Below are 72,089 nucleotides of genomic sequence, written 5' to 3' on the forward strand. Positions count from 1 at the left end.
TAAATCTTGTAGAATCCTTTCCCCTTGAGTGTCGTGTAATCTGGAATTTGATTCTAGCTAGTAAAGGGTAGTAAATGTGATAGGACGATTGCTTCTATTATTAGGTTCATTACACATTGTTATTAGAAGAGTTTGTCTTAGAAGACTGGAGAAAGATTCTCCTGCTGGCCTTGAAAAAGTAAACTGTAATGATTTGACAGGCTCTGTGAGACTGCTACATGGCAGGGCACAGTGGGTGGCTTTAGGATCTGAGGGTGGCTTTCTGCAAAACCTACATGAAGCCAGGCCCTTAGTTATACAACAAGGAAGTGAATTTTTCCAACAAACTGAATGAGCTAAGAGGCGTATCCCAGTCAACCTCTGGATATAAATTTAGCTTGCTGACACCTTATTTTTTGCCTCATGAGACCCTAAGTGGCAGAGTCATTCCTGGACTTGTAACCCATGGAAAACAAGGTAATTGTGTATTTCTAAAGTGTTAAGTGTGTGATAATTTTTTATACAGCAATAGAAAAGTAGTACAGCATTTTTATGTAGGTGGTTAGTGTGTAAGGACAATAAGTCATTTGTCCACACAGCCTGCCTGTTTTCCTCTGCTGGCATTTACTGTTCAAAGTAGAAAGTTCAAAGTGATTTTCTTTGTTCTATTTAGAAGACAGCAACCTCAGTGAAGCTTGTCCTGGTGAGTAAAACTTAAGTATAGCAATAGGATATTAAACATATTTGAAGTATATGCACAGCATGATATTGTATTTGCTTCATTTTTAGTGTAGTATAGCAAGTTTAACTGCCTGATGCCAATTAGCCGTAATGAGAATTATGGAGCTAAACCACGGTGCGCTACACTGAAAATCGACTCATTGGGGTTCTTACTGACTTTATGCTTTTTGTTGAAGGACATATAAACTTTGTTAAGGCTTCTTTTTTTCCTATATGAGAAAATTGGTTGTTTCATTTAAAACTCATACTTAAAGCTCAAAATAATATTTACTAACTTTAATTAATAAAATTAGATTTTATATCTCTTCACCAGGGAAAAGCTAGTTTAAATTTTGCTCTCTGTATTTAATTAACCCCAAATATGCAAAACATTCTAAACAGATTCCCTTTGTTTCTTCAGAACTAATAGTATGTGTATGACCAATTTTAATTTTGAATAAACCTCTCAAATATGGTGAGTATGGATATAGAATTCTAGGTAATTTAAATGATAATAAAACTTTATCATAGATTCTAATTGTTTGTGACCATTGAATTTGAATAGGAATCCCAGCAATATGAAAGTGTTTTCTGATATATTATTTTGAATAATAACATAATATTTTGGTGTTAAACTAAAAATCTAGAATAATTCATTTGGAAAAATCAAATCTAAAGAAACAGAACACATAGACACACAAACACACGTGCACTCAGAGTCGCCCTCAGAAAACTCGAATTCCAAACTCAACCACAGGAATACTTCTTTACCAAACCACAGAATTTGAACCAAATACCTATTTCTTTGGGTTTTAGATAAAAAAATAAAAGTCTTATATTGTGTTCATTCAACAAATGTTGATATAGCATCGACGTTGGATCAGACATGGATACAAGCACCTCAACAAAGTAGGTCATTAATCTTTATGACAGCCTTCTAGAACTAATTAGAAATTATTTTTTAATAAAATGTGGTTCTTTTTTCATTTTTAAAGAATCCACCCATGTTGTTCAATGATCATAATGCAGGCAGAACCGAGGTTGAGGACGTCTTTCTCTTCAGCTTTCTCTGATTTAAGATTAGTATGTACTTTATTGGTAGAATAGAGGAATTGATATCTGCTTAAGTGAAAATCACATAAAGAAATCTCACTTTATGAGATATTACAAAGATAATTTTCTGAAAATAACTCATGGGTTGTGGCTCTGAAGTTCTCTATTGTGTATACAATAAAGACCATTCTCTAAGTTATATACATAGTACAGTAATACATGCCTTTCTCCTTCAAATTCCTGTCTAGGATACTGCTCCCACCCTTCTTCACCATGGCAAAACCCAGTCATCGAGACTTGAACATGAACTCCATTTTCTCAGAGAACAACAGAATCTGGCTAGAATTTCCTTGCAAGTACACCCAAATGTAAGCAAGACCAGTTGTGACTTGTTCCACCCTAAAAATTAATGCTTGTTTCACTACAAGGTCAAGATTCAGAGAGAGTCTAAAATGTCTGTGCAACTGTCTGAGACATATTTGGGAGCACAATGATTTCTCAATAATATTCAGTTTTCTGGATTGAGCACTTCACAGAAATTTTATGTATCAATTCCTGTTGAAAATTTAAATATGGCTTATTGATGACATCTCATATCTGAGGCACTTCCAGTAACCATCTACATTTAACACCCCCACAGTCACCTATTCCATCTTACATCCTCACTCCCATACTCTTTTGTGTTTTCTCTCTCCTTATCCTAAACATTTTTCAGTGACTTCGGAGTCCCAATTCATTGGTGAAGCTCTTATATATCTTTGACTTCATATTGTTCTCCCACTTCTTAGAGCTCATAAGTGAAACCTGGCATTCTTCTGTTATACTTCTGTTAGGTTTTTAATATATGTTTTGTTAATATTATCCTGAATGCACACATGAGGGTTCTATGTTGGGCAGACAGATAATTAATACTTAAATAATACTTGCACCATCTCCCCTTTGCCCCAGTTCCTATTTGTGGGACAATATGCTGAGACCCATGTTATCCTACACATATTAGGGTCTGTACTATAGATGAAGAACACACAATGTTATATGCTTCTATACATTCCTTCACACTTCCCTCCTGAAAGAAGGAAGAAAAATATTTGCTCCAAAGTAAAAATCCTGAGTTTTTATCCTAGTTTAGAATGTAAATAAATTTCTCCAGGGAAAATATAAGTCCTAGGTGTCAGCCCCACCCTATCTCTATCCCTTGAAATATAAAATATATGTCTGAGAGGTAAATCCCTGCAGTTCTCTTTCTGTTAATGAATTATAAATTACATTCCAAGTCTTATTATTTTATTTCTGGTCCCAATATTCAGTTGTTTTCTTTTTTCAGAAAGAATGCAGAAACATACAACTACAATTCACAATTCCACAACTGCTTTATTTTCTGATTTTGAAAGTGGAAATTCTTTATTAGGTAGACATCTCCTGATTTTCCACTATAATTTTGGATCATCACTCAACACTTAAACAACTTATATCATATATATATATATATATATATATATATATATATATATATATGAAAATATTACACACACACACACACACACACACACACACACACACAAACACAATCTTTCCCTAAACTCCACTTTGACCCAATTCACTCACCCATTGATATGGATACTTGACTTGGAAGGCCTTGTCAGCATCCATAATTTTACCCCCTCTAAAATAATTCTGTGACCTCAAATGCTTATCTCAAATTCTTTCACTTCATTAATCCCATTGGACATGTTGTTTTACCTCACTGTGAGTTTTATAACTTTGTCATTCCATGTTACTAATCTCTGTGCCCCTTATCTCTGTTGTCTTTTTGATGACAGGTCATGCCATTATAGACATGACTAACCAACTCTCTAGCCAATGCAGTTCTCTCATTTGTTCCTTTAATATTCCACATTTCCCCCCAAAATTCAACTCTAATCAATGGCACAATCTTATTTGTTCTTAAATTTCCAATAACTTAAGCAAGATATTGATTGAGAGAACTGTTCATATCAGTGCCATTACAAAATTATGACCCGTGATTACAACTAAATTCCAGAAAAGTGGCCAAAGTAAGTTTCCATTCATTCTACCAAACATTTATTTCAAATTAGTAATCCTTTCCCTAAACTTCCTACTTTAAAATTTATACCATCGCATGTTGCAAATACTCTCACTCCCTATATTCTGGAAAGAAAGTAGTATGGTTATATTTCTATCTTATTGTGGAAAGTGCTAGTGTTTGTTCTCTACCTGAGGTAAACTGCTAGACTAAAATCCTGAGCTGCTTAGTAGTTGCATGCAGACTTAGTGATCAATTTCTGGCCAATGGAATATGGGCAAAGAGATATGTACGTGCATGTATGGTTCCTAAAATATCTACCTTGTGATTTTCCACTTTTCTACTTTTTTCTCTTCTACCAGAATATAGAGAACCCACAAAAGAACACCATGTTTCTAGAATATAGCAGAGCAACAAAATAGAAGGAGGCCTGGTCCCTGAAGTAATGTTGGTGTTTTTTGTTTTTGTTTTTTTTTTTTTTGCTATTTAATAAAATATTCTTCCCCAAATGTGGCTTAAGATAGCAACAGTTTATTATATCTCGTATTTCTGTGGGTTGACTTGGCAATCCTTTTGTTCTATGTGGTGTTAGTTGAATATTAGGATGGATAAACACTCCAAAATGTTCTTTTTTACTAACTGGTAGTTGGTGCTCTCCAACAGCTAGGACATCAATTATAGCTTCAGTTCTTCTCCACATGGGCCTTTGCATTTAGATGCTAGGACTTCCTCAAAGCATCCGTGTTTGGGTTCCAGAAAGGAGCATTTCAAATGCCAAAGACAGAAGCTTCCCGAGCTCTTAAGGCCCTGTCTCATAATTTAAACATTGTTACTTCTTTCTTATTTTATTAGTCAAAATAAATCATGGGCAATGATTTCAAGGGGAAGAAAAATGGGCTCTGTATTTCAGTGGGAAAAGGGCAAGGAATTTCTAGTCATCTTTAATTGACTACAGTCCACTCTCAGGTTACAAATTATTTATGTTCCTCACACATGTAAAATACCATCAGTCTTTCCTGAAATCATACTAGTCTCTTCCCATTACGATATGAAGTTCAGCCTCAAAGTTATCCAGGTTTTTGTCATGTAAATGTGATTCAAGGCAGATGAAGCTCTTTTGGGTCATTCTATGTGGACGTGACCCTATAAACTAGTGATATTTTATTTGTGTCCCAAACACCAAATTCATTAACAGACAACATTTATTATTATAATTAACATAGTGGTCGGAGCTTTACCCCTTTTTCTTTGCTGGCAGAAATGCGTCTCATCCTCTGCATGTTGATACTAATTAGTGCTACAGGGAACAATTAATGTGGGGAAAATGATAGAAAGTGGTGTGTGTGTGTGTGTGTGTGTGTGTGTGTGTGTGTGTGTGTGTGAGAGAGAGAGAGAGAGAGAGAGAGAGAGAGAGAGATAGGGAGTACCTTGATTAAATTGTAAATAAAGTTACCAGGAAGGCATTGCCATCAGGACAACTTTTGAGTAAAGAACTGATCAAAGTAAGATAGTAAGGCGTGCAGAAATTTGGCAGTGACGAAAGAAGGATACCTTTTCAAGCTCTTACAATAATCTAGGTGAGGGATGTTGGTGGTTTGGGCCACAGAATAACCTTGGAGGGGGTAAGTAGTGATACAATTCTAGATATTTTTGAAAATTGTGCCAAGAAAATGTTTTCGTGAATGGCTGGGGCAAGAGAGAAAAAGAGGTCAAGTAAGAAGGTCCCCAAGTATCTTTGCATGAGATGGGATGCCTGCGTGGCTCCATTGGTTAAACATCCAACTTTGGCTCATGATCTTGTGGAATGTGAGTTTGAGACCTGGACGGGGCTTTGTGCTGACAGCTCGGAGCCTGGATCCTGCTTTGGATTCGTTCGGTGTCTCCCTCTCTCTCTCTGCCCCTCTCCTGCTCATGCGTTCTCTCTCTCTCTCTCTCTCTCTCTCTCTCTCTCTCTCTCTCTCAAAAATAAATAAACATTAAAAAATTAAAAAAAAAGAATTTTGCATGAGATGAAGTAGAGGAACAGAGTTGCCATTATCTGATTTGGCAGGATATCTGCAGGATAAGATATCCAATGAAAGGGCCAACAAGAGCAAGTATTTGGACATCTGAGCTTAGAATTCTTGTTGAAATCTGAGTGACCCTCAAATAAGATGAAGACTAAGATTTGACTAATGGCTATCAAAATGTGAAAGTCACTTGCGTCCTTGACAGAACCATTATAGTGGAGTGGCGGGGATAAAAGTCTGGCTTGGGTTTATTCAGGGAGAATGGGAAGAGAGCATTTGGAAAACCTGTATTTTGACAACTTTTCAAACTACAGCATTCACAGGGAGTCTTGCAGTTTCTGATGACACCCTGAAGCAGATTTGTAAATTTTTAATAGCATAGCCATCACAAAGAAATTTTGTCCATTGTCTTGTTCATCACGGGACATTTAGATTTGAAAATCTGGAGGTCTTACCCACATATGGGGAAACTAAAGAAGTTCAAAAAGGAGTTAGAATTATATCCTAATATAGGAACATTATAAAATATTCAATCAAAATGCTTGTTCAGAGCAATTCTGATATTTTAAGAAGACTTATCTGAAAATAAAGCTGCCTGATTAAAGGTCAAAGGCCCAATCCATTACAGGACTTTTCCTTTTAAAATTCTTGCTAGCCAGGAATAGTTCACAAATCAGGAAGTTGAAAAAATTTTTTGAGTTAAATATTAAGAAAGGAAAGTTGATTTCTGTTCTTCATTTCCTTTGACAGAAATAGAATTATTTTCCAACTAATTAGTCCATTGTGTAAGTGGACACACTGGATACAAGTTAAGTGCTACTTAAGCTAGAGTAGATGATTCAACATTATTGGAGTGGTTTAAGCTATGGTCTAGAAGTAGAAGTTATTTACATTGGGGTCTATGAACTTGAGAAACTCATCCTCTACTTTTCAGTATGTTTTCATACAGGAGGAACTGAGGATTGCCAGGTAGGGCTGCCTTGTACAACCTTTTGAAGTACATGGGGTAGGCACTAAGATCCTGGCAACATCTTACCCATCTTTAGCTCCTCAAAGTTTCCAGTTGGGAGGTTCACAAAATCACCCTCTCGCTACCAATAATATGCACCTTACAATGCTTTTTTGTTCACCTTTCCTCGTGCCCATGTTCACTCTAGAATTCTGATTCAAGGGTGAGTAACCACTTAAAAAAGATGAAGATTAAGATATAACCAGTGGCTACTGAAATGTGTAAGTCACTTGCATCCTTGATACAGCCACTTTACTGGAGTGGTGGGGATACAAGTCTGGCACGTTTCAGTGAATTGTTAGTAGCTTGGTGACAATTATTTTTTCATGAGTGTTAATTTAGGATAAATAAATGTATTTCAAGTTTGGTCAGTTTTTACAAAGGTTACTTTGCTGTGTTTAGAACATTTGTTGTGATAAAATTTGTTTTATTTTGTCCCAAGGAAAAAAAAAATCTATATTTGTACATATTTTATTAAGTAGAAAAAAATAGGCCAAGAAAATTGTTTTTACACTATTTAATATCTCGAAATATATTGTAATCCCAGCAACACATAAGACAGTTTTCTAGTATTTCCTCCAGAAATTACTATAGATTTCAGTATACCTAATGATACTGAACAGTTTTAGGCTTGCTAATACCTTATTATTAGAAAGGCAACAGGAATAAAGCAATTGAAAACAGGCATTGAATGAGTATTTAGCCTCATAATTCTCTGGAAATTTGAATGTTGTAAGAGTATAGTACTAAATGAATTAGTAATAGAATTTTTAGATTGACAGTAATGTAAGCAACAGACAAATGAAATAATTTCAGCCTGTGGGAGGGAGAGGGGATTGGTTAGAAAGAACTGTTTTCCCAAATTATATATTTGTTTTCTTTACCAATATATCTGGAATGGATGACTGAATTTACTCACCTCTGTTATGCATCTGTTAACTTAATGACCGTTGAACTCAATACATCTTCTTGAAACCATATATTATTCATTTTCCCCTGTTGGATGTTGTGAGATACAACTATAAACCAAACACAGATTTATCCTTCAAGATATAATGTAAATGAAAATGGTTTCAAGTAAAATATAGATTAAGTGCTGTAATAAGGATATGCATAAAGGTTGTTTATATAATTCAGATCAAGAAGTCATGGGGAGGTACATTAAGAGAAGGCTTCCTATGTAAAGACATGACTTGGCTGGGATGTCAAGGACAATAAATTAGTAGTCCAAACTAAGTGCATGTTCAACATCTATGAGTTGTGATAGAGCATGCCCTATTAAGAGACCAGAAAGTAATTGAATATAGATCTTGTCTATTATTTGTGACAAATCTAGTAGTAAGAGTTAAAGTAGGAAAAATGAGCAAAATGAGTATGTTTATGGATATTCTTGTTATAATGAGTAGAAGAGTTTGTCTTAACCTAAAAGCAATGTATACAGCAGAAGTATTTTAAGCAGAAAAATGTCATGAAGAGTTTAATTATTCTGGAGGGCTAGAAAAAGACACTTCTATGGGAATGCTCAAATGACAAAGCATGTCTAGCTTGTGTTAAATTGCCCTACCTACTGGCTTAAATAATACCAAATACAGATTTGTTGAGATGTACATGGAGATATTTATCCACTCATCTATATATCTGTGTATCTATCCACCATACTGGATGGTTCAAATAGTACCATTAATTACCAACTCATACCATTAATTATTAACTCTGTACATCCTGGATATAAGAAAGGCCAAGAAGGAGTCAATGAGTGCATAACACAGTAATTCTAGATCTATTTTTTCCTGAAGGGTCACAGTCAAAGTTAAACTAAGAGAGAGAGGGAGATTGGACAGAAGAAGTACCCACGTGAATTGCTCTTATTTTTATGAGGTAGATCTGTGCCATGTGTTTGATAAAAAGTAACTACCAAGCTTGGGAAAATATTTCTGTTCTTTATGTATTCTATTCTGTGTTGAGATATAGGTGTACCCTCAGTATAACAAATTTTTAAACGTTTAACCTGTTACGTGTTTAGATTGGGGAAGACTGCATGATAGAAAGCATGAAAGGAAGAAATGGAAACTCTCTCAATCCCCCAGTTATAATTCATAGTATACAGTTGAGGAAAGGCTGGTGTGAGACCATCCTTAAGTGAATTACAAAGTAGAGTCACAAATTAGGAGCAGGCCATGAAATGACTTCTAGATGCCTCTTGTATTGCTACCTCCTTACATGCTAGAAAGGATCACATTTCAATATGTATTTGTTTATTTATACTCTGTCTTATTTCTCACAATTGTGATGTGGCATATTATAGAAACACAAACTGCAAACTGATAAAATATAAATTAAAATGAATGAGAATCAGATTATAACATGAATTAAGAATAATTTCCTGACTTAGAAATTTTATCACAATTAAGGGGGGTATGATGTCACACACAATTGCTACATATGAGGCTCAAATTAGGCTTTGATTATTCTGGTAGTCAAAATGAAAAAAGAAAAACAGAGTCTTTTTACATACCGCTCATTGTTAGTAAAGAGGTTTGTTTCAGATCTCATGAATGAAACAAGCTCGTCCTGTCATGTAGCTGTAAAAACAAATACTGGTTTCTCGTATCTCTCTTCTAAACACAAAAGGAAAAAAGCAAAAAAAAGTTTTATCTTCTCACCCCTTTCTTTTCATTTTCAGAGCAAGTTTTCTTGAGTTATTTAACGACAGTACTTTCTCAGACCCCTTTCTCCCTCTCCAATTGGGATTCCATTCTCTCCATTTTGTCAAGAGTACTTTTGCCAAAGTAACAGATGAAGCCCTAAGCCCCCCTTTGCTTCTGGATTTTGACAATGTGAAAAGAATCTTCATATTTATTCAATGTCATTTTCAGTTTCTGCAAAATGGGTGTAGTAAACTATGGTTATAAAATACAACCAGCTTTACATTTTATATCACTTTTGAGGAAAAAAGAAAGAAAATAAAATTGCAAATACTGGTAATGTCATATTAATGAAAAATTACATCTTTTGTGGACACAGTATATTTGCCGAGTGGTAAGAAAAAATCACAATTAATCCTATAAAGTTTTCTCAAATAATAATTATTTAGGGGCTCCTGAGTGGCTCAGTTGGTTAAGTGTCTGAATCTTGATCTTGGCTGAGGTCATGATTTCATAGTCTGTGAGTTTGAACCCCATGTAAGACTGCCTGACAGTGGGGAGCTTGCTTGGGATTCTCTCTCTTCCTCTCCCTCTGCCCCTCTTCTGCTTATGTGTGCATTCTCTCTCTCTCTCTCTCTCCCTCTCTCTCTCTCTCTCAAAATAAATAAATAAACATAAAAATAAAAAATAATAATTATTAAAAAATAAATACCCATAAGCGCATTTCTTGGTATTACTCAAATGAACTGAAAATTTAAATCTACACAAAAACTTACATGTAGATGTTTATGTCAGCTTTATTCAAAACTGCCAAAACTTGGAAACAGTCAAGATGTTCTTTAATAGGGGAATGTATAAAAAAAACTTTGCTACATCCAAACAATGGAATCTAATTCAGTACTAAAAAGAAATGAGCTATCAAGCCATGGAAAGATGTGGAAAAAACTTAAGTGGATATTGCAGTGAAAGAAGCCAATCTGAAAAGACTACATACTGTATGATTCTAGTTGCATGACATTCTAGAAAAGGTGAAATTCTGGAAACAAAAAAAAAAATATTGGTTGTCAGGAGTTAGGGGGCAAAGGTGAAATGAATAGGCAGAACACAGATTTTTAGGGCAGTGAAACTATTCTGTATGATGCTAGAACAATGGTTGCAAATCATTATATATTCATGAATACCTATAGAATATGCAATACCAATAGTGAATATTAATGTAAATTATGGATGATAATATATTAATGTAGGGTCATTGATTGTAACAACTGCACTATATGGTGGGATCTTAATAGTGGGGGAAATTGTGCACGTGTTGGAACAGTGATATATGGGAATTCTTGGGACTCTTTACTTAATTTTGCTTTGTACCTAAAATTGCTCTAAAAGTAGTATTTATTAATTTTACAAATAACTGTAAGTGTAGAAGTTAAAAATATTCAATTTTCAAATATAATCTCAATAGTAAAACATGAATGTTATCTTTTACAATGAATGGGGAATGACTGAACAGAGGAAATGTGCCCGTTATGATAGAAGGCAAGTTTTTAATTCTGATTAATCTACTTATCAAGTTGCTGCTTTGAATCACTAGCACTAACCTTATTATTTTTTTTATGAGCTCTAAGTAAAGTACTTTACAACACACCATCTGTATGCTTGAACAGTTTTAGTTACAGGGGAATTGCTTCCTCTCAGTAGAAGACTATTTTTCTAATCTTAATCAGATCTGAGAAAAAATGTCATTTTTAAGAAACATTTTCCCTAAAAGAGAAGAAGACACACGACTTCTGTGTTTCTAAATCCTGTACTGGTTCTCTTTGTTGGCCTTACACAGGTGATCACTTTCTCATTCTCAAATCATTATTTTCTGAGGTATTTTGCGTGTGTGTGTGTGTGTGTGTGTGTGTGTGTGTGTGTGCGCGCGCGCGCGCACGTGACACCACACTCCCCTACGTCATTCTCTGCTTCATCTCAGTTTCTTTGGCTAGTTCCTTCCTTTCTTTTTGACCTCTAAACTTTGTAGTAATTCACAATTCTCTCACGCCATCCCTTTTCTTCTCTATTAACATGTTTTTCTAACTAAGGCATCAGGTTATTGGTTTATACTCCACCTATATATCACTATTAAGTTCAAGACCCATATATGCAAATTGTGGCTTTACATTTTCACTTAAATGTCTACACTTCAAGTCAACTTTCTCTTTAGTCAGTCCTTCACATCTTATTAAGTGGTATCACCAATCAACCGGGTATCTAGGCAAAACCTAGGCGTCTTCCTTGCTTCCTTTCTTCATCTCATATCACATTCTTTATTCATTCGCAAGCTCAATCACTGCTGTATATAAAATATATCTTGAATCAAACCACTTTTGTTTCTACATTTGCCATTCAGTTTCAAATCTCTATCACCTCTAAATTGACATGTGTCAGTAGTAACTTCCTCAGTCCTCTTTTCTTCTACTCTCGCTTGTATAAAATCTGTTATTCACAGAAAAACCAATTGAGTTATATTAAAATTGGAAATCAGATCTTGCCATGCCTCCTGCTGAAAATCCTCTATTGGTTGCCTATCTCATTTAGAATAACTTCCAAACTCTGTCAAGGTCTACAGTGTCCAAATTGATCCTCTCTCCATCAACCTCCAAGATTTTGTCTTCTGACATGCTTCCCTCTTGACATTCTTATCATCTGTTTCATTCTGGGATTTGATAAAGTATTTTCCATATTTTAGTGACTTTTCACTAGCAGCTTCATTTGTTATCATGACTCCATGTTATTCAGGTCTCAGTTTAAATGTAATCTATGTAGAGATCTTGTCTTTGATACCCAATAAAGAGTATTATACAGTTATCATCTCTTCTTTATTAAAAATTTTTTTTTCAACGTTTTTTTTATTTTTGGGACAGAGAGAGACAGAGCATGAACGGGGGAGGGGCAGAGAGAGAGGGAGACACAGAATCCGAAACAGGCTCCAGGCTCCGAGCCATCAGCCCAGAGCCTGACGCGGGGCTCGAACTCACGGACCGCGAGATCGTGACCTGGCTGAAGTCGGACACTCAACCGACTGCGCCACCCAGGTGCCCCTCTTCTTTATTTTTTAAATGTTTATTTATTTTTGAAAGAGAGCATGAGCAGTGGAGGGGCAGAGAGAGAGGGAGACACAGAATCCAAGGCAAGCTCCAGGCTCTGAACTGTCAACCCAGAGCCCAACCCGGGGCTTGAACTCTCAAACCACAAGATCATGACCTGAGCCAAAGTTGGGATGCTTAACCCACTGAACCACTCAGGCACTCCTCTTCTTACTTTAAATGTTTGCATACCATCCTAAGACATGTTGTTACTTCTTTGCATCTTTTCCTTCTCTAAAATTGGCTTCAAAAGAGCAGAACGTATTTACCAACATATTTCTGGTCTTATTTACTAACATATTTTTGGTGTAAAGCAAAGCACCTGGTCCCTAGGAAGCAAATATTTGCTGAATAGTGAAGTGCATGCAAGACATTTTTCATATGGGAAGCATCATGGAACACTGATGTAAAGAGCAGTGTTCTCACTAAAACTCCCTCACAAAGATTGCTTTCAAAAGGATTATGTTGTGGTGGCTTTGTTTTGTTATGTTTATTTTCTTTGAGAACAGTAATTCTCCGTGAAAGTGGAAGATAAAAACCAAAGCATCCCAGGAAGATTCAAGATAATGTGGTTAATATCATTAGTTATTGTTGGCTTGCCTTAATATTTCTAAGACCTACAAATATATAATCTATAGCCTGTAACATTTTGGAGTCATGAAAGCTGACTACTAGTTGAAAACTAGTAACCTTCTCCTCACTAAAAACACACACTCAAATACAGTGCTTGCTAAACTTTTCAGACTATTTCAGAGGATTCACACACCACACAATATACACCCACGGTCTTCTTGCTCTTGATGAACTCTAATAGGATCTAATAGAAAGAATAAACTGTCCTTTGATGTAATCCTCCATAAAGGGCATATCCTTTCAGAATAAAATTTAATGAGAATTTTAACACAGTCATCTCGAGGTTGCATTATCTGTCAGGAGTCAAGGATACAGATGATCTGTGCTATTATTTACTGAGCATAGACCCACAGAAATAAGTGCAACATTTTTTTTTACCAATATCAAGTGACTTTACTGCAAAATTTATGTTAGACCTGAGACCTACAAAGAGAAATAAAAGATAGCTGATTCCTTGATAATTTGATAATCTTTAAGTCAAAGTAGACATATAAACATATCACTTTAATATAATGAAGTACATGTAACAGTTGTTTATGTACAGGATATTTTAGTAACACAGTGAATATATTGACTCAACCAGGATCATTATAGAGTGATTGGAGGTGTTCTCTGAAGTTCTCCTGAGATGAATATTTTTATTTTTATTTATTTTATTTTATTTTATTTTATTTTATTTTATTTTATTTATTTTATTTCAGAGACAGAGTTAGGGAGAAGGGCAGAGGGGGGGGAGAGAGAGAGAGAGAGAGAGAGAGAGAGAGAGAGAGAGAGAGAGAGAGAATCTTAAGCAGGCTCCAAGCTCAGTGCAAAGCCTGATGTGGGCCTCGATCCCACAACCTTGGGATCATGATCTGAGCCGAAATCAAGAGCAAGGTGTTCAACTGACAGCAACCCAGGTATCCCATGAGATGAATCTTTAAGTATACATTTAAAAAGGATAGAAGGGATACTTATAGAGGAGGATTTAGGATAAATTGAGTAGAGGAAAGAAAGATAGGCATATGGAATTAGAAACATTTGGTACTAGAAAATAAATTTCAAAGTCAAGACAGCAATGAATGGACTGGGAGATAAGTCACTTAAGAAGTTTAAGTAGGAATGGCATAGTCATAGTTGTATTTTAGATAGCTGACTCTGCCTGCATTTTGCACAATGGATTGGAAGCATGCATGCAGCTATTGTAATTAGGAGATGAATGTATTTGAGGTACGTGGTAAATTAATTTGCTAGGACTACCATACCAAAGTATTATAGACTGGGTGGCTTACACAGAAATTTATTTTGTCACAGTTCTGGAGGCTGGAAATCCAAGATCAAGTGTTGGCAGAGTTGGTTCCACTCTGAGGTCTCTCTCCATGTTTTGCAGAGGGTCGTCTTCTTCTGGTATCTTCCATGGTTTTCCCTATGCAAGTGTATGTATTAATTACCTCTTCTCATAAGGACACCAACCACTTTGAATTAGGGCCCACAAACAGACCTCATTTAACCTAAATTGCCTTTTTAAAGACTTTATCTCCAAATACAGTCACATTCTGAGAAACTGGAATTGACAGTTCAAAATAAGAATTTGGGAGGAGGACACAATTCAGCCCATAATGTACAGAAAGGAATTAATGTAATAATTACTTAAATGAGAGAAATATGGAATAATTATTTGAGGCTAGATACTCTTCAAAATTGTTATTATAAATTACACAATTCTCTCTCAATAGATAGTCGGGTTCCTATTTATCTGAAATCTTTGAGAAATATTACTTGAGCTTAATCTGTTTTCTAAAAGCAGGTGATGCTCACTATGAAACAGGAAAGGAAATACTGAGTCATTTTAAAACCAAGAACCAGGTGAACTGACCAAAGCAACCCTCACCTTGGATGTATGTTGGAATCACAGAGAGAGCTTCAAAAAAAATATGGTTATGCCAGGGGTCTACCTCAGCACAATTACATACAAAACCATGGATAAAGCCTGAGCCACATTAGTTTTAAAAAATATCCCTGGAAGATCTCAACATGTAGTAAAAATTAAGAACCACTGGAATGGAGGAAGAGTGTAAGCAGAGGAAAAAAAGTAAAGGGACAGAGCAACTGGGGGAAAAAACGAAGCCTGAAGCCCTGACATGATTTGAGTGTACAACTACGAACTGAATGAACACAGAGCAAATTAAATGTAAGGGGCAGGACTTAAAGCAGACAGTCTATGCATTAGAGAGCCTAGTCAGGCAGAACATCACAAATATGGTGCTGTTTCTGTGACTATAACCATTGATGTCCTATAATCTCAGAACAGACTCTCTGAGAAGAAGCTTCCAAAGGCTTTTCATTAATTAGTGTGTGTGTGCGCGCGCGTGCACATGTATGCGTAAGAATGCATTGATGTTATGAGATTTTTTTTTCAACGTTTATTTATTTTTGGGACAGAGAGAGACAGAGCATGAACGGGGGAGGGGCAGAGAGAGAGGGAGACACAGAATCGGAAACAGGCTCCAGGCTCTGAGCCATCAGCCCAGAGCCCGACGCGGGGCTCGAACTCACGGACCGCGAGATCGTGACCTGGCTGAAGTCGGACGCTTAACCGACTGCGCCACCCAGGTGCCCCAATGAGATTTTTAACATAGAAGGCTCTGAAAGTCTCAAGATACAGTTGCTGGGTTTGAGTCCCACATCAGGCTCCTCCCTGACAGCATGGGCCCTGCTTGGAATTCTCTCTCTCTCACTTTCTGCCCCTTCTGCACCCATTCTCTGTCTCTCTCTCTTAAAATAAATAAATAAAAATAAATGTAAAAAAAGATACAGTTGCTCTGGCTCAATAGCAGAAAGGTCTGTGTGGAGATGAACACTGCAAAACCAGGGGCTCAGAGGTGCCAATTGTCAAAAGCAGAGATGGAGCCTTTAACAAGGGGTTTACAACCAGAGGAACAGAGGATGGGTATCTCAGAGGTCCCACCAGAGGACCCACAACCTTATACATCCTGCAAAGTCTAGCCTCACATGCAACAAGCCTGACTAGGGGAGAGAAGAAAACGTATTGATTGAGTTTTCATTACTTAATTGACTATGTGCATTGTAATTTAGGGGATTATTACTAATAGGGATTTGTGTTCACTAAAGGAGACTAGACAAGTGATGGGACCTGCCCCAGTTTCACACAGAGGAAAAGGAAGAATGATTTTTATCTTTCACTCATGAGTTAAGAGAGACACGCTGTGACCAAAAATTAAATTGATTTAATGGTTATACTTAACTGGTCTATTTTACTTATAATAAGCAGGGGGAAAGGAGCACAGGGAAGATGCTGACTGAAAAAAATCTCTCCTTCAAAACATTTGCAGACTATAGTTAGTTTCTAATGAACAGATAATAAGGATTTTAAAAGGTCTCAAGGATTCTCCTTCAGAAAATCAACTAGTACTGCAACTTCCCTTGTGATGGTCAATATCATTAAATGGATTAGAATAGGCCCCACTGAGAACACCTGTTATGAAAGGTAATTTAACATAAGGGCAGCAACATTCTGGAATGGAAACCTAGGCTCCTCAAAGATTCTGTCTTCGTCTGGTTTGTTGGTTTGGATGGAAGGGATAGGCTAGGATGGGAGACAGTGCTTGAAATTGAAAGGTCCTATAGTCCATACTGGTGTCTTGATAATAGGTAAGCATAAATAGCTATAGTGTACTTTTTTGTTTATTGAAATCAAACCAGGAAACGCCATTTTGTAAACACCTGTAAAGCCTGGCACAAAGAAGGGTCAACACAGCATTGAATAAGCTTCCAATGAAGGGTATGACCAAGTTTTTAAAATTTTTTTGGTGTGACCGATTTTTAATATCAAGGCTATGTGGCAATAAGAACAATACCAATAGTGTTAGAAATACTAGTTTCCGTTTCCCTCACTTTGGAAGAAAAATTTACTTTTTGGATTGAATAGCCCTGAATTTCTAGAATGTTTGGGGGACAAAGAAGCCTCATTCAGGAAAATGTAGACTTCTTGACAAGTTTGGTAAATGCGGACTCCAGCTATTAGTTGAAAAGAATAAAGAAATATACATGTGATGGCCTCACCGGATGCTGAAGCCTCCTCTAACAGCTACAAAGAGAAGGTGAAGTCATGTTAATCAGACCTTTTTAATGACCCCTTTTTTCCCCTGATGTATTTCCTACTTCAATTCTTTTAAATTTCTGTATATTTAAACAAATAGTTCTTTCCTTATTTTCTCAGTGGAAAGAGATAAAATTCTCTCAAAACCAAGTCTGACATGGAGCCACAGGAGGAAATGCCCTTTGTAAGGATAGTTCACACTAACAAAATAACTTTTTTTTTCCTTAAAATGTGGTTTCATTACATAATACTGCAGCTTCTCTGTTCAAAGTTATACACTGATCGAAATACAATGTATTAGAGTCTTACCTAATGACCAGTCATTAATAGTTATTCTATTATGGAATTGACAATTTTAAGGAGAAGCTGATTTTGTGGTGTTCTATTACAATTCTCATAGTAACTCAGAGCATTCATGTGCAATAAAATCAGGTGACCTCTAACTCCCTCCATTTTTCTGTGTTTTATCCTTCCTCTCCACCTCCAAATTCTGCTGAGTTGGGACACTTCCTCCTGTTTCCATAGCTCCTACATTTCTACTGATATGCTCTATACCATGGTGCCTCAACTGGTGTACTGTGGAACCCAGCTCCTGGGGCACTAGGCAACCTTGAATCCATTAAGCTTTCTGCTTTTCCCATTCTCACCTCCCTGTGGATATTCTTCAAATGCTGACTTCAGGCTAGACCTGCCACTCTCCAGCTTTCCTAAATCACCCCTGAGTTATCCGTGGTCTCAGTGGCTGCATCACCTAAATATTTTCATCCTTTCATATCTCTTCTTTCATTTCACTCAGTGCCCCACATCCTTCAGAATTGTAAGCATTCCTGAAATCAACAAAAATGTAAACATTCCACAGTGCTTCACATCAGAATCTTACACGATATATTTTATTACCCCTTTTTGCACTGTAGCCTACATTTCTCGTTTATTGATTACATACTTTTATCATTAGTAAATCCTAGTAGTTTAGCCCCGGCTTGAACTATTCTAGACTCATATTCATCATTGACAGCATTGATATATTCATATGAAGGAAATGTGAGGAGGCAGATTTTATCCGGATTTCAGCAAGGCAATTGACAAAATAAATTAATCGATGTCCTTAAGGTCCTAAGTAAGTAGATTCAGAACAATTGGCAGAGCTAAAATGAGATGGATTTCAGTTTAATAAGTAAAAGGAAGTTGAACTAGTTATAAATGTAGAGATACTGTCTCACACTTCTAACTTCGAACGCCCTGCTTGCTCTTCCTGAACAGCTGCTACCTGGTTAGCTACTACTTAGTCTTTAAGGTTTTTTTGAGGGTCTTTTCCTCCAGAAAGCTGTTACTTATCCCCTTCTCTTCTGGTAAGGTAGTATTTTTTATTCTTTCATGACACTGCAGTTTTACTCCTATTAAGACACTTTTCACATTTTATTATATGACCTGTTTATTTGACTTTAATTCAACCCCTTGTGATTGATTGTAATCATTACACAATTGGGCTCTTAAAAAAAAAAAAAAACTATTAGTCTATCTGGACACAATCATCTGTTTTCCAAAGGGGAAGAAAAAGGAAGGGGAGTCATAGATGCATGTTAGGGGACAGCATAAACTAGAAAGGATCTGAACATGTTCTATTGGGAAAGGGATCTGAACTTATACTGGCCATATATAAATATTTTAAAAAGAATATTCTTTAGCAGTGATCACTAGCGATCGTGTTGCTTTAAAATTTCAGCATTAGTGTGTAAAAATTCTGCCCAGTGTATCAATAGAAACATTTACTCAATTGAGAATTAATTATGTAATATATTTTAATTGATACATGCCTTTACATGCTTATGGAAGCATCGTAAAATTAATTTATCTGACTTATTGCAGAGATTGTATAAGAAAGTTTGGTGGATAGTAACAGTAACAAAAAATTAAATATTCTTTAAAACAGTGGAAGAAAAGAAAGAAAATTTTACTTTATATAATCTCAGTCTTCGATCTTCCTTTAAGAAAAGGCAGAAAAAGCCTTTAGACAGGACAAAAACAATGAAAAGATCATGTAACTCCAAAAAGAAATATGTACATTGGTGGGGTACCTGGGTGGCTCAGTCAGTTAAACATCCGACTTTTGATCTGGGCTGAGGTCGTGATCTCACAGTCTTGGGATTGAGCCCCACATCCAGCTCTGTGGGAGTCTGCTTGGGATGCTCTCTCTTCCTCTCTCTTGGCCCTTCCCCTGCTCATGCGCTCTATTTCTCAAAATAAATAGAAATTTTAAAAAAACTTAAAAAGATATGTATGTTGGCAATATAATATTTTTAGATTTAAAAAGTCAGCTGATTTAGTGTAATGTCATGGTCACATATGCAAAGTAAGTGTGTTCCACAGCGTGACTGATATGCTCACTTAAGCTGTTTTAATAATTGATGTAGATTACCTCAATAATGATTCAGTCCCAACAACAGATATCAAAAATGAAGATAGACAAAAGAATTGATGCTTTTGCTTCAGTTTAGTTCACAGGTAAATGTAACTTTATTTCTTAATTCTGAAAATGACAGAAGTTAGTGCTACAGGCAGCATGGAGTTTTTGTAAGTTTATTTTGTGGAAGAATATAAAATTTTGTTGGTGGAATTGCAGTAGAGTTAAATAAAACCTGTGAGAGAAATTAAGAAACACAGTTTCCTAATGTTTCTAGACCAAGCATAACTTGAAACAGAAAATAAGATGATTGGTCAGAGTAAATTCCATATTTGCCACTTAATTCTAGTTCTAGTATATTCATCAAATATATTAGGGCTCTTAAATAAAACAAAACTTAGTGTTTCTAAATGTGACTTTATTTCTCACTCACACCATGATTTATACAAATAATTTAACCATTCTAGGCCTTAGTTTCCTTGTTTGAAATATGACAGTGTTTAGACTATCTCTGAGGTTCTTTGCAACTTTAATGTTCTCTATATTATATTTACTGAGTGTAATTTTACTAAACTTCAATAGCATCCCCTCTCAATGTCTTCTTGAAATTACTTGAGGCATTGGTACGTTTTTTTATGAATTATGTGTGAATTAGTTATATACTCTGATAAAGTGAATCTCTTCTTGTGAGTTAGGGCTTTATATGATCATCACAATGTCTTAATTATGTAAGAAATATGTTGAATGGTACCTTCCAAAAATACTTAGATACAATATTAATGAATATGCAGATGGTTTTCTCTGAAACATAAGGTATAAATATATTATTTTTATTACTGAACTTTGGAAAACATAAAATAAAAAAGTCAGAGTTAAAAAAACTCCATGTTTACTGTTCCGCATACTTGCTTTTCTCTATGCATATTTTTCCTTATACATATATGATTGCTATATAAAGTTTAATACTAAGTATTAAGTATGCTAATACTTAGTATTATGCTAGTATACTAGTTTAATTGAATATGCTGATACTTAGTATTATGCTAGTATAGTAATTCAATATACTAATACACATTCGTGTATTAATATTTTCTCAACTGAATTTTATAAGTATTTTCTAATGTTATTCAATTTTTTATAAGTATTAGGAGCAGCATAATATTTTATCATATTGTATAACAATCATTCATGTACTTTTAAATTTTAGGCTTTTTTTCCTACTTTCTATATTAGAACTGATGTTGTAATAAACATTTGTAGGTGTCATTTACAAAGAATTACCCTAGAACATGAAAGATCTGTAGCTTTGACAAAATTGCCTTATTTAATGGAGCCACTGATTACCTTCTCCCAGCTCTCCTAGGCTCATGATGCCCCAGCCAAAGTTTCTTACATCTTTTCTTCTAGGGATCTAGAAGAAATATAATATATCCCAAATGATATATTAACAATGTCAGCCGTTACTCTCCCACACAAAACAAAGTAACTTCAACAACAAATCCTTTGCTTGGGTGCCTGTGTCCACCCTCCCAACCCCCATATTGATATATTGAAACCTAAGGCCCAGTGTGATAGAATTAGGATGTGGAGGCTTGGTTGGGGTTTAGGTTATGAGAACAGAACACTCATAATGGGATTAGTGCCCTAGACAGCTTCCTTGCACCTTCCACCGGTGAGGTTACATTAAGCAGATAACACTCCATGAAGAAGCCAGCTCTCACCAGACACTTAATCTGCTAGAATCTTGAACCTGAACGTCCCAGACTCCAGAATTTTGAGAAATTAATTTCTGATCTTTATTATTAGGGAAGCCTTTCTTTATCTCCATTTTTAAGTTTTTATAAATGCCTTGTGCTTTTCACTTCTAGAACTTAGTAGTGTCTCTCTAGTGCTTGCATAGCTATATTTATCTCATTAGAGTAGCTTTACGGGAATAATGATGGCGTGTGTATGTCTCACTAACTGTTGTATCCCCATTGTTCAGCAAATGGTTTGTTACATAGCAGTTCATTCATCATTTTCGAAGAAATAACTTTTATATTTATGAAATATTTCCATAAAGTTATTACTATCATCCTTTTTATAAGTACAGATTCTCCAAGACAGTATCAACAAAGAGAGGTACCTGGGTGACTCAGTTGGTTAAGCGTCTGACTCTTGATTTTGGCTCAGGTCATGATCTCATGGTACATGGGTTCGAGCCCTGTGTTGGGCTCTGTGCTGATACTGGGGAGCTTTCTTGGGATTTTCTCCTTTTCTCCCTCTCTACCACCTCCCCACTCTCACTCTCTCTCCCTCTCAAAATAAATTAGTAAATAAACTTGAAAATATATATATTTAAATTTAAAAAAGAGTATCACCAAAGAAACAAAACAATAACAGAAAAACACAGGCAATGGAAAATACATATGAAAACATACAATTAAAGGTATAACATCCACGTAAGATCCAACCACATGAAAGATGAATAGTGTATGGTGAAGTTTTATGGTAAGAAAAGAGAGACCCTATGGGGACAAAACTAACCAAAACGAGGAAATTTTTAGCAGGAATAAACTAAAAATGATAAAGGGCAATGAACATGAAGAAATGAGTTTTGGAGCACGGAGATTCTTCTTTTTTTAAATTTTTTTAACGTTTATTCATTTTGGAGAGACATAGCATAAATAGGGGAAGGGCATAGAGAGAAGGAGACACAGAATCCAAAGCAGTCTCCAGGCTCTGAGCTGTCAGCACAGAGCCTGATGTGGGGCTCAAACTCATGAACCATGAGAGATCATGACCTGAGCCGAAGCCAGACGCTTAACAGACTGAGCCACCTAGGCACCCCATATTCGTCTTAGTAAAGAGTTGTTGGTGCAGTTTGGAAAGGTAGGGAGAATGGAATATTGAAATATCAAGTTAGATAAGGATATAAAGAATGCTAGATATTGTTCATTCATTTATCCAGTATGAACTTCTTAAGTATCTCTCATTTCAGGTACTGTGAGAAATTTGGGTTACTATAAAATTTAAAGCAATTAAATTGTCTTTAAAATCTCACAGCTTACTATTTGGGCTAAGTTTCATAAATGAACATAGTTTGTTATCTCCTCAAGAGCTGAGGAAGGCTTACACATACTCTGTAACAATACCTCAGTCCCCTTCGCTCCTTCCCAACCAATACCTTTAACACTGCGTAGAGGGAAAACTAACTTCCCAAACCACTTTCTCAACACAAATAAAACAACTACAAAATGAATAAATGAATAAATGAGATAGATTGGTAGTGCTGAGACAGTTATAGGACAATTATTTTGAAATTTGAACAAAGATACCAGAGAAACCATCCATCATATTATCCCTTATGCATAGGAGAGGGGATCTGAAAAAAAGCATTCAAAAGTGAAAATTGTATCATCAAAAACATGCCTGTGAAATGACACAAATATTCCACAGAGGTCAAAGAAATTCACCTGTCAACTGTATACATTAAAACTGGTCTAAGAAAGCTTTTGTAGCAAAGACCGCATAGTGTCCTCAACACGTGCCTTCAATTCACCTCTGATTATAGCTCTCCCTGTAGGGGATGGTTCTATAAAAGGTTAGATTCACCTTACAGCTGACAGGTTTTCATGTGAGTGAAGCGCCTGAGTGTCATTCTGCATTCTGCCCCAGGACCTTCCGCAAGCTCACAGAAATTTCTTCTGCCTAATCCCTTCCTCGGTTTCTAGATCTCAGACACTTCTTAAACCCTGAACTCATTGATTAAAAGGGAGACTAAGTCGTTCCTGGGAAAAAGTCTATGAAATCATTGCAAGTTCTATGCCTGCTCCTGGAAGGCTATAGAATTGTGGTCAGCTCATGCGCATTTCACTCCTCAGTTCTGACCTCGGGGAGTCCCTTTCCTGCACATCCTTCGGTCCAGGGCCCATTCCCCTGCACCTGGCAGGGCCTCTGGGGCTTGGCACTGCAGAACTGTGACTCCAGGGGGGAGAGGGAGAGGTGAGGTACTCACCAGCCTTGGGGTTTGGGTGACAGGTGGTGTGAGCCAGATTCCGTAAGAGCAAATCTGAGAGGAGGGGCCTGTGACACCTGGGGCATCCAGATGTTTCTCATCCTAGGAAGTCCATGCTCATTCCCTATAAATTTCCAGAGATCTCGCGAGATCCAGCTTTCTCTGGAATGAGAAAGGTTTGGAAGTCCTGGTTACAAGCTGGTGCGTTCTTCTCCGGAAATTGGTAAGTTCACAAATAACCACTTTCTTTATAGGGATCTCAAATCTCAGGGTCACTATCCACCTACCAGGGAGGAGGCAACTAGGGGACAGGTCCTTATGCTTCTGAGTCTGTGTAATTATCCAAATTAACCAAACTACTTGGAGCTAGCAAAACCTACCCCATTTGCTATACATAAGCTGCCCCCTATATTTCCAGGTTGTTGTCACTCCCTTCAGTGCAACAACCGTCTATGTGGCCCTGTCTGGTGTTGTCTCCTTTAGAGCTCTAAGTAAAAAACGTTATGCCTTTCATGTATCCAGAATGCCACTGTATTGGGTCCCATGATTAAAATAAGGTTTAAACCTTATAAAACAATAGTCTCCGTGAGGAGGATGCAGTAGCCATGATTGTGGTCTCTTGGATAGCTTCTTGGGTTTCTGCTCTTGGCTGCCTACTTTGTTCCAGACCACTGTGGCTTGCTGGGGAGCTTATGGTTTAGAATTGTTCTGTGGCTTTCTGATTTCCACATGTCTCCTTATAGACATTTATTCAATGGTGGAATTTTCAAGATAAACAGTGCTAATTCAATAAGTACTAGCTCATATGGGAACTGATTTAAGGCAATAGGAGAGATAGGCCATTTGAGCCATACTTTCCAAGGTAGGGCATTTGTGTTCAGGAGTTTTTCAGTCAGGTATGTGGTGGGGAGACAGCTTCCAGAAGCTGTCACTTTCTATGTAGTGATGATGATGATGATGATGATGATGATGATGATGATTTGGAACAGAACTCTGGTTTTCCCATTTGTTGCTGGCCAATCCTAAGTAGGAAGATCTTGTTTGGACTTTGCAGGGTAGAGAAATGGCACCTTGGCCTCATTGTCCATTTTGCTCATGTTGGGGGAGCTGCCTAACCATACTGCATTATAGCAATAAGTTATTAGAAGGATAGAGGAAGGTGTATGTGGCAGATATGGGGGATGGGTTTGTTAACTCCTAATGAGCCATATCCAGAATGTGGGAGAGAATGGAGAGCCACATTTGCTATGTAAAAGAGTAGGTGTTCCTGATAACCACAATTTCACCTATATTTTTTTTATATATATTATAAAATATCTTAGGGGCACCTGGGTGGCTATCATTTGAGTGATCAGCTCTTGATTTCGGCTCAGGTCATGATTTCACAGTTCCTGGGATTGAGCCCTGTGTTGGGCTCTGCACTGACAGAGAGGATCGGATCCTGTTTGGGATCCTTTTCCTCTCTCTCTCTGATTTTCTCCCTTTCTCCCTCTCCCGATAGATAGATAGATAGATAGATAGATAGATAGATAGATACATACATACATACATACATACATGCATACATACATCTTAGAGCACCTGGGTGGTTTGGTCTGTTGAGCATCTGGCCATTGTTTTCGGCTCAGGTCATGATGCCATGGTTGTGAGATCTAGCCCCTCGTGGGGCTCCATGCTGGGCATGGAGCTCCCTTAAGGTTCTTTCTTGCCCCCTCTGTCCCTCTCCCCTGCTCACTTGTTCACGTTCTCTCTTTCTCTCTCAAAATAAATAAACATTAAAAAAATCTTAATTATGAAGCCACCTCACAATATCGTTCTTTGAGGAAGTATTCATACACTATTTTTATAAAATAACTTTTGTGAGCTTCTTCAGAGCAATAATATCTTAATCCTGTTTAAAAGTAAATAAAAAACAGTGAATTCATATGTTGAGAAAAAGTATAGATCTGTGGCATCTGTGCAATTGCCTTAAAATATTTCATAGAATGAAAAATATAGGAAAAATAAATGGAATCCCTATCTCATAAGTCACTTAAAGCTAACTCACGGACTCTGTTTTCCAATATACTTGGGGAATAGGTCCAGCATTGAAACTGTCAATTTCATTTTATGTGTATGTTGACTAAATACATTCACAAAATTTGTTTGGGGTTGCTTTGCACCCAGACAATTTCTCTTGGAGCTCTTCATTCAAATCATGTGGGAGTAAAATTTAACCTGCCAAAATATTATTGCAACCCTGTGAATTACATTTGTACTTCTCAGTTACTTTGTCTTGTGAATTTTCTTTAGGTCACTGTAAAAACAAAAAAAAAAGTAATTTTAAGCTAAACTAAAATATCTCTGTATAGTTGTGTAAAAAAAAATGCTATAATCACATTCAGACAGTTACCTTTTATCAGTCCCTGAAGTTGGCCAGATGATGGGATCCTTTCTCTGTGATCTACCAACTATTCCATTTCGCACTAAAATTTTGTCCTGCCGTATTCAGAGTAATTTCCACAACTGTTAAAAGCCCCATATAAGCAGAAATAGACGGTACTTTTTAAAATAAGCTGCTTATTATGTGATCTCTTTTAAAGACCTCTTTAATGTGTTTTGGGTTTTATCGGTTATTTATTTTTTGTTGCTTTCTTTAGTATGTTTTATGCTGACTTACTTCACTAGGGACATTTGAAATCCTGCATATTCCTTGAAATTCCTTGTATTTTGCTGGGTATCAGAGCAACTATAATCTTAGCTTAATTGGAAATATGGTGCAAATTTTCTGGACATAATCACCATAATAACATCAGCTGAGGAAATAATACTTATTCAGAGTTTGGGTTCTACTCATTCTTAGCAAAATATGACAAGACACAAATTACATAGAATGACCTACCCTAAATTAAATGATTTCATGATATTATTTACTTTAAATAACATAAGCTAATACTAGGAAGAATAAAATTAGATATTCAGGTGGCATCTATGTATCCTAATGCTGTGAATATTTGAATGTATCTAGTTCATCTTCTAGTGACTGGTATTAGATTCCTGTTGCTATTACATTTTCTTCCATATGATGTTGTGGCTTCTCTATGTAAAATAAAATTTTCAAAGCAGATTGAGCTCTTGCTAAGGAATTTTTCATTAAATTAATATTTTGAGTGATTTTTGTTAGGAAACGAGTTATCCCTGCCTTATTTGGTACTGTATTCTCAACCTTTAACAAAATATTCTGTTCAGATCAGAATCATTTTAAATATTCACTTTATTAAATAATAGTGAATAAGTGAGAGAGCTTTGGTTATTTTTTAGTCAGTTGGTCAGGTTGTGAGCACAGTCTTAGCCTAATTTCAATACATTTTGAGATTGTTTCAGAAACACGTTCAAGTGGAAGATGTGAGTATGTCATTTAAAAAAATTACTTGAAAGAAATGTCTCCTCTAAGATGTCATCTTTGAAATGTCAGTAAACTCGTCTAAAAATATATATTTAAATTGTTTTTACTCAAAGCACAAGTCAAAAGTGTTTCAAGTCTTTATTAAAAAGTAATCATAATGTAAGAAGCTGTATGTTTCACTTCAGAGGTTCCAAACAACATAAATTATACACAGAGCAAATGTAGCATTGCAACTACTTTTGGCTCAAACTCAGAACTTCTATACAGTTGGATAGTTGAATGGAGTATTTCAAATGATGGTAAATCAAAATCCATTAGACTCTTGAAAACAAAAATGCAGCAATCTGCTAATTATAATAGAACTGCAATAAACTTTACTTATAAATTAACTGTTGCAGTGATAAATATACTGACATAGAACATTAATAAGATTATGAAATGCTATTATAAAAGATGAAAATGTCATTAAATAATTTATAAACAAAGGGAAGCAAAAATACTGTAGTAACATAGAAACCAATGTTTGCCCTCATTTATGTATGTATGTATGTATGTATGTTTATTTTTGAGAGAAAGAGAGACAGAGTGCAAGCAGGGGAGGGGCGGAGAGAGAGGGAGACACAGAACTTAAGCAGCTCCAGGCTCCCAGCTGTCAGCACAGAGCCTGACATGGGGCTTGAACTCACGCACTGCGAGATCATGACCTGAGCAGAAGTTGGAGGCTTAACAGACTGAGCCACCCAGGCACCCCTCCCCTCATTTATAAATGCTCGACTGAATACAGGTTTACCAATAACATTCTATTCCTTTAGTCACTGTTTTTTAATATGGGACTACTTGTACACCAGTCAACGTATATTGTATTTTGCTATTTTTTTTTCTTGAGGATATTGTTGTATGTAATTTTAATTAATAGGATAAAACACAGTCCTGAGTCCATATCTCTCAATCTCTGATCCAGGATTAATGTTTTGAGAGATTTAGACATCTTGACTCTTCCTTCTTTACTCTCTAGACAAGTTAGTATCTTATATACTGGAAAATATGGTGGTAAATAACATACAAGTTAATTTGTAAGTACTAATAAATTTTATATTAATTTTGAATGTTTTTTATTAAAACACAGAAGACAAAGTGCTATTTTTAGAAAGCATAGTTTGAGCCACAAGTGCTTCAGGAGTCTGCAGGATGGTTGGGTTAACGAGGAGTGGCCTTTTCAAAGGGGTAGAATGATCTTGAGGGAAAGAAAAATTAAAATTTAAAAATTCTTTATTGAATATATAATAAGTTGTTCTGCCTTTCAATCTGGTAAAATTAGGAAGACCCTGACTAACCTAACTACAAGTTCTCTTCCCTACTCTGCTCCCATGGAGAAGGTACCCTGGTCACATGGACTGGTTGTAGTTCCTACTATCCTGATAGCAGGTTTCAGTTTTCTGCCAGCCTGCAGAATTATTCAAGCAAGCCAATCACATCCTCTCATAGAAATAAAGGGGCACTTTCACCTCTTGATCCTACAAAGCCTGACTCACACAGTCCCTTGTTGTTGTGTTTACTCTGTTCCTGAGTGCAGTCCTGTGTTCCTACATGGTCTGTAATGTCCTCTGTCCTTGAGCTGTGAGTACCTGTGACTGATAAACTTCTGTTGCCTTCATCTGTCCAGTGTTGGATGTTGTGTGTTCAGACATCCACATAACCCTACAGTGGGAATCTCTCCCTCACCAGTGTGGTCAAGAGGAGGTGATTAAAACCTAGACCAGGGAAAGCACTTAGGTTTTCATTACAGAGAAGCTATAAATAAGGGGAGTCGGGTAAAAAGGAATTTTAGACTCACAGTGAGCTCCAAAGGAGTATGAAGATTTTTGTTAGAATACTTTATAAAAAAATGTAGAGAAAAGAAAACATGACACATTCCAGAAACTAAAATAAGTTTAATATTGATTATAAGATAAAGCAATGTAGAAAATTGATCTGAAGCAGTCCAGAAACGTGCTATGTTCTGAAATACCCTGTAAGCTATTGTAAGCTATATTAAGGAATTGTACATAATTCTAAATGCACCCAAACCACTAAAGGAATATGATATTCTCAAATCATATTTCTCATAACCATGCTCATGGAAGCTTGAAGAACTGAAGGAAGGGAACTGAAGGAAGAATACTCAAATGACCCTTGTTGGTGATGATTATTTTGACCTTATGGCCTACAAGGGTATTGACATTGATGGAATCCATTAATGTTATTCACATCTTTTCACTTTTACTTATTCTCGTGTGTTTTTGCACACATGTGTACATGTATGAAGTTCCATACACCTCTGTTACCTGGTAGATTTTTGCATCCATAACAGTCATGATACTGCACAGTCTAACACTACAAGGATTCCTCATGTTATGCTTGTAAAACCACACCTGTATCATTCCCACCCCCTTGTCACCCTTTGACTTGTACATCTTTTTTTTGTGTTTATTTATTTTTGAGAGAGAGAGACAGAGAGCAGGGGAGGGGCAGAGAGAGAGAGAGGGAGACAGAATATGAAGAAGGCTCCAGGCTCTGAGCTGTCAGCATAGAGCCCGAAGTGGGGTTCCAACTCAAGAACCGCAAGATCATGACCTGAGCTGTAGTCGGTTACTTAACTGACTAAGCCAGCCAGATGCCCCTCACTTCTTTATCTTTTTAAAATGGTCTATTGCAGAGTTAAAAAACTTAAAACACATTTTCCAAAGATACATAAAATTTATGAATTTAGGGCATATATAATATTTCCTTTAATCTTCTCATATTGCTCCGAATGTCAGCAGATAGATGACATTCTTCATATATGTGGGAATGCACATACCCTTCTATTCATCTATCAATGTGAAAAGAATCAGATTCAGCAGATAGTTTAACATTCATTGGTTAAGCAAGGAAAAAAACCAGTTCATAGATAAAACAGGACAAGAAAGAGTAGAGAAAAAGGGAAAAACCTAAAAAAAATCATGTAACCTCACATGTTGAAAAGATAAAACAATGGCATTGAAATCTGGGAATCAATACTCTAATTTTAAAGAATACTAACTTTAGGTAGGGAAGCCATGGCAACAATATAAAGAATAAGGGGGATAAAAAAAAACCCAAAAATCAAAAACAAAACATCTCTCTGGACTGAAGTTCTGTTTGGGCTGAAATAGGTGCATGTGTATGTACTGAATGACCTAGAATCAAATATTAGCCCCCCCAAACCTTACATTTAATTGAATATATTAATTACCCTGTTATAATCAGTGGATGACACTGCAGCATTTTAAAACTAGGGGGAAACACTTTTCAAGTGTTGAACTGATAATTTTATAACATGGAAAAGTTAAAAGGTTTTCATCCTGATTTACAGAGGCACATCTAATCTCTTCTATAATCTCTAATTTCTTTTTAACTAATAGAGAACAGGTATGATACTTATTTTGTAAAGTAAAGCCAAAAGATGAGTGCCTATTTGGAGAACATTCAGGTTAAGATGCAATGTCATTCTAAAAATGGGTTTCAATACGCAAGACCTTTTATAACTACACGACAGTTTGTTCACTGCAGTGGTTAGAGCAGTTCCCAACATCATTTATAATGGAAATAAAGTAGCACACATTTTACCTTAGGAGGTTTTATTGAATCTTACAATCTCTGCTCCATTTTAATATAATTTATAACACAAATATATAAATTATACATTGTTAATATAAACTTGGGGAAATTGCCCTTATTGTTAATATATTATATTTAATTACCCTAATAGTCACATCAATATTTGCATATAAATGGTCCAATTCTTGAAAGGAAAATTTGAAATATTCTAGATGCTTCTTTTTTTTTTCAATTTTTTTTAACATTTATTTATTTTTGACACAGAGAGAGCATGAACAGGGGAGGGTCAGAGAAAGAGGGAGACACAGAATCTGAAACAGGCTCCAGGCTCTGAGCTGTCAGCACAGAGCCCGATGCGGGGCTTGAACCCAGGGACCGGGAGATCATGACCTGAGACGAAGTCGTCCGGACGTTTAACCAACTGAGCCACCCAGGCGCCTGATGCTTCTTTTTTATAATGGGATAAATATCATAGGCACTAGGTTGTGAATCATGACAATTTAACCAAATTTCATGAGTACTGCAGTCAATTAAGAAACCTTCCACATTAGAGATACTTATGAACATATTCAAGTGGATACAGCATCATATTTATAAATTTTTGTTGAATAAATTATAAAATAATTGACATCACCTCACACATTGACCTTTTTGTCGGCATATAGTGAGAACATTTTTCTCTCTAAGCAACTTGCAAGTATGTAGTACAGTGTTTATTTCCAGGCCCTGTCATTTATTTGTCCCTGTTTTATAGTATCAGAAACGTAGGTTATTTACACCTTAAGTTTTTCTAAGACTCAATGTCCTGGGCCACAATGTCCTTTGATCTTAATCTCTTCCTCCCTTGCCTTTAACTAAGTTGTTTTTTCAACTACACTCATATATTGCAATCCCCAAGAATAGACCTTTGATGTCCAGTGTTTCAAGTATGTGTTCTGCCATATGTGATCATAGGTATCTGATACTGTCCTTTATCATTCCAAGCATAGTGTTAATTAAGCGATTAGTCTCTAGAGTCTTGAACATTTCACCTTGGAATTCACAGCCTCATTCTAATATGTTCTTTCTGTATGATTTGGGCAAGTAATTTAATCTTTCTGTCTCTTTGTTTCTATCTATAAACGAATGATAATGAGTACCCATCTTCTAAGTTCCTTTTGAAGCATAATTGAGTAAATATTCATAAAACATTCAGATTGTTTATCACTTCCTAAGCATACAATAAGGTTTTAACCATTTTACTTAAATACATAGTAATTGCCAATCTCCTTTTCATAAATATTTGGCATAAGACTGAACTTTTCAAAGGCAAGATTTGTCTTTTATTTAGGTACCCACAATGCTAAAAAGAGCAAGATACAGAAACAACCACATTTTTGAATGAATGATTACATATCAAATTTTCTTAATCTAAATTGCAGCACTTTACAAAGCATCTCCTAAGAGGTTGTTGTTTTGAAACTGAAAACTTCTCTGCATGATATGGAATTATGGGATTTTGGAAGGAAGGATTTCAGAATTTAGCATTTCTTCGATATTTATATATTTTACTATATATTTATCATTTTATACAGAAAAACTGTACCATCATCTTTTATATACCATAAAAATGTTAGGTACAAAATACCAGATTAAGGAGTATATTTTTTAATGGTTCTGATTTTGTAGTGCTTCATCATACATGTGTTTAACTCCTTGCTAATCGAGACTTTTATCTGTTTTGGGTGATAATCACTTTTGACTGGTAGCCAGAAGATCATAGTTTATGATGGTTTCATGAATTTTTACACTGGAACCCATCTTCAGGTGAACTATGTAGAAAATGTAAATATGTGTTTGTCATTAATGCATATTTTATGATACTTCAGTTATAAATTTGAACTAAGCTACAAACAAGCTTTATACATCAATACATTAATTGCCTTCTGAAGTATGTATTAGTGTTTTTTTTTTTTTTCAAGATAAACAGACTGTGGAAGCAAGAATCTAAGTCATTTCTAAGGTCACAGGTAAGAAAGGAAAAATCAACCTACAAGAGTAAGGTTATCTGAGTCCCAAGCCCGAGCTTTTATAGACTGAATTATACTGCTTCAGATACTGAAAAACTTAAGTGAATAAAATTTGGGCTCATGGTTATAATTAGTATATCTTCTTCAAATGTAGTCTCTACTTCTAAAATTGAATATGTATTTTTTTCTTTCCCTTACTTCCATGGAGAAAGAAGAAAAATTTCATGATTGTATATACTAGGATTTCAGATAGATTTAATAGAGTCAAGATAAAGATTTTGGAAAAACTAGAGTTAGAAATGTTTTTCTCTGTACAAAGATCATATTTCTAAACATTAGAAATATTTCATAATTAGGAAAATTATTTTGTGGCATGCCTGGCTGGCTCAGTCAGTGGAGCATGCACTCTGGACTCTTGATGTCAGGGTCATGAATTCAAGCCCCACACTGGGCATGGAGCCTACTTAAGTAAAAAAAAAAAAAAAAAAAAAAAAAGTGTGTGTGTGTGTATATATATATATATACACACACACACATATATGCATATATGCATGTGTATATATATACACACATACATATATGCATATATGTATATATGTATGTGTGTATATATATGCATATATGTATGTGTATATATGTGTGTATATATACATATATACATATATACGTGTATCTACATATACACGTATATATGTAGATACACATATATATGTACATACGTGTATATACACATATATACATATATATACGTAGATACACATATTACGTATATATACATATATACGTAGATACGTGTATCTACATATACATGTGTATATATATGTATATACACATATCTACGTATATATAAACATATATACGTATCTAAGTGTATATACATATACATGTATATATGCGTATATACACGTATATACATATATACATGTATACATGTGTATACATATAAACATACATATATATACATATGTGTATATATACATACATACACACATGTATATATACATGTGTGTGTGTGTGTGTGTGTGTGTGTATAGTGACAGTCCCCTTGACTAGAGCTTTTAAGACACTAGGTAAATATATATCAGGAATTTTACGAATGCGCCATCTACGCTGGAATGGTTAAGTTCTCTCGAATGCTAGGACTGTGCAAAAGTGTGCCTTGGTTGCAACGTACATAGATGCTTTAACAAATTAGTGCCAGATATACCAGGTGCTCTTGGGAGCCAGTGGAGAAAGTGTTTTTGGTACAATGGCCTAAAATCCTTTCATGTTAGAATAAGCATACTAACTTCATGTTTGTTTAAGACCAGCTCTTGCCAGATCTAATGGCTATCTATGTACTCTAGAACTTAAATTTAAATCTCAAAAAATATTCTAGGATAACTATTCAGTTTGAGAGGGTAGAAGAAATTGGCCAGTACAAAAGATAGTATGCTAAACTCTAATTATCTTAACTATAAATGGTACCAAGTAGAAGGAAAGAGATTAAAGATTTTAAGTACCATGATAGAGCAGTTGGCTGGATTTAGGATCATAAAATAATATTGTCAAGACTGTGATTCACCATCTAGCACTGTTTCTCTCCACCTGTCTCTCTTCTGACATTCCACAACACTAACAGAACAAGAGTAAAAATGAAGTTAACTGCTAGGTAAGTCAGATGGTGAGTTAATGCTAATGGACCCAACATTAGCATAATGAACCTGGATGATCAAAATACTAATAAAGAAGGCATCTGTTGCCTAGGTTTGATTCATTTTTTCAAGTACCCAGTCTCTGAGCATTGGTCATGAAACCCTCCAACACCACTGGCAATTATGAGTTACTTTCAGCATATGTGACACTGCCAGTGTGTCTATATTGGAAAGGGAAGTAAGAGTCTTCACTTGTATGAGAGTGTTGTCTACCACATTCGGTGTGTGTTGAATTACAAACTGAATGTTAAGTAAAGTGTTGATCATTTCACAGAAGGAGAAAAGAAAATAGTCTCATAATTTCCCTTCTTGTTATTCTAAATCATTATTGATGGTTTTGGTAACATTTTTGAAAAGTAAATGTATTGCACCCAACTGATACCTGAATGGAGTTATAACAATGCTGCTTTGCTATAATTCCTTTAAAAATATTATGAACCATATGCTGCTGTCTAACTTAACACAGAGATTTCCAGATTTTTGGTTTATTTATGCATTTTAGAGTTCCCTCGCAGATTTCTCACTTAATGAAAAATTCTCTGACACCTTACCCAATGAGAGATATTGATAAGCATGAAAATTAGAGCTCTCACAAATGAGATATAAATATAATGTTTTTCTTTATCTTGTCGTAGATCTTAGTGTGTGTGTGTGTGTGTGTGTGTGTGTAGTTCAAAAAAGGAAACTTATTTTAGTAACCAGAAAGTTTTTCTAAGTACAAAGGATTTAGAATTGGAAAATTGTATATAGGTTCCTCCTCTGGCACTTGCTAAATGTATATATTTGGGCAAGACTCTGCTTTAATGGAAAAAAAATTCTTATAACACATAGTTGTTGAGGATTAAGTGGAAAAAATTTATGTGAAAGGCTGAATGCCTGACACCAGGGAGGTCTCCAAATAGATACACGTTTAAAACAAAAATAAATGACATTTTTAATATTAGGTAGTATTCAGGGAAAAAAGGTACTAGAAAATCCCACCTGAAAAATTACATTTGATGACAGGAATAAGAACATTACAGACTACTCAATTATTTCTCCATTTTTCCGCACATCAATCTTTCCATCTGACTGATCTATTATCTTCTACCATCTTTAACTTGTGATCCAGATCACAGAGAAAATAAGTATTCACGTATTTTCCTCCCCCTTCAGCTTTCAAATCCATTCACAAATTTTTATTTTGATACTCATTTCATTTAGGTGGCCACTTTCTATCACCAGAATTGAGGTAACAGTCTGTTAACTGGCATCTCTGCCCCTAGTCTAGTCTCTCCGAATTCCATCCCATCTAAAAGCCAAGCTGTCCACTGTGACCACAGTGTTATTTCAAGATAGAAGCCTGATTCTATCCTACTTTAAAAAACTTTTTAATGGTTCTCCATTGCCCTATAGGTACAGTCCAACTTCTTTGCATAATATATAAAGACTTGTATGAATTGTTCCTGGCCCTTTCTTCATCTCTCGCTATCCTCCCTTCATGTAGGTAAAATATTCAACTAAATACTGTGCAGTTGCCAGAATAAGTTAAATTTCTTTGCTTCCTCACCCATGTCTATTCATTTCTTTCATTCCCTTTCTTCCACCTAACTTCTAGTCTCCATTTTTGACAATGGATCCCTCTCCCTTTTGTATGCTCCAAAAGCCTCCTGCTGCTGGAGAATGTACAATGGCTTGATTCCTTTTCCCTGTCCTCCAACAGACAATAGAGGCTAGGAAGGGAAAACATAGTTCTGATACACATTTGGAGCCCAGTAAATATTTGCTGTATTAGTAATGAGTCTGGGTTATGGTTAACACTTTCTCACACAGAAATTTGTCTTTCAGAGTTACTGAAGCTTTTTAGTTCTGAAGAAAAATCTAGTACAGAATCCTATTCTGAGTAAGTTTATAAGGTTTCTGTTTGCTTCTGCACAAATAGGAAAGAAAGTGTGACATAATACTTTTTTCAAGATCCATTTCTTGTAGAAATATCAAATGCTTTACTGTTCATGTGACAACAACTCAATTTAGCACTATCTGAATCGCTGCTGAGCAGAGCCAAGCTTCAAAGCCAGTCGACGTATAAAAATGTTGACATATCAACTTCTTATGAATTCACATAGAGTGAGGAAAATGGATTGCTTGGAAAAATTACAAATGCCTGAGAGTCCAGTGGATTCAGTTTTAATGAGTTAATATCTATAAGCATACTACAAAAAAAGTTTTTGTAACGGCTTCATAGAATTGGGATTGTGTTATAAAATCGCTAACTAGCAGTGGCAAAGCCACTTCCATTAGATTATTGGCCTCTTTCAAGATAAAAATGATTTTGTTTCATAATCTTCTGATCGGTGTTTAAAATTCATCTTTTACATTGATTTTTATGTTGTGAATAAAACTTTTACATACTCATTTTATATATATGCAGATATATGTAAATCTGCATATACAAGGTACTGCTTGCATTATAAACGTTAATTTGAACAATTAACATGAAATATTTTAGTGGATATCCTGATAATTTAATGTAAAATATGCATGCTGCAAAAGAAGCTGACAAAGGAATAACCTGTAAATTGTCAGGAACAAATATTTAGCCATTCATCAAGTTGAAAGCTAATCAAGAAAGTACACAGTTTAATACCTGTGTCATTTGGGACACAATTTAGCAGTAAGAGATAGAAAATACAACCAGTAGTAACTTAAAAATATAGATGTAATATCCCTCCTCCCATAAGAAATTCAAAAGAAGCTGAATGTTCAAATTAGTTCTCTAGGTCAACTAAGTTAGAATCAGATTTCCTTTGCCTTGCCTTTGTAATAACATCATCACTTCAGTCTGCAGGCAACACATTCATCTTAAGGATCAGAATACAGTGATAAGCATAGAGCCCTGGCAACCTGCTTCTTTAACCGAAAAAGTGAAATTTTCCAGAGGATCCTCAGAAGTTTGGAAGTATCTCATTGACCATAATTGTTTCTCAGGCCACAACTGGCTGCCAAGGAGATGGGAAAGGATATTTTCATATCCAAGCCTATTTAGAAAAGGCAGACAAGACAGAGAGAAAGAACACAGAATGAAAGTGTATTCATTATTGTATGATTCAGTGATTGCAGATTATATGTCTTGCTTAACACCTCACTTCCAAAAAGACTATATATATATATATATACATATATATATATATATATATACACACACATATATGTATATATATATACATATATATGTATATATGTGTGTGTATACATATACATATATATGTATATATGTATATATATGTGTGTGTGTGTATATATATATACACACACACACACATATATGCATACATATGCATGCAGGGTTGGGGACAAGAACATCATTTAGTTATTTGACATTGTCTATTGTGTACTTTTTTTTTTTCCATAAGAACTCAGGTTTCATGTCCTTTTTGAACGATTATAGTAGATGTCTCTCACCTTTTAGCACCATTGCACTACTTTGGCTCAATTTATTTGGTCACTCAGAGTGATAGAACATATGAAAATATCTTGGTAAATTAAAGAGAGACCGATGGGGACTATTGATCATATGAGGAACATGGAGAGGCGGCACATGTTTATGACTTGCCAGGAAACCACTTATTGGGGAAACAGGATGAGTAGCAGGTATATGATCCCCACCCCCTGAGCTATTGCACTCTGGGGTGGCTCCCACAAATCTGGAAGGGCTTGATATCAGATTCCAGGAGCTGAGGAGGTGTGGAATTTTTTTTGAAATATGATTACTATACAGCATTACATTGGTTTCAGGTATACAACATAATGATTCAATAATTCTTTATATTATTCAGTGCTCACGGAAAGTGTAGTCACCATCACTGAATATTATTACAGTATTTACCATACTCTTTATGCTGTACTTCTCATCCCATCACTGACTTATTTTATAGCTGTAAGTTTGTATCTCTTCATCTTCTATGTCTATTTCACTCATCCCTCCTCCCCTCCCCTCACAACCTGTATTTTTTGTTGTTTTGTTTTTGTTTTTAGACTCCATATGTAAGAGAAATCGTATGATATTTGTCTCTTATTTCTTTTAGCGAAATATTCTCTGTGTCCATTCACCATGTGGCAAATGGCAAAATTTCATCTTTGTATGGCTGAATAATATATGCCACATACTCTTGATCCATCCACCTATCAGTGGACACCTAGATAGCTTCCATATTTTGGCTATTGTAAACAATGCTGTAATAAACAAAGGGGTGCATATATCCTTTGAAATTAGTATTTTCATATTCTTTGGGTAAATCTCCAGTAGAATTACTGAATCATATGGTATTTCTATTTTTAATTATTGTTTTGAATGACAGTGTGAGCAGGGGAATGGCAAAGGAAGAGACAGAGGGAAAGAATCTCAAGCAGGCTCTACCTTCAGCACAGAGCCCCACATGGGGCTTGATCCCAGGACCCTGGGATCATGACCTGAGCCTAAATCAAAAGTCAGATGCTAAACCAACTGAGCCACCCAGGCATCCCTAATTTTTAAATTTTTGATGACCCTCCATTGTGTTTTCCACAATGACTGTGCCAATTTATGTTCCCACTAATAGTGCACAAGGGTTCCTTTTTTTCATGTCCTCACCAACACTTGGTATTTCTTGTCTTCTTGATGATAGCCATTCTATTTCATGTGGTTTTGTGAGGTAGTATCTCACTGTGGTTTTGATTTGCATTTCCCTGATGATTATTGATGCTAAGCATCTTTTCATATGTCTTTTGGCCATCTTGATGTCGTCTTTGAAAAAATGTCTATTCAGGTCCTCTGCCTATTTTTTAATCAGTTTTCTTTATGTTTGTATTGTGTAAAGTTCTTTACATGTTTTGGTTATTAACCTTTATTGGATATATAATTTGCAAATATTTTTAAGTATCTTTTCCAATTCACTAGGTTCTCTTTTCATTTTGTTAATGGTTTTTTGTGCTGTGCAAAAGATTTTTGTTTCAGCATAGCTCCAAAAGTTTATTTCTGCTTTTCCCTTGCCTTAGGAGACCTATCTAGAAAAATGTTGCTAAGGCCAATGTCCAATAAATTACTTATTAAATTTTTAAAGTTTATTTATTTTTGAGAGAGAGAGTGTGTGCCCATGGGAGCAGGGGAGGGTAAGAGAAAGAGGGAGAGAGAGAATCCCCAGCAGGTTCTGCACTGTCAGCACAGAACATGACATGGGCTTGATCTCATGGACTATGATATCTTGACCTGAGCAAAGTCAAGAGTTGGACACTTAACAGACTGAGGCACCCCAATGTCCAAGAAATTATTGCCTGTCTTTTCTTCTAGAGGTTTTATAGTCTCAGGTCTTAAATTTATATCTTTAATCTACTCTGAGTTCATTTTTGTGTGTGAAAGAAAGTGGTCCACTTTCATTGTTTTGCGTGTAGCTCCAGTTCCATTTATTGGAAAGACTGTGGTTTTTTATTTGCTGTTCTTGTTGCTTTTTTACCCATTCTATATTTTTGCCTCCCTTGTCCTAGATTAATTGACCATATATGCATGCATTTATTTCTGCAGTCTTCATCCTGTTCCATTGATCTATGTGTCTGTTTTTGTGCCAGTACCATAGTGTTTTGATTCCTATAGCTTTTTAGTATATTTTGAAATCTGAGTCGTGATACCTCCAGCTTTGTTCTGTTTTCTCAAGATTGCTTTGAATATTTTTTGAGTCTTTTGGTTCCACACAAATTTTAGGATTATTTGTTCTAGTTTTGTTAAAACTATTGGTATTTCAATTGAGATTGCATTGAATCTGTAGATTTCTTTGGCTTCAATAATATTCTTCCGTGAGCATGGAATATTTTTCCATTTGTTTGTGTCACTTTTAATTTCTTTCATCAGTATTTTATAGTGTTCAGGTCTTTGACCCTCTTATTCCTAAGTAATTTCTTCCTTTTCCTTTTCCTTTTATCATAAATGGGATTGTTTTATTTCTCTTTTTTGCTACTTCGTTATGAGTATATAGACATGCAACAGATTTATGCATGTAACTTTTATGTACTGTGACTTTACTGAATTAATTTATCTGTTCTAGTAGATTTCTAGTGGAGTCTTTGGAGTTTTCTATATCATAGTACCATGTACTCTGCAAATAGTTAAAATATTAACTGTGGGGTTTTTATAAATGGGCTTTATTTTGTTGAAGTTTGTTCCCTCTAAACCTATTTTGTTGAGAGTTTTTATCATGAATGAATGTACTTTGTTGAATTATTTCTCTGCAGTCTTGAGATGATCATATGTTTTTTATCCTCTCTCTTGTTCATGAAATGTATCACATTTATTGATTTGTGAATATTGAACCACCCTTGCATACCTAAAATCCTACTTGATTATGGTGAATGATTTTTTAATGTTTTATGGAATTCATTTTGCAAATATCTTGGTGAGGATTTTTGTATCTATGTTCTTCAGTTATTGGCCAGTATTTGTTTTTTTATTTCTTTGTTTTTTAGAGTGTCTTTTTCTGTTTTAGTTATTAGGGTAATGTTGACCTTACAGAATTAGTTTGGAAGTTTTCCTTCCTCTTCTATTTTTCAGAATAGTTGAGAATAGGTATATTCTCTGATTTAAATATTTGGTAGAATTCACCTATGAAGCCATTTTCTCCTGAACTTCTGTTTGTTACTTTTTTTTCTTTTTCTTTTTTTTTAAATATTTCAAGTTACTATTGATCAGTCTATTCAAACTTTCTATTTGTTCCTGATTCAGTATTGTAAGTTTGGTTGTTTCTAGGAATTTATCAATTTCTTCTAGACTGTCCAATTTGTTGGCATATAATGTTCCATAATATCCTGTTAAACTTATTTGTTTTTCTGTGGTATCAGTTATTTCTTCTCCATTTCTGACTTTATTCATCTGAGTTCACTTCATGCATCTGAGTCCTTGCCTCGACTTTGGTATGAATTGCTATAATTTAATTCACTGCCAGCTTAGTTATTTTGGTAGGTGGTAGCATTCAGCTCCCCACCCCACCCCTGCTTTTTATAGCATGATGTAGGGCCTGAAATACAAGCACTTTTGGATAGCTATAGGATATAGTAAGCCAGTGAAAGATTCATCACATCAACAATCATTGCTGGGGAAGCAAAGATCTCTTCATGATGCTGGGATTCGAGTTTTGGAGTTGACTAGGATACCAATTGTCTAAGTATTGGGCAGGAATTTGTTTCAATGGAGTGTTAGAGGAGGCCAACCTGTGAGAGTATAGACTTCAGGGGATCAGTCAATTCTAGAGGAAGCAGTTAAACAATGTAAATATCATTTAAAATGTTACCCTAAAAAACATTTTAACTGATCTTAAATATATATCCTAATTACATATCCTGGAAACATTGTAAGTCTTTGTGTTAGGGTTGCTTGAAATTTTATATTCTCCAAAAAAGTTTTCTATATATATTGCAAAAATGCATAAAAGTTGTATTTCTGGCTCCTGTAAAAACTGGCAGTTTGTATAAAGATGGTTGTATGATGGAGAAATGAAAAAAAGCTGTACTATACTGTACTGACAAAGCTTGAAAGAGAAAATAACATTTTCTGATACACTTAATTTAAAATTAAAGCCTTTCACTCTAGAAATAAATACACTTTCAATTTTATTATGAATTTTATATCACTACTAAGGGAGGATAAGTCACAAAATGATATTATCACCATCTACAATTACTGAACTTTGATTTTAAAAAATATTATTAAAACAATTCCTATCCTATAACTTAAATAGTTCTTAATGTTTGTGTCATTCTTAATATAATCTCCAACAATTACACCTTGAACTTTTAACAAAATCTATATATAATTAAATCTATTTTTACATATACATTTCAAGCAGCACTATATTTCAGTGACATTCCCTGAAGGAACATAATTTTTAGTACCTTAGCATAAATCAAAACTGCCATAGAAGCAGCACTGGTCATTACCTCAAATATTTAATAACTCCAGGAAGAAAGAAAGGATGTGACTAAAATGTTGAGTTCAAGGGGGAATGGCCATTTTTAAAAATATATGCTTTCTTTTTTAAACAGTGAGTATCTTATTATAGTATCTTATTAACCCTTAATGTCCTTCCATGAAATGCTAGACATACTTAGAATCAGAGTCAATATTTATGGGCCTGAAAATTTTTATCTCTACAGAAAATATGCAGACAAGTCATAAAAGAGCAGTTTCTTTGTTTAGCAACCTCCTGTCCACATGAGCAGGGAGTTCACAGGCTAGACTCCTGTCACCCCAGGACGATGAGTCAGGACGTCAAGCCAATAGGCTTGGTGCCCACTGTCCTGAAAGAACAGTAGCCATGAATCCACCAAGTTCCCATCTCTGCTGTTATGAAAGAAGAATTAATCCTATTTCTTTCAAAAGTCATGCCCTCCATCTGCTCTTTGGATTCTATTTTTTATCTTCTTCCTGGAAAATTTATCTTAACAATCATATTCATCTTTCTTATGCATTGTATCAGTCTCTGTACATTGTCGGTCTCATTGACCTACAGAAATGCTCACATCTCTTCAATTTTAGGGGAAAAATCAAACTACACCCCCAAACACATGATTACAAGTTCTGCTCTGGAGTTGTCTCATTCTCACTTTAGCTTAATAACCATACTTTTTGCAAGTTCTGTAGAAGTTCAGTCTCCATTTCCTCTGCTCCAAGGATTCACAGACTTCCTTAAGTAGATCAAATGCACTATGGCTTCCTCACATCACAGGATTTTTTGTCCTAATTTTCCCTCTGAAATGCTTCCAGTTGCACACTGTCCACTGGCACTTAACCCAGTCAAATGCCATTCATTCTTTAGATATCAACTCAAGCATCACTTTCTCAGAAACTTTTTAAACAATTTGTAATATACCCTCATCTAATTGTATTTTTGTTTTTGTTTTTGTTTTTTTTTTTCACTCTGGAATCACCATTTCATCAGTGTGCTATTTTGATCACTCACTGTCTTCTTTCCTAATAGCAGGAAGATCCATCAGAACAAAGGGCTGTTTCTGTTTCTATGTATCTGGAATCTTCAGTGCTAAACATAATTGGCACACAGTAGGCCCTCAAATATTACTGAATAAGTAGTTTCAGGTTCGAGTCAGTGAGTCAGAGATGATTAATTTGGTTAATTTATGCAAATCTGGCATTCTTCCAAGGACGTATCAACAAAATTTGAAGATTGCACACTAGGAAGTTTTAAAGCAGTCTTGCAAATGCGAGAGAGATTATTAATCTCAAACCAAACATCTTCACTGCACTTTGGGGAATGATAAAACACACCAAAAAAGAAAAACCTCTTAAAATTTCAGTGGAATAGCATGCATTTTTAATGCATGGGTTTTGTTCATCTTTGAAAGTAGAAATACACTCTGTATTAGATTTCTGGAAACTTAATTTGCACACTACTATAATATGCAGGATTTTATGTAAAGTAACCTGGAAGAGGTAATGGAATATAAATCCTGAAGAGCATACTATGAGTCACTGAAATTACATCTAACTTTTCAATGAAAAGATTTTTACCAAATCCATGGCAGTGTCATAATTGTTACTGACATTTTTATATTTTTTCCTAATATTGCACAGAAATCTGTAATCTGGAACATTGTAAAAATGGCTCAAAATTGTAGTCCTACAAACAGAATTTTACCTAAAAGGCATGTTTTTACAAGGAGTATATTTTTATTCTGAAAAAAAAACTGATATCCAAATTTACAGGGAAAACTTAAAATTAGTTGCTATTGTTTGTTCTAAATTGTAAATAAAAATATATAACTATATATATGTGCATATATATGTATGTATGAAATCAAATGGTATAATTTTATATTGAAAGACCCTCTATTTAAAAAAAATAGAGATACATTCAAAAGATTTAATTTCACAAAAGCCCTGAGAATGGACACTAAATCTATCAATACAACATACCCAGTGCTTTGATGGCCAGTGCTTAACAGACTCTGAAATGTCACTGAATTGATAGGTTTTATATTTCCATTCTGTATTTGAGCAATTTCTCCCAACTTCATTTGCCATCCTGCTTCTTTTTGTTGATAATCAGGATATCTTCCAGTAAAACATACTTTCTTTGGGGACTAATCAAAACCCTGACTAAGTCAGGGTGCCAGAGACTGATAAGCATGTGATGCTTCGTTCTCATTGCTAACCCTGCAGAAATAGACAATATAGAGGAGGCAAATGAGAGGATACTGAACCTTAAATGAGCTATTTCAAGCTATTGTTTTCCAACAGACCCTTCAGAGCACATCTTGTTATAATATTCCTGATGAGATATTCCAGCTTATTAGACAGCCAACTGTTATAGCAGTAATGTGGCCTCATTTAACAATATTAAACCCAAATGGCTATCAATGTTCAGAGCTCCTCTTTGTCACAGTAATAACCTTTATTTCACATTCTCATATTTTCTCATTGGCAATAGCCTGAAGAATTAATTTGGAGTTTCTCTGATAACATACAAAGTTGAATATCTTCCTTGTACCCACTGAGATATAGAGGAGGAATACAGTATTGTGAGAATAGAGAATGAGTCAAATCTCTTATTTGACTCAAAGCTGAATTACCCACTATCAAGTAATTATTTCCGATTGTGGAATATTGTGACTAAATTCATTCTGGTACTAATTATGAGGTTAAAAAACACCTTTTCTTAAAAATAACATGAAAATTTTGATTTCAATTAGATGTTTTTAGCAAATACTTGGAGCACATTAAGTTAGAACCTAAAATAAATATGCAAGTTAAATTAAAACAAAAAATAAAGGTAAAATAAGTGATATAAAAATGTAGTAGTCAAATGTCCAAATCAAATGTCCAAATATAGCAATCTGCTTTTTTCTGTCAAGGAAAACCATAAACTCTAAATATATCTGTATTAAATACATTATAATTCAAGATGACTATTTAAATTATTTTATGAGGTAGAAAACACATGAGTGGTCAAGAGGGGCAGAGAAAGAGAGGGAGAGAATCTTAAGCAGGCTCCACACTCCGCAGAGTCAGAGGTGGGGCTCGATCCTCCAGCCCTGGGATCAGCAAGGTTAGATGCTCAACCAACTGAGCCACCCAGGTGCCTTCAAGATAACTTTTTTTTTAAGCCATCTTTGTGCTTGAGAAGTGCAATGTGAAATTATTGCCACCAGTATTACATAAATATTCATTAAACCAACATTACTGTTTGGCATCATTTGATAAATATATGGAAACAATTATAAGTTCTCACTGACAACATAACAATAGTCTCAAAATGTTGAAGCACGTTCTGCCCTAAAGCTGACGTTGATGATACTGAGCTACGGCATCCATTTCCTCTTGGATCAGGTTTGCAGGTTTTGTCTCAGTTACAAATGACAACAGCAGACTGCCTGTATGATGTGACAGTGATGGTTAAATGCCAAAATCCATTCTAGATCATTTATATGTTTTCACATGTAAGCCTCACTTAATTTTTTAAGGAAATTATTAAGATCCACATTATACAGTTTTCCCAAGTTCATCAAAGCTGATTGCTTGGTTCTAACCCCCATCAGCTGATTTCAAGAAGCATTTCCCCTATTATATAATATGCAGCCAAAATAACTATAACAGTAACTCTTATTTCCCTCTAATCCCTATATGTACCCTTATGTCAAGTTGTCTTATTAATCAATAATTAATGAATTTGCTTTAAAAGTCACAAAGATGATGACATCTAGACAAAATATATTGACCTATTCGACTGAGTCCAGCAGACAGCCAATTCTTTAGCTTTTTTCTCTCAAATAGAAAACAATTCTAGGGATAGCCCAGCCAGGCCCAGTTATATGTATATAAAACTAGATTATGAAGAAATAATATGTTTATTTTTATAATTTTTTATTTTTTAAATGTTTATTTTTGAGAAAGAGACAGAGTGAACCAGGGGGAGGGGCAGAGAGAGAGGGAGACACAGAATCCGAAGCAGGCTTTGAGCTGTCAGCATAGAGCCCGACATGGTGCTTGAACCCATGAACTGTGAGATCATGACCTGAGCCGAAGTTGGATGGTTAACCAGCTGAGCCTCCCAGGTGCCCATATTTTTATAATTTTTTAAAATTTAATTTATTTTGAGAGAGAGAAGGAGAGAGAGAATCCCAAGTAGGCTCTGCACTGTCAGCACAGAGACTCATGCGGGGCTCAAACTCATGCATCAAACTGTGAGATCATGACCTGCTCCAAAATCAGGAGTCTGAAGCTTAACAGGCTGAGTCACCCAGACACCCTTATATTTATAATTTAGTAAACAAAGTGATTATTGGCATTGAAGTATTTTCACAGGTAGTGAGTAGAATCTCACATGAGTTATATATATATATATATATATATATATATATATATATATATATACACACACACACACACACACATATATATACATATATATACATATCTTTATTTTTATATATATATATATATATATATATATATATATATATATATACATATCTTTATTTTTTAACTTTCCAAATACTATTTATTTCACTGAAACCTGGAGCCAGGGCAAGGGTGTGTGAATGTCTGGTAAACCACACCTATGCCTGTTGACAACAGTAACCTCGAAGACCAGTGTGCTGAGGGCTAGCAGCCCTTTTTCCACTGCTCCAGATAGCAGTGCTGTCCAGCTGTCCAGGGAACAGAGGTGGACAAAGGTCTCCATGACAAAGCCCTTATAGACACTAAGGAACATCTGTAGGAGCACTGCTCACAGAAAACTGTGGTATAGGTCATAGCGTGTTATCATCCAGACCTGGGCAGATGCGACGATGTAGTGGGCCAAACTGATTTTGGAGTCAGTGCTCATATGGATATATTTCCAGCCAAACTCAAAGCCCGGGGCTCCAACCCAGAAGGGAGCGCAGTGGGACATAATGGGCTTGGAGATGGTCTAGCCTGGGGCAGCAACCGTGATCTTGTATTCCCCCTTGCCTGCATTCTGTGACATCTCAAGGTTTAGGTCTATCAGGTCTGTCACATCCACACTGGCCTTGGTCAACTCCCCAATAAAGTCATAGATGCCACCTTCCTAGGTGGGAACAAAACGTAGCCAGGAACACCATCTTGCAAAGCTGCATGAGGAGGTGGGTGACCCCAGGCTGCACACACTTTCAGGAGGTGTTGTACTCGGACAGCCTGCTGTACTTGTAAGTGAGGAAGTAGGGGAAGTAGGCCAGGGTGAAGCAGTTCCTGAACTGAACAAGGCCATGATGCTGGCCACCTGGGCCCAGCCAAGTAGGGGTCTCTGGCTCTGTTGACCTGTGGCCCTGGGCCCGAGCCCACCTGCATCCCAGGCAACCCACCTGGTCTTCTTCAGGTGAGTCACTTAATGTACACTGTTCCAGAAGCCAGGCATTCTTACTCCTACCTACATGAGAGTCCAGACACAGTTTGCATGAATATTTAATCAAATCATTGCTGATTTAAAAAAAAAATTGTTATAATCATGTGCTTCTTTAAGAGAAGATGAACAATAACAATGTATGCAAAAGTGAATTTTGACAAATATAATAAAACATTTTAAAGTTATATAGAATTTTAATTTGAAAGAGGTTATAAGAGTAAATAGTACCATAATTTTTAAAGCTGATTGGGAATCAGAACTCTTAAGAATAATTAAAATTTGGGGGTGCCTAGGTGGCTCAGTTAGTGAAGCGTCCAACTTGGGCTGAGGTCATGATCTCCCAGTTCTGTGAGTTTGAGACCCATGGGGGTCTGTGCGGAGAGTGCAGAGCTCAGAGCCTGCTTAGAATCCTGTGTCTGCCCCTCACCCACTCACATTCTGTCTCTCTCTGAAAAATAAACTTAAAAAAATTTAAAGAATCGTTTAAAAATCCGGAGTGCAGTCCAGGAATTACATTTTTAAAAATTGTTCTGATCATTTTTTAATATATAACTGGTCCCCTTGAATAGCATTTGGAAACCTCTGAAGTTTCAGTGTCTAAGTTTATATGTAGCAAAATAATTTTCTGTTATTATGTATAAAGTATCAAATATTTTTGACTATTCAAAGTTGTTTTTAAAATTACACAAAATCTGTCTAGATTTTAACAGGGATTATATAGAATCAACTTAATCTGTTATATTTTATTGAATTTATCTTCTCTTTTGCAATATATACCACAGTATCCCTAAGTAAATCTTAAAAAGTAAAATCAATGAATTGAATTTTAGAAAAAAAAATCTAATACTATAATTACAAACATTTTTGGAAAGATTAAGAAGAAGCAAATAATTTTGTGTGAAAGGGTATGGCTGTATTTAATTTAGTGTTAGATATCTAAAATAATAATTAACAGATTTTTTAAATGAAAAATTCCACTATGTTCATGTATCTAAAAGTTTATAGCGCATAGGAGTTTCATTAATGTGTGAGTAAAACAATAAGTGACTGGATAAAGTATAAAAATTCATGGATTAATGTGATTACCCGTCATCAAGGAAAATGCTAGAGGTGATGATGTATGTTTGTTTTAAATCATTCCAGAAATGGTAATTAGAAGATTTGGTAATGAGTTCTTTTTGCCAAACGCACATATTTTGTGTTACTCTTAGTTAGGAATTGAAAATTGAACAGTTATGAATGATAAGAAATCTTATCCAAATGGCAAATTATCCCATGTGCAATAAGTTGTTAAGCATCTTTATAAACATTTTAATGTTCTCATGGCGGCCTCTGATAAATAATTATCTTTAAAAGAAACCATAAAAAAATCAATTTTCTTCCATTTATCATTGTATATTGCCTGTTTTATCAGATATTAATATCATGACCTATATAATCATTTTAAAAAATAGATCTTTGAATTTTTGTTTAATTTCCTATTGTCTAATATTTGAATTAAACAAATAAACATCAAGCATATGTTATGCTTTATACTGTGATTGTGGGGAAACTATGGAATCTAAGGCAATTCTTTTAGAGACTCGTGGGTGTTAATAAAATAACGTTACACTGAACCCAAAGTTAAGAATTATTTTTTTAGTAAAAGTTACTGGTTCTCATTAGCTAGAGCTGATTTTAATGCCAAGAATTATACTGACCTCTCATCTAAGCTGAAACAGTGCTATTAATCCCTAGATTAGTGACAGTACCTTAATATGATTAACTGTCTAATTAGTTTAGGGACTAGCCACTTTCACCTTTGCAATGTTTTTCTCTAACACTCTCTCCGGTTTTCACCGGCATGGGCATCACAGAAAGCATTGCCTGTCTTCAATAAAGTAACTGTGAAATAAACATTTGAACCAGAAAGCTTTCTATTGACCCAGAGATATAAGATTAATCCTCCACAGAATAACGTACTTAGAGCCGACCAGAATGTAATGTTGTCAAAAAGAAGAAAGACATCAACACAAAACAAACTTTATTTGCCTTCAGCTATGGATTCATACATATGAAAAACAGAGACAATTTTTTCATGGAATATGTTCCAGGTTTTTTATATACCAAGTAAAATATTAAAAACAGCCCTGTTTTATAGCATCCCTAGGCAATTATGTGTCTCATATAAAGATGATTATTTTATCACAGAATTTAAAAGAAACACATTTGTTTGGTAATTTACAGATATTTGCACAAGATAAAAAATAGACCTCTTTAGTCAGTTTTCAGCTTTCAAAATAGAAGATATTTCTGTTTCCTTTACTACGTAATTCTTTCAGTACTGAATTGGTTATATAAAACATTCACCTGTATATCCATTAAGTAAAAAACATATGCGTTATTGCCCCAATAGCTCAGAATTGAGACCGGAGTAGCAATTTTAGTCTCTGAAGGAATTTGAAAGCACATGTGATTCCCTTTATTCCCCTATAAAGCAATTCATAACACCTCACTGATAGATTTAATTGTTCATGCTTATCAATTTTTTTTGATTCAGTGACCTTCCATTTTTGAATCTGAAGGACTTTGTGTTCTAAAAGAAAGTTGGAAAGTGAAAACATACAACAAAAGTTGTCATTCTCTACAAGCATTAAGTGAACCTTTTTCTCTCTGAAACAAATGTAACAACATGTATTTCTTCATGCAGCTGCCAAACTGAACCATGATGTGGCCAATTCATTCTTTTCAGCTGTCTTCATGATGGATCCACAGGCTTTGTCGTTTCTAAGCTGGCATTTTTTTTTACCTACTAAAGTTGGACATTCCGGGTAACTCATATAAAATCTTCCTGTTTACTGACCTAGTTAAATGACATGCTTCCCTTTGTAGAAACAAATGATAATCCCTCTTCCACACACGGAAACACATACCTTAACAAACCTGTCAATCAGTAGGGCTGAAGGATTCTAAACTGTCTTTTATACTTAACTAGAAAAAGGCAATAACACAAATAAAAGATTCTTTGTTTTTTTAGACATTGGACATCTTGTCAATTCAAGTACTGTCAAGAATTAAGAAGATAAATCACCTGATTTAAAAGTACAAAAACAAAAGTTAAAAACATAAGAGACCAAAGAGATATAAGCAGTAGATGTTAACATTTACGTCGACGATCGGAGTGGTAGTTTTGCATGCCTTGTAAGCAAGCATTTGGTTGCATATTTGTTAAGGGGAAGTTTACTGTCAACACCTAAATTCTACAACTTCATCCTCTTTTTAAAAGCTAGCATCACTGTTCTCATTCTGATGCTGAATGCATTGAAAGGCCAGGCCTCATCAGTTCCAAAGAGTGCTCTGTGGCTTATACCCTATACACTGAGCACAAAACATCACTGCACTTAAACTGTCCCCTTACATTGCTTCCAAACGATCTGCTTTCCATTTATTCATGAATGAAAAGTTGCCATTCTTTGTTTTACTACATGTTATTATCACAAAATAGTTCAGGTTTTTTTCCCGTTTCTCTATTTGTCCTTTATACTTGAACTGTCTTCCATGGATTTAAAACATTCAAAACTACACTTATAGAAGTTTTATGGAACTAATCTTTATGTTATGATTAGGAACATAAAGATTAGGAACTAATTTTTATGTTATGACAAAAACAAGTACTATGGACAATGTTGTAGCTATCTAAGGTTACGTGCACTATTCACTTCTACGTGAGTAAATATGATAAAAGGCATTAAATGTTTATTAAATAAGTGGATATTTTTTTATTTCATCTGACTTTGAATTCTAAACTGCCATTGAGTAATGCATCTTAATCATCAAAAAAGTAATTCACAATAGCTTACTTTATATTTAGTAACACAGGATTTTTTTTAAAAAACTGTTAACATTTTATTTATTTTTGAGAGAGAGAGAGAGTGCAGGGAAGGGCAGAGAGAGGGGGGGACAAAGGATCTGAAGAAGGCTCCATGGCGACAACAGCAAGCCAAATGCGGGGCTTGAATTCCCGAACAGGGAAATCATTACCTGGCCGAATTTGGACACTCAACTGACTGAGCCACCCAAGCACCCCAACACAGGATTTCTAATGATAGGTTCCTGCACTCTACGTCTATGTGGACAGTAGCAGTGACTGATGTTTGGGGCCATTTAACACAACAAAATGTACATGAACTAGAAATGGCAGAGAAGACTGGCTTGGGGGTATTTCAGTGGCTACCAAACATTCAGAAGTATATGACCCAGATGCTGATTTTCTGAGGGTATTTTACCTGCCTTGTGAATGTTATATTTCATTTGTAGTTTTTTACTGTTGTAGCCATCATATGAGATCACCAGTTTCATGATGATAGTTTGGTATTCTAATTGTGTATTTTCTATATTGTCAGTATTTTAGTAAGTGCATATTGGGTCCACAGTAGGAAGATTATAGATATGCACCCAACATGAAAATTCCAGAAACCTTGCCAAGAAGTGTGTGCACGTGTGTATGTGTGTGTGTATAGCTGTTTCCCAAGGAAACGTGTCATACAGACTAAGCATCTTAGAGTTTGGGCATTTACTTTTAGAATATTAAAATTCATAGAAAGCCTAAGTCATTTCTATGTAGACGTGGATTTATATGGTTTGATAATTCAAATTGGACTTAATTGTTTTTGAAGTAAATTTTCTCTGCTAATAATGCAATTCCCTACGTAGGACATTTCAAGTATATTCCATAAAGTACAGTAACACTAAACATTAGTTTTTTTAATGGACAGTTGTGTCTCTAAAAATGTCTATAGTATTGTCAACTTGGAAAGACAAAGCTGTGTAAATTAAAAGATGATAAAATATGGTTCATGTTTTATTTATATCATCAATCTTCTATAGAGCAGGATACCATATAATTGTCTTTTATGAGTTACTTTGTTTTCTTACAAAATATTTTGTCAAAAGTATTTAGATTTAGCAGTTTTAGATTTCTAACAGAGCCGGATATATTAGAATTTTTCAGTGTAGCCCTTTTTCTTCTGACAAGCCAGCAGAATTTTAAGATATTTTCAATTTGAAAGGTCAAAAATGGACATGTTCTGGCATAGAATTTCATTCAACTATAATGTCTCTTTCTCTCACATGATGGACTTTTTAAATCAAAATAAAATAAATAAATAAAAAGACACTGAATGTTTAAGTCTTAAAGTTACTGTTTAATTTTTATATGGAAATATCATAAGCAGATTATGGTAAAGTTTAGTCATTCTGATTTCTCCTTTAACGTGATGGGTTTAATTTTAATAGACTCTCATTTGTAATAGGTAGGAGTATCACTGCTTGCCTATGTCATTTGCATTCTCTATACCATTGAAATACTAAAAGCGATACAATAACTTTAAATTGTAATTAATCTACCACTATGCATTCATATATAAAGAATATGGCTGTTTAAATAAGCCTAATAACTGTCACCATACATAGTTGCAATTTTTTAACTGTGTTGAGAGATTTTAAGACCTACTCACTTAGCCACTTTAAAATATGTAATAGAGTATTATTTTCTGTAGTCTCCATGCTATATATTACATCACCATGCCTTATTTATTCTAAAACTGAAAGTTTGTACCTTTTGACCCCCTTCATCAATTTGGCCACCCAACCTCTGCTTCTGGCAACCACCAGTCATCTATTCTATTATGAGCTAGGTTTATTTTTGTTGCTTTTAGATTCCACATATAAGTGAAAACATATGGTATTTGTCTTTCTCCAATTTATTTCAATCAGCATAATGCACTCAAGGTTTTGATTTGTATTTCCCTGAGGAGTAGTAATATTGAGGATCTTTTCACGTGTCCTTTGGCCATCCTCTTTGGAACGACGTCTATTCAGTCCTTCTAACCATTTATTAATCTGATATTTTTGTTGGTGTTGAGTTGTACCAGTTCTTTATTTTGGGTATTAACTCTTTATCAGATATATAACTTTCAAATACCTTCCCCTATCACTGGGTTGCCTTCCTGCTTTGTAGATAGTTTCCTTTGCTGTGCAAAAGCTTTTTTATTTTAGTGTAGTCCCAAAAGTTTATTTCTGATTTCCCTTTGCCTTAGGAGACATATCCATACTTACGATGCTAAGGCCAATGTCCAAGAGATGACTGCCTATGTTTTTTTTTTTTTTTTTCTAGGAGTTTTATGATTTCAGGTCTAAAATTTGGATCTTTAATCCATTTTGAGTTCATTTTTGTGTATGGTGGAAGGAAGTGGTCCATTTTATTCTTTTGTATGTAGCTAATTTTCGTAGCACCATTTATTGAGAAGACCGTGTCTTTTCTCCTTCATATATCCTTGCCTCCTTTGTCATGGATTAAATATAACCACATAAGCATGGGTTTATTCCTGGGCTCACTATCCTTTTCTGTTGATCTATATGTCTATTTTTGTTCCAGGACCATACTGTTTTTACTCTTATAGCTTTGTAGTATATCTAGAAATCTGAGATTGTAATATCTCTAGCTTTGTTCTTCTTTCTCAAGATTGCTTTGGCTATACAAATTTTAGGATTATTTGTTCTACTTCTGTGAACACTGCTGTTGGTATTTTGATAAGGATGGCATTGAAGCTGTAGATTGCTTTGAGTAGCATGAACATTTTAACAATATTCTTCCAATCCATACAGTTTAATGTTTTATAGTTTTCACAGTACATATTTTCACCTATTTGGTTAAGCTTATTCCTAAATGTTTTCTTCTTTTTGATGTAATTGTAAATGGGACTGATTGTTTTCATAATTTCTCTGCTACTTTGGGAATGCCACAGATTTCTGTATGTTAATTTTATATCCTACAACATTATGGAACTTATTAGTTCTATCATTTTCTTGGTGGAGTCTTTAGGGTTTTCTATACATAGTATCATGCTATCTGCAAATAGTTACAGGTTTAGTTTTTCCTTACAATTTGAATGTCTTTTATTTCTTTTCTTTTTGTCTGATGCTACAACCAAGACTTTCAATACTATGTTCAATAATAGTGGTGAGAGTGGGCATTCTTCTTTTGTTGATCTTAAAAATGTTTCAATCTTTGACCATTGAGTATGATATTAGCTATGGGTTTTTTTATGTATGGTGTCAATTATATTGAGGAATTTTTTTCTCTAAACCTGTTTTGTTGACAGTTTTTATCATGAATGGATGTTGTATTTTACCAACTGCTTTCTTTGCACCTATTGAAATCATAGGGTTTTTTTTATCCTTTCTCTAGTTAATGTGATGTATCACACTGTTTTGTGACTATTGAACTACACTTGCATACCTGAAATAAATCCTACTTGAACATAGTGGATTATTTTTTTTTTAGTGTATTGTTGAACTCAGTTAACTAACATTTTGTTGAGAATTTTTGCATCTATTTATTAGAGATATTGGCCTGTAGGGTTTTTTGTTTTTGTTGTTGTTGTTGTTTGCTTTGGTTTGACTTGGTGGGATTTTGTTTTTTGGTGGTGTTGGTTTAGTGTCTTTGTTTTTGGTATCGGGATAATGTTAACCTTGTAGAATTAATTTGGAAATTTCCCTTTTTCTTCTATATTTTGAAATAATTTGAGAAGAATACATATACACTCTTCTTTTGATGTTTGGTAGAATTCATCTGTGAAACCATCTGGTCCTGGAATTTTGTGTATTGGGAGTTTTTTTTTTGTTTTTTTTTTTTTTTTAATTAGTGACTCAATTTCATTGCTGGTAATTGGTCTGTTCAAATTTTCTGCTTCTATTTTTTCCTGATTTGGCTTATAATGCATTCTAGCATTCTCTTATAATCCTTTCTCTGTGGTATCAGTTGTTATGTATCTTCAATTTTTTTATTGTATTCATTTGAGTACTCTTTTTTTTCTTGATGAGTCTGGCTAAGGGTTTATCCACATTGTTTATCTTTTCAAAGAAACAACTCTCCATTTCATTGATCCTTTCTAGTTTTAAATCTCTATTTCATTTATTTCTTCTCTAGTCCTTTATTATTCCCTTCTACTATTTTTGGGATTTATTTGTTCTTTCTCTAGCTCTTTTAGGTATAAGGTTAGGATGTTTGATATTTTTCTTTTCTCTTAAGGTATGCCTGTATCATTGGCAACTGCCCTCTGAGAACTGCTTTTGCTGCATCACAAAGATCTCAGACTATTGTTTTCATTTTTACTTGTCTCCTAGTATTATTTGATTTCCTCTTTTCTTATTGACCAATTCATTGTTTACTAGCATGTCATTTAGCTTTCATGTATTTGTGTTCTTTCCATATTTTTTCTTGTGACTGATCTCTAGTTTCAAGCATTGCAGTTGGAAAAGATGCTTCATAACTATTTCATTCTTCTTAAATTAAGAATTGTTGGGGCGCCTGGGTGGCACAGTTGGTTAAGCGTCTGACTTCAGCCAGGTCACGATCTCGCGGTCCGTGAGTTCGAGCCCCGCATCGGGCTCTGGGCTGATGGCTCAGAGCCTGGAGGCTGTTTCCGATTCTGTGTCTCCCTCTCTCTCTGCCCCTCCCCCGTTCATGCTCTGTCTCTCTCTGTCCCAAAAATAAATAAACGTTGAAAAAAAAATTAAAAAAAAAATTGTTGAGGCGCCTGGGTGGCGCAGTCGGTTGGGCGTCCGACTTCGGCCAGGTCATGATCTCGCGGTCCGTGAGTTCGAGCCCCGCGTCGGGCTCTGGGCTGATGGCTCAGAGCCTGGAGGCTGTTTCCGATTCTGTGTCTCCCTCTCTCTCTGCCCCTCCTCCGTTCATGCTCTGTCTCTCTCTGTCCCAAAAAAAATAAATAAAAACATTGAAAGAATTGTTTTGTGGCCTAATATGTGCTCTACTGTGGAGAACGTTCAATGTGCACTTGAAATGAATGTCCATTCTGCTTTTTTTGAAAGGAGTGTTCTGTACAGATCTGCTAAATTTATCTGGTCTAATGCCTCATTCAAAGCCACTGCTTCCTTGTCTACTCTATCTGGATGATCTATCCATTGATAAAATTGATATGTAAATATCCTCTACTGTTACTATATTACTGGCAATTTTTCCCTTGATGTCTGTTAATATTTGCTTTGTCTATTTAGGTGTGTCTATACTTGGGTGTATAGATGTTTACAATTTTTGTATCCTCTTATGGATGGTTCCCTTTATCATTATATAGTGCCCTTCTTTGTCTTTTGCTAGAGTCTTTGTTTTGAAGTTTCTTTTGTCTCATATAAGTATTGCTACCCTGGTTTGGTTTTTGTTTGTTTCTCCATTTGCATGGTATATGTTTTCCATCTCTTTCAGTCTTTGTGGGTCTTTAGATCTAAATGAGTCTTTTGTAGGCAGCGTATCAATGGATCCTTTTTTTTTTTTTTTTCCTGTTTGGACATCCTGCATTTTGATTGGAGTATTTAGTCCATTTACATTTAAAGGAATTATTGGTTGGGATGTACTTACTGCCATTTTGTTTATTGTTTTCTGGTTGTTTTGGAGTATTTCTCTGTTTTTTCTTCTCTTGCTCTCTTTTGTAGTTTGATGGGATTTTTTTAGTGTTATGCTTGGATTCCTTTCTCTAAATTTTGTGTACCTATTATAGATTTTTGATTTGTGGTTACTATCTGGTTTATATAGAACATCTTATGCATGTAAGTGTATATTAAGTTTACAGTAGCTAAATGTTGAACACATCCTAAGAACACTAAATTTTTATTATCCCCTCCACTTTTATATATGTGATGTCATATTTTACATCTTTTTGTGTATCCCCCATTTTTTTTAATTTTAATTTATTTTTTTAATTTACATCCAAGTTAGTTAGCATATATGCAACAATGATTTCAGGAGTAGATTCCTTGATGCCTCTTACCCATTTAGCCCACTCCCCTTCCCACAAGTCCTCCAGCAACCCTCTGTTCTTCATATTTAAGAGTTTGTTTTTGTCCCCCTCTCTGTTCGTATATTATTTTTGCTCTCCTTCCCTTGTGTTCATCTGTTTTATATCTTAAAGTCCTCATATGAGTGAAGTCACAGGATATTTGTTTTTCCCTAATTTTGCTTTGCATAATACCCTCCAGTTCCATCCACATAGTTGCAAATGGCAAGATTTCATCCTTTCTGATTGCTGAGTAATACTCCATTGTGTGTGTATACACACACACACACACACACACACACACCACATCTCACATCTTCTTTATCCATTCATTCATCGATGGGCATTTGGGTTCTTTCCATACTTTGGCTATTGTTGATAGTGCTTCTATCAACATTGGGGTGCAGGGGCACCTGGGTGGCTCAGTCGGTTGAGCGTCCGGCTTCGGCTCAGGTCATGATCTCATGGTCCGTGGGTTCAAGCCCCGCGTCGGGCTCTGTGCTGACAGCTCAGAGCCTAGAGCCTGCTTTGGATTCTGTCTCTCCCTCTCTCTGCCCCTACCCTGCTCATACTCTGTCTCTCTCTGTCTCGAAAATAAATAAAAACATTAAAAAATTTAAACATTGGGGTGCATGTGCCCCTTTGAAACAGCATACCTGTATCCCTTGGATAAATGCCTAGTAGTGCAATTTTGGGTCGTAGGGTAGTTCTATTTTTAGTTTTTTGAGGAACCTCCATACAGTTTTCCAGAGTGCCTGCACTAGCTTGCATTCCCAACAATGCAAAAGAGATCCTCTTTCTGCACATCCTCACCAACATCTGTCATTGCCTGAGCTGTTCATTTTGGCCATTCTGACTGGCGTGAGGTGGTATCTCATTGTGGTTTTGATTTGTATTTGCCTGATGATGAGTGATGTTGAGCATTTTTTCATGTGTCTGCCAGCCATCTGGATGTCTTTGGAGAAGTGTCTGTCTTTTGCCCATTTCTTCACTGGATCATTTGTTTTTTGGGTGTTGAGTTTGATAAGTTCTTCATGGATTTTGGATACTAACCCTTTATCTGATGTGTCGTTTGCAAATATCTTCTCCCATTCCATCAGTTGCCTTTTACTTTTGCTGATTGTTTTCTTCGCTGTGCAGAAGCTTTTTATTTTGATGAGGTCCCAATAGTTCATTTTGGCTTTTGTTTTCCTTGCCTCCGGAGATGTGTTGAGTAAGAAGTTGCTGCAGCCAAGGTCAAAGAGGTTTTTGCCTGCTTTCTTCTCGAGGATTTTGATGGCTTCCTGTCTTATGTTTGGGTCTTTCATCCATTTTGAGTTGATTTTTGTGTATGGTGTGAGAAAGTGGTCCAGGTTCATTCTTCTGCATGTCGCTGTCCAGTTTTCCCAGCACCACTTGCTGAAGAGACTGTCTTGATTCCATTGACTATTCTTTCCTGCTTTGTCAAAGATTAGTTGGCCATACGTTTGTGGGTCCATTTCTGGGTTTTCTAGTGTATCTCCTAATTTTTGTAGATATTATCAATTTTACTACTTTTGTGTTTTAACCTTCAGGTTGAATTTATTTGTGATTAATCTACTACCTTTACTATATGTTTGCTGTTACCTGTGAAAATTTTTTCTTTCAGAATTTTCTTTATTCTAGTTAGGATCTTTTTGTTCCACTCAAAGAATTCCCTTTGACATTTCTTGTATTGGTTTAGTGGTGATGAACTTTCACTTTGGTTTGTCTGAGAAACTCTTCATGTCTCCTATTCTGAATAATAATCTTGTTGAGTATTGTTGCAGGTTTTTTCTTCTCAGCCACTCCCTTTTGACCTGAAAAATCAGCTGATAGCCTTACAGCGTTTCCCCTAAATATAACTGTTTTCTTTTGCTGCTTTGTCACTACTTTTTTTTTTTAAGTTTGTTTATTTTGAGGGGGGGGGGGCAGAGAGAGAAGAAGAGAGAGAATCCAAAGGAGGTTTTGTGCTATTAGCACAGGGGCTCAGTCTATTGAATCATGAGATCATGACCTGAGCTGAAATCCAGAATCAGAGGCTTAGCCAACGGAGCCACTCAGGCATTCCACTTCATCACTACGTTTTGAAACCATTTTAATTATGTGTCTTGCTGTGGATCTCCTCGGTTCAATATTGCTACAGGCTCTCTGTGCTTCCTTTACCTGGATGTCTGGTTCCATCCCCAGATTAGGGATCCCTTCTAGGATTTCTACAATGTGAATGTTATTATGCTTGATGATGCTGCTGAGTACCCTTTATTCTCATTTTTATTTTTTTCCTTTTTGATCTTCATTTCATTTGCTTTCCATGACTCTGTCTTCTAGATCTTACTACTCTATTCTTCTGCATCCTCTAATATGCTGTTGATTCTCTCTAGGCATTTTTTTTATTTCAGTTACTGAATGTTTCATCCCTGAGTGGTTCTTTTTTATATTTTCACTTTGTTGAAGTTCTCACTGACTTTTTCCACACTTCTGTCAAGTTTGTTGAGCATCTTTATGATCATTACTTTGAATTCTTTATCAGGCATATTGCTTATCTCCATTTCATTTAGCTCTTTTGATTTTATTTTGTGCTGTTCTTTCACTTGGAACATAGTTCTGTCTCCTCATTTTGTCTAACTTACTGTGTTTCTTCAAATCGGGGAGATCAGCTATATCTTGTCTTGAAAGTTGTGCTCTAGTGTATAAGAAATACTGTGGTGTCCTCTTTCACAATCCTCCCTGGTCATCATAATCAGGTGCTCCAGAGGTGTCTCTGTGTGGGCTATGTATGCCCTACCATTGTGACTGAGCCATGTTTGCCTTCATCTCAGCCAACTGCAATGTCCTGCTTTCCCTGCTGTAAGCATGCACACTGGGCAGGGGTTGGTCCCCACACAGTTGAGAGATCTAAGGCTACCCTGGGCTCATCAGTGGGCTCAGCCAGAAGTTAGGTTAGCTGCCTCTCTGCCACAACTGCAGGTGCACCAAAGGGCCAAGGTTTGTTCCCTGTACATATAGTCAAGAAGCTGGGCTTCTGGAACTACAGGTGTGATGGTGTGTGGGGTTATCTCTCTCCCTTGTTGCAGAACAGGAGTCACTTTGGAGTACTAGTAGTCCATCCAGTCCCTGATGAGGATGCTTGCAGGGTATAATGGGGCAGGAGATGCTTTGGAGGGATCCTGCCAAGGCAGGTGGGTTTGATGGTACCCTTTAGATGTAGCCTCCTCTCTATGATTAACTATGGAAGGTCTGTTCTTCCATCTTCAGGTCATATTCAGAGTGTGTAGGGGAACATGGAGGTAGGACATGAGTTTCTAGCAAGGTAGCTAAAGAGTGTTAACACTGTCTCCTGCATGTATCAAACTATTTAGGCTGGGAGTGAGGAATATAAATGGTGCTCACCAGCATTTTTGTACCTAGAGAAATGTCCTGGAGCTTTATATTCCTCTAGCACATGTTCTGAGATTAGTAAATAAACATCCTTCACATGTACCCCAGGTACTTTTCCAACTGGTGTTTCTGTCCTATCTTGGGTAGAGTTACACTGGCTCTGAAAGGGTGGAGACTCCATTTCCTATTGCCCCCTGGCTGTCTTGGAGTTAATTCCATTGCTTTTAAAAGCTCCTGAAGGCAAGTGACATTGGATTTCAAAGCCAGATGTCATGGGGACTTGTCTTCCCAGTGTTAGTCCCCAGTTCTGGGGCTTCCTGGTGTGTGGAGATCCTTCTGCTTCTCCATGCTTATGATGTCCTTCTCATTTGTGGTTAGTCTCACTGGAGTTTGGTCCTTACTTCACCTCCACCTCTCCTACCCTTTAGATTTAGCCTCCTCTCTATGATTAACTATGGAAGGTCTGTTCTGCCAGTCTTCAGGTCATATTCAGAGTTAGTTGTAGCTGTTATCTTAAAGTGTCCATGAGATAAGTTGAGCTCAGTTTCCTCCTACTCTGTCATCTTCTCTGAACCCGTAAGATGCTTTTTATTTCATTTTCTTACCTGGTTGCTCTGGTTGGAACTTCCAATATTATGTTGAGTGAAAGTGGCGTCCTTGTCTTATTCTTAGAGGAAAATTTCAACTTTTTTTTTTTAAATTTTTTTTTCAATGTTTTTATTTATTTTTGGGACAGAGAGAGACAGAGCATGAACGGGGGAGGGGGCAAAGAGAGAGGGAGACACAGAATCGGAAACAGGCTCCAGGCTCGGAGCCATCAGCCCAGAGCCTGACGCGGGGCTCGAACTCACAGACCGCGAGATCGTGACCTGGCTGAAGTCGGACGCTTAACCGACTGCGCCACCCAGGCGCCCCGGAAAATTTCAACTTTTCATGAATTAGTATAAAGTTTCCTGTAGGCTTGTAATATATGGCTTTTATGTCTTGAGGTAAATTCTGTTTATATTCACTTTGTTGAGAGTTCTTAACATAACAAACAGGTATTCATTTTTGCCAAATGAATTTTCTGCATCTGTTTAGATAATACAATTTTTATCTTTCATTTTGTTATGTGTATCATATTGATTGATTTGTGGATTTTGAACAACCCTTGCATCCCTGGAATAAATTTCATTTGATTAGGGTGTATTATACTTTTAATGTCTTTTTCAATTTGTTTTTCTATTATTTTATTACAGACTTTGGATCTATGTTAGGGATATTGGTCTATATTTTTCTTGTAGCATTTTTGTCTAGTTTTTAATATCAGAGTCATGCTGACCTCATAAAATTTGGAAGAGTTCCCTCCTATATTTTGGAAGTTTGAAAAGTATTGTTATTAATTTTTCTTTAAATATTTGGTAGAATTATCCAGTGGGGCCATCTAGGCCCTTTTTTTTAGGTAGTTTTTTTTTTTTTTTTAAACTAATTTAATCTCCTTCCTAGTGATTGGTCTATTCAGATTTTCTTTCTCTTCATGACTCAGTCTTAGCAGGTTGTATATTTTTAGGAATTTATCCATCTCTTCCAGGTTGTTTAATTTACTCTTGTACAATTAATTGTTCATAGTAGTCTGCTTGTCATTGGTATAAGCATTTATTTCTATGAACTTCTCTCATAGAACTGCCACTGTTGCATCCTATAAGTTTTGGTATGTTGTATTTCTGTTTTCATTTATCTTGGAGCTTTTTTTTTTTTTAATTTCTCTTGATTTATTCATTGATCTATTGATCATTCAGTAGCATGCTTAATCTTCATGTATTTGTGAATTTTCCAGTTTTCTTTTTGTAACTGATTTCTAGTTTTGTGCCATTGGGTGATTGATAAGACTTCAGTCTTTTTAAATTTAATAAGACCTGTTTTTGTGGCCTAATATATGACCTATTTTGGAGAACGTTCCATATGCTGTTAACAGAATGTTCATTTTGTTACATTTGGATGGTATTTTCTATATATAGCTGTTAGGTCCATCTGCTCTAATGTGTTGCTCAAGGTCAATAATTCCTTAATAAGACTTTGTCGGGATTATCTACGCATTGAAGAAAGTGGGGTATTAAAGTCCCCTACTATTATTGCTAAATGTTTGCTTCATATGTTTAGGTGCTCCTAACGAGGTGCATAGTTACAAATGTTGTTTCCTCTAGTTGGATTGATCTCTTAATCATCATGCAATGACAAAGTCTATTTTGTCTAGGGGCACCTGGGTGGCTCAGTCAGTTAAGCATCCAACTCTTGATTTTGGCTCAGGTCATTATCTCACAATTCATGAGTTTAAGCCCCATGTTGGGCCCTGCGCTGACAGTGTGGAGTCTGCTTGGGATTCTGTCTTCTCTCTGCCCCTTCCTTGCTCATGCTTTCTCTCACTCAAAATAAATAAATAAACATTAAAAAAATAAACTCTATTTTGTCTAATATAAGTAAAGTAATACCAACTCTATTTAGGTTTCTATTTTTATGGAATAGCTTTTTTCCCCCGTTGTTTATGTTTAGTCTGTGTGTCTTAAGGGAGGACACTTGGAGAGAGTTTTTTTGTAGGAAGCATACAGTTGGGTCTTGTTTTATCCATTTAGCCACTCTGTCTTTTGATTGGAGAATTTAGTCCATTTACACTTAATTCTTGTCTGATTATTGCCATTTTCTGGCTGCTTTGTAGTTCTTCTCTTTCCCTCTTTCTTTTGGTTTGATGAATTTTTAGTATAATTAGTTATTTGTCTTTATGTTTTGTATATCTTCTGTAATTTTTCTTTGTGTTTATCATGAGGCTTACATACAACTTTTATTATCATTATGTCTAAGCTGATAACTTTGAATGCATTCCAAAGCTCTCCATTTTTACTCCTCCTCACTGTGTTGTTTTTGATGTCATGCCACTTTTGTCTTTAACTTTCTTATTCATTTTATGAATCATTAATTTAGCATTATAATATTAGATTATTTTGATTTACTATATATTTACTTTTACCATTGAGATCTATACTTTCATATGTTTTCCTCTTAATAATTAGCACCTTCTCTTTTATCCTTAAATAAGTCTGTTTAACATTTCTTGTAAGGCCTGGTGATAAACAACCTTAACTTTGCTTATCTGGAAAACTCTTTATCACTCCTTCAATTCTGAAAGACAACTTTGCCATGTATTCTTGGTTAGATTTTTTTCTTTCATAGCACTCTGAATGTATCATGTCACTCTCTTTTGTTCTGCAAAGTTGCAGAAAAATTTGGTAGTCTTATAGGGCTTCCCTTGTACAAACAACTTGTTTTGCTCTTGCTGCTTTTCAGAATCTCTTCTTGCCTCTTTGACATTTTAAGTATGTCCCTTGGTGTGGGTTTGAGTTCCTTTTACTGGAACTATGGTTTTTCTGGATCTAGATGTCTGTTTCTTTCCCCCAGGTCAGAAGGTTTTTAACCATTTTAAGTTTTCTGCCCTTTTCTGTCTCTCTTCTTCTTCTGAGATCTCTATAATTAGAATGTTGGTATACCTCATATAGTTCCAAGAGTTCCTTAATAAGCTATCCCCATTTATTTTCTTATTCTCTGTACTGTTGTGTGAACTCCATTGTCCTGTCCTCAAGTTTACTGATCATTTCTTCAGCTTCATCTAGTCTGCTATTGAACCCCTCCAGGATACTATTCATTCCAGTTATTGTACTCTTCAGTTCTGAAACTTCTATTTGTTAAATTCTATTTTTTCTATGTCTTTGCCGAAGTTCTGTGTTCACCCATTCTTCTCCTGAGATCATTGAACATCTTTATGACTGTTATTTTGAATACTTTTTCAAGTAAATAAGTTATCTCCATTTCATGAAGGACTTTTTCTGAGAATTTTTTTTTTCCTTTCATTTGGAACACATTCCTGTTTCTTTCTTGACTCTCTATATTGGTTCTATGTAGTAGAAAAAACTTCCACATCTCTGTCTTGGGGGATGGTCTCTTCTAGGAGATGATCCTTACCATTAACCCTGCCCACATATTGATTGTCTCTCAAAACTTTGATTGTCTGAGTAGCTTAATTTTTTCTTAGTGGCTCTCATTAGTTAAAGGTATGCCAACAACTGTGAGTGCTTCAATGGGGAGGATCTTAGTGAGCATCTATATTCAAGCTGATTGGAAACCAGACCCTCAGGTAACAGCCTTTCTTTTCTTTTCCTTTTTTCTTTTCTTTCTTTTTTGGTTAGTTACTTTGTTTGTTTATTTGGAGAGAAAGCACAAGCAGGAGAAGGACAGAGATGAGTGAGTGCAGGCTTCATGCTGCCAGCAGAGAATCATGAGATCATGACCTGAGCCAAAATCAAGAGTTGGATACTTAACTCATTGAGCCACCCAGGTGCCCTTGGGGAGAGTAATACCATGTGTTCAAACCTTTTAAGATAATTTGTCAGTTTGCTATATAGCCTTGGAAGTCTTGTGGACATGAACCCAGTTGTTTTTCAAAGGTAGAAGTTTTAGATAATTGTCTCTCAAGCATAGGTCTTATAAGTTCAGGTTCCTGATATGGGATTTAAAACCTTCACTCCTCAGGGAGAAGCTCCAGTTTTGAGTTCCCTCCTAATTTGGAGTTGCCATGCCAGAGGTGGAGTTGATGATGATAATGTGTCTCATTTTCCCCTACCTGCTTTGAGTGGGTTTTTTTCTCATTTGCTCAATGTGTAGGAGTTGTTCAGCTAGTTTTAGATTTTTTTTCAGAGGAAATGGTTCCAAATGTAGCTGTAGATTCCGTGCATCCATGGCAGGTGAGTTCAAAATCTTTCTATGGTGCCATCTGGAACTGGAACCTCTTGTTTTTCACCTGAAAAAAGTATTTCAATAAAGTATTAGAGGACTAATTTTGCATGTACTCCTTTGCTACTGTTCATTTTCACACCTTTTTATTGAATTGTATGTCAAAGGTCAATTACCTGTGATAGAAGTTAGCAGATATTTCTCAGTGGCTATACCAATGAAGTCCTTTGTAGCAAATGTTAATTCCATCTACTTCCTCTTGAAATGTTCTCTGCTGCCCTTTATAAGCCATGGTGTTCTGTTCCATTTATAACAATCTTTTTTATTTATTTATTTATTTATTTATTTATTTATTTATTTATTTATTTTTTACTCTGTCTTATTGGGAGCTGAGTAATGTAAGAGTAAAACTGGTGGCTCTATCTCTTATGATTTACATTTACTCATTTCTTCATCTGTTAAAATACTGGTTTTAATGTTGTTATTGTATCATGAGCCTGTTGTGGGAATAGAAAAATGTAATTACTAGTCGGAACAATATTTGGCATTTAGTTACTACTCATAACTTTAGGTCTAAACATTCATACTCATAAGATTTATTATCACATCTATATCCACATCCTGATTTCTGAACTCCATGTTCACATCTGAATGTTATTCCCAGTTTCTTATTGAAGTTCCATATTTTTCTACCACAAACTACTACTTTCCCTTAATCTATTTTCTACTTCTGCCACTTTTTACCTGGTTATAAGATCACATTGTTAACCAAATCAGAAATAGAAATGTTATTCCTGAACTCCACATCTTAACTCCCATCTATTCAGTGAGGCTGTAGTATTCTTTCCTTTCTCACCAACAACACCCAATTTAGTCTTTATTATTTCATCACCCTATGGAAGTCCTACCAGATTAATCTCACAATACAACTGTAATTTACCACTTAAAGGCTACTTTTTCCCCCCTAAAATTTCTTGTCCTGATTTTCGAGACTTTCTATGACCTGGCCCTGATTAACATTTCCACTCTTATATCCTATAACTCCCTTGATTATTACTAACCAAACCTATAATTCTTCCTTGCAAACATCTTGAGTTTCCCAATCTTTGCCACTTTCTTTCATAAATTGTCTCTGGGAATATTTCCCCATGGATTTGTTATCCTCACCCAACAAAAATCCCACACACCCTACATGTTTATACTTCAGTTTTTGAATTATTGCATGAAAATCGAATTACGTATTCTAAAATGATCTATTGTTGGGGCTCAATCAGTTAAGCTCAGTTAAGCATCCAGCTCTTGATTCGGTTCAGGTCATGATCCCAGGGTCATGGGATATAGCCCGGCATTGGACTCTCCACTGAGCATGAAGCCTGCTTCAGATTCTCGCTCTCCCTCTATAAAATAAAATAAAAATGATCTATCATTTAACTCCCAAAAACATTTCATTTCTAACCAAATTTAATCTGTCTCAATGTCATTTTTGTACCTATTCTCACTCTACTAGAGAAACCCATGTATTATTTTCAACAAGAAAGAATTGTTTGGAAACAGTAGTAAAGGAAGTTGTAGTAAGTAGAAAGAACACCTGAATTTGAATTCCTGATTCAGTCACTTACTAGTAGTGTGATCTAATGCAAGTCACTATATGTTTCTGAATCTGATTCTCCATAGAAATAGGAATAAAAATTTTAACTTCTGCTGTAGTAACAATATGATATTCATTACTTGTTAGCACAATGACTAGTATTCTGTAAGGCTGAACGAGTGATTTATAGAATAATAAGCACAGAAACTTAGTTTATTAGTTCCAAGCTGCATAGAAGGAAATCTAAATCTATAAGACATGTGAATCAAAATCGAGCCTATTGCTTTAGGAGAGGAGGCTTGTATGCACTGTTTCATTTCTGGTATTTGAGTTCATTTTACACCATGGTCCAGCCTCAGCCAACAGTAGAAACAAGTAAAAAGTGATTAGTAGAGTACACAATCTAGGTAGTTCCTGATGACTTAACAGTGACACCATCTCTTACTAGGTTGGGATATAATATTTTTTTACCTACATTTTATGTCCAATCACTGAATATATTTAATGATAGCCACCTTCCCTATTATTATCAATCCACATTATAATGGTGTTCACACAGAAAATTGAACATTTCACCAAATATTGTCTATCCAGCAATTCAGGTGGCCCACCATCATACCTGTTAGCAACAATTTCTAGCTCTGCCACTTGGTGTGGTAACATAGTAAACACCACGGGACAAAGAACACGCTTATTTATTTATGTGAGCACTACAAAACAGTACATAAATCAAGTCATTTTTCTCAGTACACTTAGAGTTTAGAAATCTCATTAACTAGGCAATGTGAAGAAGAGGAAGAACAGCTGAAAGAAACTGAGGATTCATTTTCTCATCCAATTATGTTGTTGGTAAATCCCCAGCACTAATCCTCTGATTGCCTGACTGAAGTTTCAATTTTATCATCTCTCTCTCACACACACACCCCTCATCTCCCACTGATATTCCCACCCCCAGTCCTTCCACTAGAAGCCAGCAACTATGAAGTTTGCTTCTCCCATTCTGACATCGGGAAACATCTAATAGCTTGACTATTGTCTCATATCATTCTCTATGACTCCTTTATCCAAACTCAGTGTCTGTTGAATTCCTGATGATAGAAATCACCAGTGGTAACTGGCAACAGAACAGACTTTGAAGCTCTACCTAAGTCTACAGTCTTAGTACCTCCAGAAATTGTATTCGGACACACTGAATATTTTAACAAGCACAGCAATGATTATTTTTAGTGTATACCTAATTCCTGATTGTTTTTTTATTCATTGTTGGCCTTATTATCTGTTTTACAATATTCCTGGGTGTTCCAACCTTCAAATTGATCTCAGTAAGTGCAACATACATGGGGATGACCCCAGATTTATTTGATCACCTATGAACTTTTATTTTCCTCCACTTATGAAAAAACTCCTTGGAAATGGTCATCTTTAGAAATTGCAGAACATCTAAAACCACAACTTCATACATCCTATCAAACCACTATTATCCATCTATCCATGTCTTCTCTGAAAGCCATCTCAGAATAACAACTTTCACTCTCACAGAAAGGTACACTCCACTTATTCTAACTATATATTGTTTGCTTACCTGAAAAGACCAAGCTTTGATTTCTTCTTTATCTATTGTAGATTCTGTAGTTCATCATTACAATCACTCCCTTAAAAATGAACTCTCATCTCCAGATATTTTTATCTGGTACTCCAGCTATGGATAAACTCAGACATCTGTTTTAGTAATGCAGTGGGTTATTGCTAGAGAAAATCTCACATCCTGAAATCAGTGCTGCTATAGACTCAATGGATGCTAACCTCATTTGGACACTTAACAAAGATCACTTACTCTCTATATAATTATTATATTCTACCTTTTCCTTTTCTCTCAAACCTACCATTGCTTTGCTCTCTGATTTCATTTATTTTAGAGAGAGAGAGAGGGAGGGGCAGAGAGAAACGGAGAGAGAGAACCTTAAACAGGCCCCATGTCCAGTGTAGAACCCCATACAGGGTTCCATCTCATGACCGTGAGATTATGACCTGAGCTGAAATCAAGAGTTGGATGCTCAATCGACTGAGCCACCCAGGTGCCCCTCTGATTTTATTTTTTTATGTCAGTTTTAAAATTAAAACCTGAGGCATGAATCCCCTCATCTTCTTTTAAGTAAAATGTTTAATGTATTTGTTTCTGAATCTACTGGTTTTCTTCTATGAAGATGGAACAACTTCACATTGAATCAAAGGACAATCTCTCCACAGAGGCTGTGGATCACATTTACATGACTTGTATTCCCACTTATTTTTTCCTATATTATCCATATCTTCTTCTCAGTAGAATGATTCCCATTAGGAATTAATGATCCTTTAAAAATGATTCATATTAAAAATTTTTTTTGATTCTTCAACCCACTGAAGTTCTGCTTTCTCTTTTCTTCATAGAAAATTTTTTTGAAAAATCCTGTTTGTTCTGTTTCTAGTTCCTTGCAATCAATCTGCCTTCAGCTTATACCAGTCTCATGTTCCTTTCCTCTTGACCTCTGTGTTTGCAAATCCAGTGGACACAACTCTGTCCTCTTCCCCCTTTTTTTAAGTGTCATGTGAGGGAGAACTTCCTCCTAGAAACATTCTCTTAGTCTCTGTTACAACTTGTCCATGTTCTCTCTCCTTTTTATATTTCATTTGTTTCTAAATTTCCCAAAAACCTTCTAAAAATTGGGGGGAGTTTTTTCAATAATCAATTCTTAGGTTCTTTTTTTCACTGTTCTTTCCATATGTGATTCCATTCACACAAATCACTTTAAATGTCATCTATATGCCAACTGTTCCCAACATTATAAGTGTAACAGAAAAACACTTCTATTTAAATTATATATTCAACTACCTCCTTTGTTTCTGTTCCTGAATGTTTAGTGACATCTGAAAGATAACATAAGCAAGACTTTTGTTTCTACCCTCAAACACATTACTTCATTAACTTTCCTTTCAAATAAATGCAAGTAAGGGAAATATTGTCCTGAATTTTCAAACCAAAACCTGTGAGACTCTTCTAATTAATTTATCTCCATTATCTTCCCCATGCATTAATCAAGTCTATAGATCCAACCTCTAGACAATATCAAAAATCAATCTACATTTCTCCAGCACTCCAGCAGACTATCTTATCATGTCTAGACATCTTGAGATGTCTTTCCTAAATGATTCACCTCTGTCAATCCCTGTCAAGTCCATTCTTTAACTACAAAAACTCTCTCTTGAAAACATTAAAGTGGCCCATGCTACTGTATTCAGTGGACTTCCACTAAACAATGTAAGTTATAAAAAGGACCTTCTTTTATGCGGCCTATAAACCTACTCACAACCTAGCTCTTGCCTATCTCTAGAAACGTCATTTTAAATGAATCTATCCTTCACTCATCATGCTTTAATTGAGAGATGGAAAATTAGAGGCCTATGGATGTTGAGAGAGAATTCTCTGTAGGTTTGTTTTCACACATCTTTCACAAAGAGGCACTGCCTATTGTAGGGAAACTTTACAAGCATGTTCATATAACGAACAGCCTTGGACTATAGAGATAGCCTCCCTCCAGAGCAAAGGGTTTGCTTAAAGGCTTGAAGATAAACATACCTACCCTCAGAGTAAAATGGCACTCTTGCTTTCCACCCCTTGTAAAATATTTGGGTTTTCTAAGATGAGGGTTCCTCTCCTATAATACAATCCAATTTATTTGCTGGTGTTGGATAGCTCCCTTGCATTGATCAGTGAGAAATGAGGCTGGAGGAACAAATACCAATGCTGATCACCTGACTAGTGTTACATTTGAGAAATAAACTGTCCTTTGTCTCTGACACAGGAGTCTTACATCTTGTGGCACTGATGAAATCTGAAGGCTAGTTTGTTAGATTGCAAGTAGGGTAAAGTTCCAGGCCGTCTTCTGGTCTTGTGTAGTTCTTGTTTGGCCTTAATAATAATTACTGTGCTGTTTTGTTTTTTATAATTTGAATTATTTGCTATAAAATATGGAGTTTAAATATAAAAATCTAGACATAAACTCTTGTTTAAAAGTTATGGTTTCTAGCTAAATCTGGGCCCTCCTTCATTTATGGCAAAATTTCTCGGATTGTATAGTGACTCTGATCTTTATGAGAAGTGTGTCTTCTCAGTTTACCAAAGACTCCCCCACACCTTTTTGTTATATTGATACTAGGGTTCACTGCCATTTGTTACTTATCACTGAGACTGTACTGTTGTTTTTGTTTTCAGTATTGCAAAGTTGAGGGAAAAAACAAAAGATGGACCCAGAAGACATATGTATCATAAATTTATGACAGAGCATATTTCTTTGTGCTCCTGAAAAATGTTCCCATGTGTTTCATTTGTAATCAGAGAGTGTCCCTTTGGGAGAATACAATTAAGATCCCATTAATATGCAAATTAAATATAACTGGATAAAAAGAATGCAACTAAACATACCCTTCTAACTTCACTTATTTACCTGACTGGCCCCAGTAGGCATTTGAGGCACAACCTCAGCTCTGGCCAAAATGCCCTGCTTTCAGCTCATAAAACAGGCCCAGAACTGTCCTACTTAGTGCCCTTTCATGCTGTTTTATCTGCCAGGAATGCATTTCCTGTGGATCTTCACACAGCCTGCTTCTTTTCATCCTCCAAATCTCACTCTAAATATCATTATCTCAAAGAGGTCTTCTCCAAACATCCTTTCTAATTAGATCTGTCCCTGTCATTTTCT

The 72,089-nt window shown here is 35.6% G+C and overlaps 1 pseudogene; it reads right to left on the bottom strand.

Annotated features, from left to right (window-relative positions):
• Nucleotides 1–46,938: 46,938 nt before the first annotated feature.
• LOC101098510 lies at nt 46,939–47,641 on the bottom strand (annotated as a pseudogene).
• Nucleotides 47,642–72,089: the final 24,448 nt, after the last annotated feature.

This window comes from Felis catus, chromosome A1, assembly GCF_018350175.1.
Source record: "Felis catus isolate Fca126 chromosome A1, F.catus_Fca126_mat1.0, whole genome shotgun sequence".
Classification (NCBI taxonomy): domain Eukaryota; kingdom Metazoa; phylum Chordata; class Mammalia; order Carnivora; family Felidae; genus Felis; species Felis catus.